Genomic DNA, 61,147 nt, shown 5'->3' on the forward strand with positions numbered 1-61,147 from the left:
CAAGAAGTGTGCTGGAAGCTGCTCAGTGTTAAGTGGAAAGTGTTTGTGATGTGTCTGCTTTTCCTTTGATTGCATTCAGGCAGCTCAACCAAAGCATCTCACATATGCTACAAGTGGACGCCCAAGATCAGCAAAGCTCAGACTATTCTGCTAATGGGAGCATTTTGAAGGTTGGTTTGGAGAGAAACGCTACGTGGCTCGAACTGAATACTGCTGTGAGTACACCAAGTTGGGAAGGGAAGAAAGAGCAGAAGGAAACAGTGAGACCAGTTGCCAGGGTGGAAGAAGGCAAGGAGAAGGTGACTGTGAAACCATTCCCTGAGGTGGTGGGAATCAAGAATACAACAGCATCAACAGCCTCTGTAGTGGAGAGAACAAAGGAGAAAACAACAGCAAGACCAGTTCAAGGGGTAGAGGAAGCTGATGGGAAGAGAACAGTTCCCAGGATGAAGGGAGACAAAGAGAAGGCGACTGTGAAACCATCCTTTGGGATGAAGGTGGATCATGCAAACAGCACATCCAAAGACAAACCAAAGGCAGAAGAGCCTCCTGCGTCAGTGAAAACCATAAGACCTGTGACTCAGGCTGCCACAGTGACAGAAAAGAAGAAACTGAGGGCTGCTGATTTCAAGACTGAGCCTCAGTGGGATTTTGATGATGAGTACATACTGGATAGCTCATCTCCAGTATCGGTAGGTGTAATGGCCTTGTGTGTATGTCCCTGCTGACCTCTTTGTCTGCTGTCTCCTGGGCATCTTTGCCCTTCAGAGCAGAGGCTGATGTCCAAGCTGGTAGATCAACCCACTCATGTAGGCAGGTGCTGCTGAGGCCCAGAGCAGGAGAGCTGTGTGAGTATGGCTCAGTTGGCCTGGCCTGTCCTCCACCATGCTCCAGGATGGGAAGTTGCTGGAACTGCACCCATTTTCATGGGTTCCTTTCATTAAAAGTCAGCCAGAACAATCTTTCTATAACTCAGGAGCATCAGGAGCTGGGGAGAATATCTCTGCTGCTAGATGTCCTACAAGGTGATTCCAGTCTTGAGTGCTTTGCTCTGTTGCATAGGAGACTTAGGTACATAACGCAGCTTCTGTGTAGCTCAGTGCCCTAAAGTAAGTGCCATTACACTTAGTCTTGTAATGTCTGTGACAGACATTCAGAGCCTAGCCCTAAATCATGGTCCTAATACGGGTGTCTCATTTCCTGGGAAACTGAACATCTCCATTGTATGAGGACTCAGCTTTTACAGTTCCCAGATTTGCCTCGATCTTTGTGTTATGCAGCCAGGCTAAAGTAATCAGGGTTGTGGGGAAGGAACAGGAGTACATCTGTGTGATCTGTTTTCCCAAGCAGATGTGTAGTAATGCGAGTCCAAAGCTTTGGCAGCAGTGGGAAACTTGTGCTTGTGCTGTGCTGTAAGGAGTGACACTGGCAGTGGGAGTGAGGAGGATCCCGATGCACTGAAGTGGAGGCTTTCTCACGTGTTTGAGTTAAAGTCGGAGTGAAGTGACAGAAAAGTTAGGTGATGGTTGGTGAATGCTTATCTTACTGCTCCAGAGACAGCAGAGCAGAGGCTGTTGGTGGCATTAAGGTGAATGTTGGTGCTGCTGGAGAGGTCTGCCAGGGCTGCAGGCACTGCGTCATTCTGCTCAGGCCTCCCCCTGCTCTCTTGAAAATGTTAATGCCAACCCCACTGTGCCTTGGGAGACACAGAGAGCAGAGGTAGATTAGCTGCAGGGATGAAATATCCGGGGCTGAACTTTACTGTTTTGATGTTTTCTTTCTGAGTTCATTCTTCTTTGTGGTCTTTGCCCCTTTTGGCAGTGCAAGCCATTCTTTTGCTGACAGGTTGTGCTCTTCAGGGTGGCGTTGAGCCACATGAGAGGAGAAGATTCGTGATTCTATTAAATAGAACATTTGGCTGTTAAACCTTTGAGCTCATTTACTGGCCCAGCCTTACTGTGACACAGCAGAAGGGCCTGGCTCACGATCATGTGTGTGGAGCAGGATGTGCATCCTTGTTCCTGGACTAGAGGCACCCGAAATACAAAAGGGAGTGGGCAAAATATGAGGCTGAGTGTGCGTGTGCCATATGTGACAGTCCCTCACCCTTCCTGCCCTGTGCTACTGCACTACACGGAGTGGGGTTAGGTCAGCTGGATCCTGCTTGGTGACTCCCAGATGCTTCTGTCTTCTGTAGCTCCCTGGAAAAGACATGCAGCTATCTCAGAGTGCAGAGCAGGAGCTGGCAGAGAGATGAGGGACAACAGCTTTCAGCAGGAAGCCAAGTGTTCTTCATTCTAACTGGGGCTGCAGAGCATCTGGGCTTGCAGAACAGCTGAGACAGCGGGGAAAACCCTTCCACAATAGTGGAACATGGAGGAAGTACGTGCAGAAGGGTTGTTGGTGAGGATATGGATTTAGACATCATGCACTGAATCTTGCTTCCAAATGTCATCTCTAATTCTGCAAATAGAAGGAGTAACTACAAGTGCTTCCAACTTCCTTCATTTCCTGCACAGTCAGACTTTCCCCTAATTCCTCTTGTATTGATCCAGACGAGCTGTGAGAAGTACCAGGCCTCAAACAGTACAAAGTACAGCTTGCACATCCCTGTCTCTGGACATGTAACATGCTAAAAATGAAATGACACCAACATCAAACCCTGCACAGTATTTTTGTCATTGCAGTGCTGTCATGACAAGCAGAACGTCAGCAGGGAGCCCAGCTCAGCTGTGAGCATGCTGCAAGGCTTTGGTAAAGCCTGGCCACTTCTGGGTCTTTGAGGTGGGCACATAGGTCCACTTGGTCTTCTTTTTTGTACTCTGGTAGATACTGTAGTAACAACTGTTTGGGGAAGATGTCTAAGAGAATAAAGGCTAAATTGACTCAGTGGAAAATCCACCACAGTTGGAGCTCTCTGCTCTCCATCTGCACACACAGCCTAATGCTTGCCAGCTGCAATGAGACCATTCTTGTTACCAGCTGACTTGGATTCTCTTATCAGCTGTAAGTTGCTCTGCTGTTCCTTTAGGAAATGGAATAAGCTGTGTGCTTTTTCTTTTCTTTTAAGGGAACAACAATGGTGATCTGACCCCACCTGTGTGTCAGTATGCGTGTGCATGTTGTATCTGAGATCAAAGGCCTGTGAGCTGTGTTGTCAAAAGGGACTGCTGGCCTTATCTGGTTCATTTAAAAAAAACATAGGACCATGACCAGGTTACACCTGTTACAAGTTTCAGTTGGCAACAGGTAGTGAGGCCTGAGGCCATTAAAACCTGTGAGAGCTACAGGCCTATTTTTCTGAAGAGGAAAGTCTCCGAGACTTGGGGTAATCCTGCCTTACCTGTAAGTGATTTTGCATCATCTAATTGTTCATCTGTTATTGTGTCTCATTTCTGTGGTAATGGGGACACTGAGAGGAGTGGAAGATCCATTGGATTTCTCTGATTCTTTACATGACACTTGTGCATAGGCACTCAGACAGGTTTATCAGCTTCTTGCTGATCAGCCCTTATTGTTTCTTCTTGTTTTTCAAGACCTGCTCTGAATCAGTGAGAGCCAAGGCTGCCAAGTCTGACTGGCTGCGAGATCTTTTCCTGCCAAACATCACACTCTTCATAGACAAGAGGTACTTCAATGTCAGCGAGTGGGACCGCCTGGAGCATTTTGCACCTCCCTATGGCTTCATGGAGCTGAATTACTCACGTGAGTCTCCCAGGGTTGTCAGAATGGGACCATGAAAACTTCCCACAAGAACTGTATGCTGGGTTTCTGGTGTTTTGCAGGACCTCCTTGACAAACACATCAAGCTAGGTGGATCTTGTGGAGGAAATTGTGGTGGTTTCCCTGGGTCCATTCTCAAGGTTCTTGATGCTAATGCTCCACCATGTTTGCTTCACAGTGGTAGAAGAAGTCATGTCACGCCTGCCCCCAAATCCCCACCAGCAGCTGCTCCTGGCCAACAGTAGCAGTAACGTGTCAACGTGCATCAGCTGTGCCGTTGTGGGGAATGGAGGGATACTGAATAACTCTGGAATGGGCAAGGAGATCGACTCCCATGACTACGTGTTCCGGTGAGACGACCTGATGGTTCCTGGGAGACACACAGCTAGCCTGCTGTGGCCAGCAGGAAGCTGTGCTGACTGCCAGCTGCCCAAATGATTGGTGGCAGGAGGAGATGAAAAACCATAAAGGTTTTTCTCTTATCTGCTAACTATCTGTTTGATTTCCTTGGACAGGGTGAGTGGAGCTGTCATCAAAGGTTACGAGAAGGATGTGGGAACAAAAACCTCCTTCTATGGATTCACAGCATTCTCCCTTGTGTCCTCTCTCCAGAACTTGGGACGCAAAGGGTTCGATAAGATCCCGCAGGGGAAGGTTAGTCAGGTCAATGCTTGTACAGCTTTGACAGGATTCTGTTAACCTGTGACCTTCATTTCTGATCTTCTCATGCGTGGTGGGCAAAGGGGCTGAGCTAACACTTCAGCATTACTCTTAGTGAGGGATCCGTGGCTTGAGAGTGAATGTTCACAGTGGCCAATTGTGCTAGTCCTACCCTAGCCCTTTAGAATATAATAGAATAGTTCACTTGGAACTGCCTGGCCACACCAGGGCCTGCCAAAGCTAAATCATATTATTACAGGCATTCTCCAAATGCCTCCTGAACAGTGGCAGGCAAGTCATCAGCCACCTTGTTGGGAAGCTAGTGCTAGTGGTGGCAGTGGTGATGAGGAGACGGTTGGACTGGATGATCTTGTAGGTTGTTTCCAACCTTGTGGTTCTATGAAGCCTGATCCAGTGTTCAACCACCCTCACAAACCTTTAGCATGTTGAAGTAGCTATGGATCAGATGTTCTCTCCACTCTGTCACTGTGGGATGGTTAAAAGCTGCAGAGCACCGGTGTGTGCTTGAGCAGCTCAGTCAGCTTAGATGTCTGCTTGCTTTTTGGTGTTAAAGGACATGTCTCTCTTGTGTTGTTCGTTAACGCTCACTTTTTCTTTCTTAGCATATCAGGTACATTCACTTCCTGGAGGCAGTTAGAGACTATGAGTGGCTGAAGGCTCTTCTGCTGAACCAGGATATCAGGAAAGGATTCCTGAACCACTATGGGTAAAGCAAACCAGCTCCACCTCTACGTCCTTCAGTGTGGAGCTCTCTGCTGTACCTTCATCTCCACAGTGCTCAGTCTGCCGAGTTGCAAGACCAGCTTAAATCCTCCCTTCTTTATCTGATTTATCTGAAGAAGTGTCTTCTTTCCCTCCCAGCTGTGAGCACTGCTGTGATGCCTCCTTCCTAGCTATTTCTATAGTAGCTGCTTTTAGTGGTCTGTGGTCTGAGCTGAGAGAAAGCTTTGAGTTTCTGTGGGATGAACACGAACTGCTCTCTGCTTTGATGTCTGTGTGTGGTCCTACTCATGGGTGAAGAGCTGGTTTCACCAAGTCTTATCTATACACATGCATGTTTTAGATATTTCCATCTCCTTTGTTGCCACTCTTGCAGCAGGCTTTGGAGGCTTTGTCATCATCTAAGAAATGTTGCAGGATAACTGAACAATGTGATTCTTCTCTCACCACCAAGTACATCAGGCTGATGCTTTCCAGCCATAATGAAACACGGGAGTTTATCCTGAGTGTCTCCCTATTCCTGTCCCTAGGCAAAGGCCCCGGGAGAGATTTGATGAAGATTTCACGATGGATAAGTACCTGGTAACTCACCCTGATTTCCTCAGATACTTGAAAAACAGGTGAGCTGGGAACTGTGTGCTTTCTGGCTGGCAGCATCTCTCTCTGTCTCTGTGCTCTCTCTTTCCAACCCAATGACTTGTAACTGCAGTTGAGCCGTACCAGCAGATTTGGGGTTATCTTCACCAGTGTGCAGTCACTTAAGGTGCTCTGTGGTACTGCAGTGGGATGTTAGCTGCAGGTAGACCTACAGACTTCTCATCTGTGAGCAAAAGAAGCAGCAGCTCTCAGACAGATTGGCTTTCTGCATCCAAAAGGAGTCAAGTAGCAATGTTAGATGTGAGCAGAGCATTGCTGAGGTGCCAGGATAGTTAGTTAGCCTGTTCAGGACCAACCTTTCATGCTACCCATTGCTCAGCACCTTGAGGAAGGCTCCATAACAGCCCTCCTCTCCTTAGATCATGTCTTAACTCAAGGGATTAGTTGTTCCCTCAAGCACAGTAATGAGCTCTTCTTCAGCATCCTATTTGGGCTGACTGCACTTCTTTGCATCTCATTTTCACAAGTGTGCCCTGGATACTATTACTGTTATAAGATCTGCCAATTGTGGGCCACACATGACCAGGAGATATAGGAAGAAGAGCTCCTGTTGTGCCAGTTCTGATTGTGTTTGCCCTTTGGTCTCCTTGAGAGCTGCATTATGTCTTTCTGATAGATAGCAAATGCAGTGCCAGATGGCTTGCACTCCCCTGCTCATTCTTCTCTCTCTTCTCTGACTTGGGCTCTTTCCAAGGCCAGGAGAGCTCAAATTCTATTTTTAATGTGTGGACTCCTACCTTCCTAACAACTGCTGGCACAAAACACAGCAGCTCCTAGCAGATTTTGTGACCCTCCTTCTGCACCTTTCCTGCATCGTGTTTCATTCCCGAATGTGGATGGGGGGAGTATACCAGGGACTCTAAAGCCACCTCTGCACTGCAAGGCAAGGAACAGGGAGTGATTTGAATGTACTAAGTCCTTTAATCGTGTCCCCATTTATCCCTGCTGCTTCTTGACCTGTAAAGTTTGGGCTGAGCTGGGTTCAGTGCAGGTTTCAGTGCAGGTGATGGAAGCATTCTGGACTGGCCTTGTGCTTCACTGAGCACACAGCACTACCCACACATGAGCAGTCGTGGCTTGTTTGAAATGCTCAGTGTGGCCACAAGCTGCTGCAAGGAGGGAAAGTGCCAAATGAGCCCAGGAGGACAAGCCATGCACAGCTTGAGGCAGCGCGCTCAGCAGCCGCTCCGTGCTTTCTTCTCTCATACTGCAGGTTCTTGAAATCTAAGAATCTGCAGAAGCCCTACTGGCGGCTGTACAGACCCACAACAGGAGCCCTCCTGCTGCTGACTGCCCTGCATCTCTGTGACCGGGTAAGGGTAGTACCATTCTTGCTCACACCCCTGTCTGGAAACAAAGGATAACTGAGTGTGGGTGTCCCCAGCCCTGCCTTGTCAGCTAGAGGGGAACAGAGTGAGCACAAAAAAAAAGCAGCCCTAAAATAGTTCACACAAAGGTTGTGCAGCCTGATTTAGGACCTGAGAGCTGTTGTGCCTCCCAGGCTTCTTGCACAAGTCAGTGCAAGAGGATGTTGGCTTTCTGGGGCCTCTTTTCACAGCCTGGTCTATATTGGGTGCCCTTGCAGAGTCATTGGGAGGCGACCTTTTCTGTGCTCCCACCCTGTCTGGGAGCTGTCCTGTATTTCATTTAGCTCCCTCTGTCCTTGATATCTCCCTGCTGAGCCCTCTTGTCTTTCCCAGGTGAGTGCCTATGGCTACATCACAGAAGGTCACCAGAAATACTCGGATCACTACTATGACAAGGAGTGGAAACGCCTGGTCTTCTACATTAACCATGACTTCAACTTGGAGAAGCAGGTGTGGAAAAGGCTCCATGATGAGAACATCATGAAGCTCTACCAGAGACCCTGACTGTGTGGTGAGGGCCGTTGCCTGGGAAATCTCAACAGCACCTCACAGGGAACAGAAGAGGACCTCAGAAGCCAGGGTTAGCACTGCACTTCCAGGCCCAGCTTCAGCTGCACAGAGATATTTCTGTCCTTTGGTATCTTTATTTTCTAACAACACTTCCTAAAACGTGCATATTCTACAGACCAAGAGAACAGAAGGGAAAAGTGCCTCCAAACAAGTCCCACCTGACTTGTGGATGGTTGTATGCTCTGGTGCTGGGAAAGAGAAATCCAGGATGAATCTGAATAGCAGATGTTCCAGTGCCCATTATCTTAATCAGGTTCTCCCTCTGCAAGATGGTTTGGGGCTAGTTTTGCTGTAGGTGGGTTCTCTCTGTGAGCAGTGCTCTTTGTGGAGCTGGGTGTTTTTGATAAGCAGTGGGAAAAGGGGACACGGACCATCCTGTCTCAAGGGGATGATTTGTGTCCTGGAGGTGCTCTTGTTGCTCTGCTCCCTGCAAACATAAAGACTGAACTCTTAACTTCCAAATGCATCTCAGTTCCCAATGTGACTTTGCTGTGACACCTCCTGGGGAGCACTGTGATGTCTGGTGCCCAGCCTGCTGACCTTGGTCTAGTTCACCATCAGCACAAGAGAAGGGGAGAGCTCTCCAGAGTGCAGCAGGATGCTGGACATTGTGCCTCTTGCTGTGGGGCTCCCCTGGCTGCTGACTGCATGTAGTGAGTCTGGTGCAGAAGCTGGTGCTTGGCTATGCCAGGAGCATGGTGCCTCCTCTCCTACCAGGAGAAATGAGAGTTCTCAATGTCCAGGGATGGATGCTCTCTGTCCTTGCTGCTGACTGGAGTGCCTGCCTACATTGTGCTGAGAAAAGCACTGTTGCAGCCAGCAAGCCTTTGGACTACTGGTCTTCTGAGTGGGCTTTTGCAAACAAAATAAACGGCACTGCTTTACCCAAGCTGATTTCCATTGCAGCCCTTTGAGATGCGGTTTGTATCTTGTATCCCAGTCACCCCCCAGAGCCCACGGAGGGTTTTGCTGCTGCACCCACAGGCTCTGTGCCCTGCAGTGCCTGTGCGTGGCTGCCGCCCCGAGTCTAGGGGCTCTGGGTGAGCAGGGAGGCAGCTTTGTTCCTTGCCCGTGCATTGCTGTGGGTTGCTTGGTGACCGGCTCCACTGGGTATTCTTCCCTTCTGAATAGGGCTTTTCTCCTCCCAAGAAGTTGGAAGAAGTTTCTTTCAAAAGAAAGAAACTCCCTTCCCCCTCTTCCTCTTTTGTCTCCCTCTTTTCTGGGAAACAGGGCAGGGCTGAGCCCTGCTGAGCAAACGAGGAGCCCAGCCTTTGAGATGGGCTGGCAGCCCCCAGCACCCATCTCCTCTGCAGCTGAGGGTCCCCGGAGTCAAGGAGAGGGAACTCCCCGGGACGATGTCCCCACCAGCAGATCCCCCTTGGCTCCTCTCTTAGGGTAGAGCCACGCAACAGAATGTCTGCAGCCCTGTGGTTTGGTGTGCCTGGCAGGGCAAAATTGGTGATGCTGGGCTGTGCTGAAGCAGCCTCAGTCTCTCCAGCGCTGCCCTGGTGACCAAGGATGTGATTCTGGGCCACTCCAAATGTCCACATCCAAGCCAGCAGCGTTGTCCCTGTGCCACCAGGTGGCAGCTGCTGTCCAGGGCTGTGCTGTGGGCATCCAGGTGTGGCAAAAGCCGTGTCCCAGTGGGCCGTTGGCCCCTCGTGTCCCACACTTCGTGATGCCCACCTGCCCTTATGGATTATGGCATGGAAGCTATTTGGAGTGCACAGGGGTGCACACAGGAGCAGTTTGATGCCATCACACTCTGAAAGCGTTGTCACATCAGCCCTGCTTTTTTGGGAGGAAGATGTTGGAGAGAGCCATGAGCTGTAAGTACAGCTGTGTCCTTCTCACTGGGTACCCAGGAGTTAACAGCCCCCAGCTGTTCCCTGCTGGGATGCAGGGACAACTCCCCCTGCTCACAGAGCCACATTCCTGGCAGGGCTTCCAACCCTTTGTTTGGTTTCCCTCTCTTCTCTTTCTGTGATGTGAGACAGCACAACCTTCCCGTGTTGGTGACTTGCCCGATGGAATTGGTGTTTATTTGTGTTACCCAAACAGAGAGTGGGTTTGGGGGCACCTCTCAGTGAGGTTTGCACCCTTCCTCACCTCTGTGTGTAGACCTGTGCTCTCTTCTCAGGGATGTGGCAGCAGGGAAAGCCAGTTGGACAAGAAAAACTATTGGTAATAAGGGAGGGTGAACGAGATAAAGGAACGACCTGAGGCTTTGTTCTGCACAAAGCAGAGGATGACCTCCCTTCCCTGAGTGCCTTGGGAGGGAACTGGAGCGGGGCCCTGCAGGCAAACAGCTCCTGAGATGTGGCAACCTGAAGGCATGGGCAGACCCAGCCCTGGGGCCCAGATCCTGGAGGGGGTCCTGGGAACATCCTGGGATCCTTGGGTTGTCACGCCATGGGAACCCTGCAGGCAGACGAGGCAAGCACTGAGTTGTGCTCAGTGATGCTGTGTCATTAAGGACACAGAGCGTGGCCAGCCCCCACGTGCCCTGCTTCAGCAGATCTAGGGGATGTTTTGCCTGCAGAGACCCTGGCAGGATTGGTCCAGAGCAGCCAAGAGAGCGCTTGCAGTGCCGTCACCTCACCACAATCAGAGGTGTTTTCCAGCTCTGTGCCCATCCAGGGCAGATCCCAAAGCCTCACCCAATGCCTCGTGCCCTTCGGACTGTGTGCTCAGCTTATCTCAGCCCCAGCCAGCGGTCCAGGGCTGACCGACAGCTCTGCCATGCACGGGCATCTCTGTGATAAGTGGGGCTGAGCCCAGTGGGGCAGGGAGGAACCTCGTCCCTCTGATGTTTCCGCTTCTGCAGGCAGCACAAGGGCACCACAGGGCACAGCTGACCGACAGGATCCAGTTGGTTTGGCACAAAGATGAGCCACGTTAACCCGGTTTCAATGCTGCATCCCGCTCTGTCCATAGTGGAGATCGATGCTTCGTTTCCTTGGGCAGCTTTGGGGTGAAAATCACAAAGGCAGAGCCCAGTGCTCAGAGTGACCAAACGTCCTCTACGCTGCCCTTCCCTGCACCAAGACCTAGAAGCTCCACTGGGACAACGAGGGACTGTGAAGGCATTTCACCTCTGCAGGGACTTGGCGAGGGGAGGTTTGGAAACAGGTGCCCGTTTTCCCATTCCTTGCATTCAATTTGAGGACAAATTTCTCCCAAAGAGAAATCAGGCACAGGCTGCCCAGGGGAGGTGGCGCAGTCATCTGGAGCTGTAGAAGAAACGTGCAGATGTGGCACTGAGGGATGTGGTTTAGTGGTAAACATTGGTGGTAGGCAGACGGTCGGGCTGGGTGACCTTGGAGGTCTTTTCCAACCTTAATGATTCTGTGATTCCCAATTTCCCCCAGCAGTGCGAATGGCTCAGGCCTGACTTCCAAGAATCAACTGCCCGAATGCACAGCTCAGGCTAAGGATGATAGCTCTTATCATGATTATTGTGTGTTCTTTTCCTAACCTTAATGGCCGTTATCATCCTAAAACCTTATCACACTTACCCGGCTTCTAAACAAGCACAACTTATCTTCAGGGTGTGGGCCAGCATGCGTTGTGCCATAACATAAATGGAGCAGATGAACCGTGTATCTCAGCAAAGAAGTGACAGCAAAAAGCCACGTGGAGTGGAAACTGATGGAGATGTCAGAGCAGCTCCTCCACCCTGATGGAGGAAGGCAGCAGAGCTGTGTTGTAGGGCTGTAGGCATTTCCATATGGCAAACCCATGGCTTTCCCCAGCCTGCTGCTGCTTTGCTCCCCCAGGGCTGAGCCACACTGACTCCTTTGTGATTTACCCACACAGTGGGTAACAATTAGCCCTGATTAACGAAGGGTCAAAAGGAATCACATGAGCTGAGGCAACCCTTAGATATCAATGCTGGATGCGGTCTCACAGCGTAAGAAAACCATTTAGGGATCGCTTGGAGTTGGTTTGCTTTCTTCTGTTAGATGAACCTGGCAAAACGTTATCTGGAAATACCCTCGAAGAAAAAGCTGAACGTTTTCCTTCGGAAAGCAGCCAGGCTCAACTCCAGCCCTCCGCTCGCAGCTCCTCTGCGGGTGCCGGGGGCAGTTCCAGCAGCGCTGGGGTAGGCTCCCTTTTTCCCCGTTCCCCTCTTTTCCCCCCCCCCCCCCCCCTTTTTTTTCCCCCTTTTTTTCCCTCCCCATTTCTTTCCGCCCCAACCTGGCCCTTACAGACCGAGCTCTGATGGCCGCAATGCGCCCACGGGGTCCGGCGTGGGAGCGGCGGACGTGAGAAGCGGATGAAAAAGTTACGGGAAAAGGGAGAAAGCTCCGATTTGTGCTCAGCGAGGGGGTGGCGTGAAAGGGAGGCGAGAAAAAAAAGAAAAAACAAACGCAAAAGCCGCGCTGAGTCAATGTTTAACCCCCAGCGCGCAGCAAAAGCGGCTCAAAAGTGGTGTTTTTTTTTTTCTTCTCAGCGAGTCTGAACCAGTCCGCCCAGTGCCTCCTCCCTTCGGCTCACACCCTCCTTCCTCCCACCGCTACTCGGGAACATCCATCAGTCCGTCCATCCATCCGTCCGTCCGACCGTCCCGGCTGCGGAGAGCAGCGCAGCACCGCCGCTTTCGGATCCACGCGGACCCAATCCGGAAAGCAGCGATGGGGTTCCCCCGCTGGAAGCGTTTCTGCTTCTTGCTCCTCGTAGCCTTCACCTCGTCCCTTTTGCTCTACAGGCACTATTACGCTACGATGGAGCTGCGCAGCGGTCCGAGGGTCGCGGCCAGGTACGGGGGATGCGTGTGGGGTGGATCTGGGGGGCCTGGGAGCTGCTCGGCCCCTCCGTGCCCGCTTTGTTCGATGTTTGAAGGGCTGTTTCTCCCCCGCCCCACTGCAAGGTGTCCTGGGTCCTATATGGAACTCCTGGGCTGCTGTGCCAGGGTCCCTACGTGGACTCAGGGTGAGGGATCAGAGCGCCGCCGGCAGCAGGATTGGAAGCTTGGATTGCTTTGCAGGGTGAAGGGCTGACCCTACACCGCAGCTGCAAGAGCAGGGCACTGCTGCCGGCATCCCGCAAACTCCCGGACTCCGGCAATGGGCATCTCCTCCTTTGCTGCCCCTTCGGATTTCCCCTGAGCACCCCCAGTTCTGGGCTGGGTGCTGGGCAGCCCCGGGTGCACGGCTGTGAGAGCAGGGATGGTGCTGTGGGACAGAGGGGAGACTCTGTAGGACCACAGCCGGTCCTACACAGGGGCAGCTGGGTGCAGGCCGGTTTGCACAGGGAGGCACTGGGATGCAGCTGGATGGGCTGCCTTGGGGCTGCATCTCCCCCAGCGGGAGCTCTGTGCACCCATCCCACCTCACAGCCCGGGCAGGAGCTGCTGCACAGTGCTGGGCTCGTGCCTGGGTGCCCTTGAGAGGAGAAGCTGAACCCCACGATGGCTCCAAAGCTCTCCTGGGATTGTTCCCATTGGCTTTAATCCCAATATCAAAGTGCAGCTCGTGTCCCGTTGGCTCCGATTCCCAGCATTTGCAAACATGCTGCCCCGTAATCTCTGCTTGTGCCTCCAAAAATACCAACCTGGAGCCACCAGCGCTGCTCTGGCAGCTGATACAGGGCTGAGCTGGGACTGAAATCCACAGGTGCAGCACTCCTTACTGCTAAACACGAGCACGGGGTGACCTGGGCTTTTCCTCCCATTGGGGCACAAAGGGTGGCTGAGCAGTGCTGCATTTTGGGGAGCACAGTGTGTACAAGGTCTCCTCCTGCTGCAGCCTGGTGGGGGCACGCAGGGCTTGGGAAGGTGCTGAGCCCTGAGTGTGGAGCTCTGCCCATCCCAGCGTCCCACATGAGCTCTGTGCTGGGGAGGAGGCCCCACACTCAGCCCTTTGCAATGGGATGGAGCAGATGCTGCTGTTGCAGCTACCTCCAACTGCTCTGGCACCGTTTGCTTCAGACAGAGCGTATGTTCTCCCATTTATTTGCTGGAAGCAGAGAGTGACCACAGAGCAAAGATGCCACACTGATGAGTGCCACCACAGGGACTGAATGCACCCTGGCTCAACTCATGGTGCCCAGCACTGCACCCCTCCCAGAGCCCCATTGTGCATCGATGGGTCCAGGGAGGGGGAGGCTGTCATCTTCTGGGGCAGCCAAGCATTGCTGGGCATGGGGACACTGCATCCCAGGAGATGCTGGGCAGCAGCCCTGCCACAGACAGCTGGCACCGTGTGGGAGATGGCTGCAGTACAGCAGATGGGGTGTGAGCATCAGCTCTAGGGATGGAGCTGATGGGGAGGAGGTGTCCCTCCCCTGCAGTGGGGAACAGTGGAGGAAACCTAATGCTTGCTGTATGGGAGGAGGCAGAGCTATGCTCCCCACCTGCTCTACCTGTCCCTGAGATCCCAGGTAACAAGGAGCCCTTGTCTGCTCCACAATGCCCCGCTTTGCTGGAAGCACCTGCTGCTCAGAAGGGCCCTTCTGTACAGGGAAGAATGAATGGGAGCCTGTTCCCCACAGGTGGGCTCCCACCTCCTGCCTGGCCCTAAGCTGCCTCAGGGGCACCCATGGGGCTCTGAGCCCCCCAAGGTGCAGAGTGCATCCCCCAGATGTTGGCAGTGGAGGTATGGGCACAAGAGGGATTTTGTTCCCCTGTTTCATGTGGGGGCACGCTGCTGTGTCTCCAAGCATGGAGTGGCACTGATGTGGGGCATCAGAGCATTCCCCAGCCACCCTTGCACCCCCCTGTGGAGCCCTAATAGCCCCACTGTTTTCCCAGTGCAGTGATGGGCAGGGGCTGTCAGGATAAGGAACGTGTTGAGGACTTGGTGTCACCCTCCTGCTGTCCCCTTGCAGCCTGCTGCAGCCAGAGCTGCTGTTCCTGGTCCGCCCAGACACCTCACATCCAGACAACAGCCACCAGCAGGACCTCGGAGGGACTGTGAAGAGGTAACTGGGGGGAGAGAGGGAGTTCATGATGGCCCCAGTGTGTGTGGGAGCCTCCTGAACCCTTCTCACTGCTATACTTCTCCCATTCCAGCAGGGAGTTCTCCCAAGCATCCTCAGAGCCGGAGAAGCCCAAACCCAGTGGAAAGCAGGTGACAATCAGCAGGACGTGGGGTGTCCCTGGTGCTGTCCCCTGGGCCACCAGCCTGTCCCCACATCGAGGGGCTGCTCCTGTGAGCCGGGGCTGTCCCTGTGCTCCATCCAGGTGCCCGGGGTAGGAGATGTTCACGTGCATCTCCATGAAGCCCAATCCTTCAGCACCCTGAGGAGATGGGTTCAGCATTTGGGACACGGAGGCGCAAGGCAGTGCTGTGCCTCCAGCAGCCGGAAAGGAGCAGCTCTGTCCCTGGGTCTGACCTCCCCTCGGTGCCTCTTGAGGCTTCTCCAGGCTCAGTGTTGACCCTTCTCCCCCTGCAGCCCACCCTGTGCCCCCGCTCAGTGGTGGCCATGGCGAAGGCAGACCCCACATTTAAGGAGCTCTTCCAATTTGACATCCCGGTGCTGATGTGGGACCAACACTTCAACCCCGAGACGTGGGACAGGCTGAAGGCACGACGTGTCCCATACGGCTGGCAGGGCTTATCCCAAGCAGGTATGGGGCCTGGGGGGCTCAAGGGGACCTTGACAGAAAGGGTCAGAAATGGAGAAACCCCACAGAGGAGCTGGGGATCTCAGTCTGTTCCCACTCCCAGGGAGCGGGGTGGTGGGGACAGCTTTGCAAATGCCACTTTGCAGCATCTTGTGACATTTTCCCCAAATAAAAGCTCCAGTGTGTGCATGATGATGAACTGAGGCACGGAAGACCTCGGACAACCCGCTCCATTGTTGTCAGTGGAGATTGTTTCCCTTCCAAGTCCAAACCTACTCACTGCTCTCCCCGGCAGGGAAGTGATGGGGATGGGGGGAGCAAGGAGGGAGGGGGTGGTTGCAAGAAGGCTTTGTCAGGAGGGTAAGCGGCCGGTGCTGGCGTCTCACAGGTCTGGGGCTGTCCAGATGTGTCCTTGTGCCTTGTACAGCATTGGGCAGCTGCTGTGGGGAGCGGGGTCAGTAATATGGGGCTGGGAGAGGAGATTTCTTCTCCAAAAGAGCGGTGCTGCAGTGGCACAGCTGCCCAGGGAGTGGTGGAGTCGCCGTCCCTGGAGGTGTTGAAGAACCACAGAGATGTGGCACTGAGGGATGTGGTCACTGGGGGTGGGTTGGGGTTGGACTCAGAGATCCTAGAGGGCTTTTCCAAGCGTAGCAATGCTGTGATTCTTCCCACCTGAGGTGTAGCCATCCACACACGCGTGCTTGAAGTGCTCCCAGCACTGCTGACACGTACTTCTCCCTTTTTTCCCAATGCAGCTGTGGGCAGCACCCTGCACCTCCTTAACAGCTCCTCCAACACTCAGCTCTTTGGCCGTGACCGCTTCCCCGGGGGCTGCGTGCGCTGCGCTGTGGTGGGCAATGGGGGAATCCTGAATGGCTCACGGCAGGGCCGGGCCATCGATGCACATGATCTGGTCTTCAGGTAAGGCCGGGAGGGCACAGCGGGGCTGTGGGTGCTGGGGTGAGCCCAGCCCTGGACGTTGTCCCATGGTGAATCCCGCAGGCTCAATGGGGCCATCATCAAAGGCTTTGAGGAGGATGTTGGGACCAAGGTTTCGTTCTACGGCTTCACGGTGAATACCATGAAGAACTCCCTCATTGCCTATGAGGCGTATGGCTTCAGCCAGATACCGCAGGGCAAGGTGAGACCCTGAGGGCACGTCAGGGTGCCCACAGGGGGGGTGGTGGGTCACCATTCCTGGAGGCTCTCAAGAAAAGAGCGAATGTTGCACTGAATGACGAGGTTAATGGCATAGCGGTGATGGGTTGCTGGTTACACCAAATGATCTTAATGGTCCTTCCTTAATGATTCTGTGATAAGTTGACCCCTGAGGCTCCTCCAAGCTTCAGGAGCCTCAGTCCCCACCATGCCTGTGTTCCTGCTGCAGGATCTGAAGTATATCTTCATCCCCTCGGATGCACGCGACTACATCATGCTGAGGTCGGCCATTCAGGGCAGCCCGGTCCCCGAGGGCTTGGACAAGGGTGACGAGTGAGTGAACTCACCAGTGGGCCATGACATGCCCAGCTCTACCCCAGGTGACACTAGTTCTCCTCTCCCTGCTGCAGGCCACAGAAGTATTTTGGACTGGAGGCATCTGCGGAGAAGTTCAAGCTGCTGCATCCCGATTTCTTGCATTACCTGACAACCAGGTGAGGATGAGGAGGCAGATGTTCCCCCCTGCAGATCCCATTCACTGCAATGCTCACATCTCCTCCTTGTGGGGAGGCTCGTGCAGCCTTGCATTCACCTGGCCCTCCATTTCATAGCCGGTTTTGAACTGTTCTAATGGGAGCAGAGGGAAGGTCCAAAGATTTGGGTTTGTTTTTCGGTGTTTCTGGTTTGGGACAATTTTAAATAAAGGGGAGGTGCATTTTAGCAGCTGGCAGAGAATGTATTGAACCTTAGCAGCAGACATCAGAGCATCCACATATTCCCCCTTCTAAACGCCGTGAGAGGCCACGTTTTGGTGGGTGCCCTGCTTCACAGTGCTGTTTGGTGGGGAGGGTCTTAACGCCATGCCCCACTCCCAGCGCTGCCTCTGCTCTGCAGGTTCCTGAGGTCAGAGCTCCTGGACATGCAGTACGGCCACCTCTACATGCCCAGCACTGGGGCTCTCATGCTGCTGACAGCACTGCACACCTGCGACCAGGTGAGGGGACAACTTGCCTGGTGCCTGGGGGGACCTCCCACCCTGAGCCCATCGCCAGCCTTCTTCCCCTGTCCCATCACCCCACAGGTCAGTGCCTACGGGTTCATCACGGCCAACTACGAGCAGTTCTCTGACCATTACTATGAGCCAGAGAAGAAGCCGCTGGTGTTCTACGCCAACCACGACATGCTGCTGGAAGCAGAGCTGTGGAGGAGTTTGCACCAGGCGGGGATCATGGAGCTGTACCAGCGTGAGGGCAGCTCAGTCCCACTGCAAGGACACTCAGCACGGCACGGAAGTTCTCCTCTTTCCTGAAGGCCTCCTTCTGTCCCTGGAGGGCTCTCCCATACCCGCAAGCCAGCCTGAGCAGCAGGGCCTGCAGCTGACAGCAGAGCAAAGGTGGTGGTGCAGGGCGAGCCAAGGCTGGCGGGGAAATCCTGCAACTCCTCAGGGCCCTCCAGCATCTCATTTGTGACTCTGAGCGTGGCTTTGGGACACCTCTGCACGTGGCTGTGAGCTCCTGATGCCTTGAGAATGTCTGTGGGGCAGCAGCAGCCCATGGGAAGCACAGCGTTCATCCGCAGGTGGGGCAACGTGGTGCTGGAAGGAGATGCTGGAGAAGCACGCATCTGCCAGACCTCACTTCTTGGAACTTTCTGGAGTTACAGCCTCGAAGTCACACTGGGTGGGCTGCAGAACCTGCAGGGCAGAGCTGTCAGCAGCGTGGTACTTAAAGAGAAAAAAGGAAACCCACAGGGAGGTGGTCTTGAACCCTCCCCCCGTCCTGCGTAATCCAGCACTGCTGCAGTGGAGTGGTGGAGGCTCCTCCAGCTCGTGGTGGTGGCTGCAGGGCTGATGCTGCACAGCAAAGGGAGCGGTGTGATCTGATTACTTGGTGTAATTAGAGGAACATTGAGTCATTATTTTCTTCTACGCCTGGTTTAGTGAATGGGGTGGGTTGGACAAAGCATCCTGCCTCCTGTAACACAGGCGAGGTTCTGATTTGGGAATGGCAGAAGTGTGGGTTAGGGGTGGGAGTGGGGCTGCAGGGACGCTGCGGGTGCCCAAGCAGAGCTCTGGAAGAACACAGCACCCAGGGCAGTGGCTCGCTGGGCACTTTGAAAGCAGCCTCTGGGCACTTTGAAAGCAGCCTCTTCCCACCTCGATGCCATTTGCTGTACGTCAGCTGAAGGGTGGAGGGGACAATTGCAGATATGGCAGGAGATAACAGGGCTGAGAGCCAGGGAACCTCCTGCTCCCCTCCAGCTCCATCCTCCTTTGTGACAAAGCTGCACTCAGCTGCTTCGACCTGCTTCAGATGTAATCTCGAGTGGAGCCCTGTTTGCCTTCTCAGGTACGCCTCCAATTAACCTTTGTTCGTGGCAGACGCTGCACAATGGTACCATGGCAGCCTGCTACGCCTGTTTTTACATACAAACACTCAGCAAAACCTCTTCCATGACACGGCCTCTGGTTCTCACATCACCTAAAAGAGCACCAAATGCTCCTCAGCCCAAGTGAGAGCACGGCCCATGTGGCTCTGAACCCATCGGTGCCACACGTGGCAAACAAGAACAGCTGTGAAAAAGGAATGCAGACACGGTGCAGCATCTCACCATGAGCCCTGCCCAGAACCTGCTGTACTCACACACAGCTCCTCTATTTTAAAACAGGTTTCTTCCCTTCTAGCCTGGGGTTAAGGCACCCCCAATTTCTCACCCGAGCAGCCCAGGAACCTGATGTTACCCTGCTGCCTGTCACTGCTCCCTTATCTTGGAGAACCTGAGCTGACCACAAGCAGCCCATCTTTCACAGCCCCAGACCAGCCATAGTCACAGTTACTGAGAGTTCAATCTCCTCAACTTTTGGCATTCTCCTGTGGAAGACAATGAAATCTGAAGACTATGAGGCAGAGAGTAAGCTCGTGCTTGCTCTTATTTCAGAAGGCATTTCAATATGAAATCCTTTCTACTTGCCCAAAGTCATTTCTGTTCAAAGCAGATACCCAACAAAGACCGACTCTCTGATTTTCAATGATTTGTTTTATTCAAAAACAGCACTGCAGGAACCACTTGCTCCTTCCTCCAGCTGTACACCAGGTCCTGTGGAAAAGAGAGCCAGAGCAGAAGCAACCATCAGCTGAAAAGTTCCCAATGCTGTGCATTACTGACTCAAGAGCACACACCTCTCCCTTGTAAGACCAAAAACATGCTTTGTTTTTTCCCCCCTGCTCCTCAGAAGCCCAAAGCTCCATGTGCTTTTCCCTGTGACTGCTTTTTGGAGCCTATCTGTATTGACAAAGCTGCCACCATGCTGGCTGCAGTAACATCTCCTCCCTTTTTGTATACCAACCTTTATTTCCTACGGAAGCGTGCTGCCGTCAAGTCTGCTGGTTCAGCCCATCAGTGCACAGAACAGATCTTCTACAAACAGACACGAGTTCTGTTAAATAAAGCATGGAACTATTGAGCAGAACGCAGCTGTCAGCCACCTGGAGATAAAGTGCTCTAGCAGAGTGTGTATTCAGTGACTATGCAAGATTAAAATGTGCTTATCTGCCCTCCAAATGTGCCTTACTGTTTGGACAAGCAACTTAAAAGCTCTTCGAAGATGTAGAACTAAACTACTTGTGACAACAGCAGCTATGTTTATTATTATGGTCCCTGCACAGTCTTGCCATATCTGGGTTCCTAAGGCAGATACAGGCATACAGAAAAGTGCTCGTGCTGCAGCTGTGCATCTCAACTACAGGAAGAAGAGGACAGCTGCTGCTCTCTGCCCTCCTCGTGGGCACCTGCATCATTGCAGTTCTCCTACGTCTTGCAGAGACAGAAGAGTGGAACAAACACAGAAGCCTCAGTAGGACAATCTCCTTCACAGCTGAGCTGTCAGACAGGGATAACAGCACATCACCGGCTCCGTTCCTGCCCTGCTCTCACCAACTCCCCGAGTTCTCCGGGGACGCCCAAAAGCAGCCATGTGAGCTGTGTCCTTCCTGGGAACTGCTCACAGATTAGGCATTCTCGTCAGCAGATGAGTCACACTGCCTGCAGTTTTGGCATATAAGAGTGTAAGATTAACAGAAATACTCAAAGATTCTCTTACCAGTTTGAGGTCTGACTTCACAGCTGCCTTCTCGCCAAAGCTGCCTCCAGGGGATGATCCAACCCCAGGGTTCTGCACAACATTTTCCTCCTAAATGGAAATTGCATTGAACGCTGTTAGCAACAACCCTCCAAGCTGAGACTGTCCTGCCTTTGTTTCTCCTCCAGCCCTACTGACAAAAACCAGCCCCAAGTCACAAAGCAAGAACTGGACAAGTTTTCCTTTCTAAGATGGGCAATCTTTGCCTTCAACGTAGCATAGCAGAAACCAGTCCCTCAGAAACAAAGGGGCATGTTTGTCAGCGAGTTGTTTCACTCAAGACAAGAGGCTTTGGGAGGCAGATGCTATTTAAACCTTTCCTTAGGAAACAAATACAAGCTCAGAGGCTTGGGTGGTTTAGACCTTTATACGCCGTTTACGCAGTCTGCGACTTCTCATTGTACAGAAATGCCTTATACAGCTCGCAGAGAATAACCCACTCATGTGAGATGTAAGTTATCTATGGATTTATCTTGGGAAATGCATTCAAGCAGGTCACAAAAAGATGCATCTGTGCTGGGGAAGGATTCTCCAGTGTCCCTTTTTGGTGACCTTTTGGTCTACGTGAGCTGCTCCCAGCAACCCGATGCGAGTTTAAAACCATCCCAGCACACCTCCAGATAAGCACACAGACCAATTATCCTTTCACTAGGTCTACTTCTGTGACAAACACTCAAGAGATGAACCGTGTCTCCACAATGAACTGTCATCCAATCTACTTCTAATCCCTTCTACTCCTGCTCATCTTCAACAATGCTGACAAGCAGGTGCTCTGCAGGGCACCAACCACATTAAAGCTCCCATTCATTGTGTGCTGCCTCTCAGCTTGCACTACATGGCAGCAAAGGGCTGCACACTCAGATGGCAGCTGCAACAAAGCCAGTCTTGATTGGCTTAATTACATTAATCAAGCCATCAGGCTTTCATACCTCCTCCCAGCAGCCCCAGGGGCCCAGAAGGGTATCACCTGACACAGCAGAACAAGCCTGATCTCTACAGCCCAGCAATAGGAGAAAACTGAGGTATGAGGAGTTGAGTGCTGCTGTTTCTCACCTTTGTGCTGCTGATGCAGGCTCACTGCCAGCCCGGTGAAAGACTCACCCTCCCGGGAAGGTGAGTGCAAAGGGTGTTTCTCCCTTTGCTGGACAACATGCTGCCACCTGAAACAACGGAGAGATAAGAGTTAGTCCACATAACAAACCGTTGTTTTACCTCCTCACTTCCGACGCTGAGCCTCAGAGTCACACTTCCACAGCGGAACGCTTCGGACAGGGATAACCAACCACCTCATCACCGGCTCGGCCGAAACCCAGACCGCGCGGTCCGCCCCGCACGCGGAGCCACGAACACAGCGAGGGCACGGCGGGCAGCAGCGCCCCCTAACGGCCGGGTTCGAGCACTGCAGCGCGGCTCTCCGCTCGGCCGCTGCGCTGACGGCTGCGCTGAGCCGAACCCACAGCGGTGTTGAGCACCTCGCGGCGGAGGAATCGCTGCTCGTCAGGCCTAACGGCCCGGCCTGGGCGCCTCAGAGGGCGAGGCGGATGCGAGGCCGCATCCTCTCGGCGCGCCGCGCCGCCGTGGAGGCCTCACTGGGGGAGGCGAAAGGCTGCCTCCCCGCAAGAAGACACGGAGGCCTCGCGTTCTGCAAGCAGCCGTGATGGTGCACGACAGCCCCCCGCTCCCGTCTGTGCCTTCCCCGAGCCCCCAGGAGCCGCCGCACCCGCGGATTGCCGGCGATGGCGCCGCACCCCACTCACCACCACCAGCACCGCCGCCATGTCGTCACGGAGACCGGAAGAACGGGCTGCGCGCGCCCACCTCGCCCGCCAAGTCTCGCGAGAGAGGGAGCGAGAAAATGGACGCGCGGGGGCTGCTGGGAGGCGTACTGTAGCGCCGTGTCCCCGCGGCTTTGTGCAACGTCGGAGCCCTCAGTGCTCCCTGAGGCGCCCGGTTCTTCTCGCGGCCCGGAGGCCTTAAAAAGGAATAAGGAAATAAACGTGCACAACTCCTCACCAGGGCGAGGCCTGGCTCTTCCAGAGGCGCTCCCTTAGGCCCAGCGGGGCAGGCTGCAGTGAGGCCATGCTGCCCTGCCGTGCCCAGTGCTGGGCCGGGCGCCAGGCCTCGGCACTATCAGTGCTCCCAGCTGCCCTCTGTTTGCTGGGGAGGCACACGTGGCCATAGAGTGCCTCAAAGGGCTGAAAGCGTGAGCTCACCGTGCAGGAGGGGCGCTTCAGAAGGGCTTGCGGGCTGGAGGTTGGGGTTAGGCAGTAGTTAATGTGTGAGCCGTGCTTTGGGTGCGTGGTGTTTGGCTGTGTGTGCAGGTAAAAAGCTGCCCTGAAAGCTGTGGGATCGCTTGTGGTGCAGCTGAAGCAAAGGGAGGGAAAATAGGACTTTGTAAGGTTGGCTTTTTGCTGGTCCCAAAGCATTGCCCAACCTTGTGAGGGAAAGCAGCAGGAAATGGAGACTGAGCAAACCTGAGTCTGAAAGAGGAGGAATCTGAGGATGGATACGAGCCCAGCGCATAACGGGTGTCACCCTGAGATGTCTGTGAGTGGGGGATGCACTTCCTTGAGGTGCTCAGAGGAAAGATGCATTCCTCAAACATGAAGGTGCCTGGTTCTCCACAGCAAAGCTTATAGTGGCATCTACAGCATGACAACAGATCTGTCTGACCTGGCAACAGCGCCCAGCCCTGTCCCAGGGAGCTGCGCCACCGAGGAGCCTGGTGTCTGCCCCGGGGTCTCCTCTGGTGGCAGCAGGACGGCCAGGAGCTGCTGCCCACATGGGAGGCCCTCTGTGGGCACAGCACTCGAGTTCCCAGGAAAAGGCAGTGTGGAGTTGTTTGTTTTTAATGCCTGGATACTCCTGGCCTTGCTCCTATTTTAGAATTTGATTCTTTCCAGAGCGTGGATTTAACCTGGCTGGTAAGTTCTTTGCTCTCCAGGATGGCTCGTATTGCTTCCTAAAAGTCTCTTTTAAAATGTCAATAGGCTGCAAGAATCACTTTATTACAGTGAGATAAGAAGGCTGCAAAGAGACAGCAGTGTGCTCTTAGAAATAAGCCGCTTCCCCTATTAAGCGTCTGCCTAGGAAGCCTTTCCCAGCCCTCTGTGCCTTCCAGGAACTGCAGAGAACCTCGTGAGCTGCCCAGGCAAGGAGCACAGAGGAAGCAGCCAATGAGCAGAGAACCCCTGGTTCATTGCACGAGAGCTTCAGTGCCTTCCTGCCCTGTGAGAGCCTTCTGGAAGGAAGAGTGAGACACAGGAAGGCAGTAATTAACACTGCCTTCGTTTCCTCTGTGAAGATGTGGCTGGCAGCCTGCCTGCCTGCTTTTAGCTTTCCTGAGAAGCAAATACGTAAAACCCAGCAACTAGAATTAGCCCTTTAGATCCCTGAGGGACACCAAGTTTTAAAATACAGCAGCCGAAGTCCTGCCTTGTGCAGAGTTCAGATTATAGAAGGAGAGAACGTTCTTGATTGTAGCACGGACGATGCTCACACCACAAAGTAGCTGTCTACTTATGCTTATAGATGGATGAGCTCAGCCAGGGGCAGACTCGACGAGTTAATGGCTCAGGAGAATGGCATGAGCTGAGCGTGCAGTAGTGTGGCTGTCTTTATTCATGATTGCAGAGCGTAAATAATGTTTACAAGCGTATTTGAAAGCAGAACAAAAAGGCTCTGGGTGAGAAGTGGTCGTTGCTTCAGCCGTGCCCACGTTCTTAACTTCGCCTGCGTGATTTGATGAGGTTTTCTCAGCTGTTCCCTTTAGAGGGCGATCCTGCCACACACATCTTCAGCGTGCGAACTTCTGGGAGCTGCAGTGCGAGGTGAAGCCGCCCGGAGGTCAGCGGAACATGGTGGCTCTCCTGGAGCTCTGCAAAGCTACGGACATGAAGGGAGCTGCAGTCTGGTCCGGGCAGTTCTGATTGAATGTGTTCTGCTTCCTCAGGCAGTTGCCAAGCTGCTCCCAGAGGTAATTTGGAACAATTCTGGTAGATTTCCTGTGGCTGATCTCCATCAATTATGGTGCTTTTTTTCCTTCAGTCTTTCAAAGGACTTCTATTTTTGTTGAGCAAATAGAGAAAGCAATTAAAAGGGCATGGTGGGCTTCTGTTTCTTGGGAGCAGCCCCAAAATGATTACTTCTTCCCACCAGCTGATCCAAAGTGGATTACTTCCTCTAGCAAATCATGCACTGGAGTAAGGCCCCACTTTCTGCTTTCTGAAGGTTTTTCTTTCTGTCCTGCAAAGCCACAGCATTAACCTCTACAAAGAAGTGTGAGCACTGTTGTGGAGTATGTGGTCATTCCTTGATCAGAGAACAGGAAAAGGGGCAGAACGTGTGACAGAGAAGGGAAGGGAGGAAAGGAAAACCGAACAGAAATAATGACAGAACCCCTTCAACTTCTGGTGGGCTTTGATCCCACGCTTTATTTGAAGGACAAGGTCTCCTCCCAGTTTCCCACCCCTTTCCCCTGCTGGCTGCCTTGTAACACCCTCTGGGGAGCAGCTCTCCATACTTAGTGATAGCAGCTTGATTCCCCTCTGCCTTCCAGCAGTTCCACTCTGCAGACATGGTTCCCAAAGCCTGGAGAAACAAAGCATCCATTGATTCAGAGCTGCCTGCTGTGGTTATCTTCTTTGACATATGGCTGGGGGAAGCAACTGGGGTATATGAGCACATTCAGAGGCTCATCCCCTATAGCTAATTGTGTCTGGCAAGCACCAGCCCCCTGCATGGCTGAATTGCACAACGCACGAGGAGAAGCTGAGGAGCTGGATGGATGCTTGGCTCTGCTCCGTGTGCTGCATGCATAGCAGTGCACAAAGAGCAGTCCCCTGTGGAACAGCTGGAGATCATTTGCTGCTAATTCAGGTGCCAGACTTGTAAGGGAAAAAGATCTGTAGTGTTAAGAAAAGCCTGCCAAGAGGTCCCAACGCCTGGTGCCTGCTGCCTCAAGTCGGTCCCAAGCAGTACAAGAAAGGCTCTCTGGAGCTCAGAAGCAGACAGAAGCAACATCTTCCCACGCAGGACAAGGCATGCTGCAAACTAAACACCCTTTTCCTGGTAGCAAAGCTTAGGCCTCCATTTAATGTTAAATACATGCTTGAACCCACTCATCCAAGCTACCAAAAGAGAATTTTAGCAGCCTCAGAAATGCTCTGCTTTGTACCAAGAATGGTAAGAGCTTTATTTTTACAGAATATGAAGAGAAAGGATGGCCTTTCTGGGAGAGCGGTGGTATCTTCAGGCAGGGCTGTGGTATGGATTCCTGCAGGTGATGGAGAAAGAGAAAGGTTCCCTTTCCTTGCTGGTGCTGAGCAGCAGAAGAAATGGTATCTTCAGCCACTGAGCCCAGAATGGTCATGATTTCCCTCTCAGCTTCCCTCCACTGTTCTTCCCACTTCTTTCCCCTTTCCTCAACTGAGTTTTGAGCACAGTGCAACAAAATTGGTCTCCGTGTGCTGTCCCAGCTCAATAAGCAGTTGCCAGGAGATGACCTTGCTTTGAGTAGAGAGATGAGTCCCCTCTATTTTCTGCATCAGCCTTGGAGATTAAAGGCATGGTAAGCAGAAAGGGAGTGAACTGGTATAAAAATATCTAGGCACTAATGAGGAAATTCTCAGGTCTTCTTTTATCACAAGCAGTGTTTCTGTTTGCCTGGATTACTCAGCCAACAGCCGTTGATTCAGTCAACCCAAACTGTGCTGTCACAAAAGCGATATTTCATCTATCACTCTTAGAAGAAACATGCCAGCCATGCAGGGAGCAAACAAACGTATTCTTAGGAGTAATTAGCCTGAACTGCACTGAGGTCAAGTGGTTCAGTTGGAGAACAATATGAATCCCCAGCATCTCCATACTGAAAGTGGAGAACTGCAGATGCCATTTCTCTGGCTCACCTCTTGCTTCTCACTGTTCGCACCAGAGGAAGGAGATGATTGCTCTGAGGTGTTTTTAAGAATACCATCCCTGCTAGTTTCATTGCTGGATGTGAAATAACACTTTTAAATCACGAAAGGTCGCGTTATTTCACGTCCTTTTAAGTCGTCAAGAGCCAGGTGTCACTCTGTGCATCCACTCATGGGTTTTGTCTTGAGTGGAAATGTCAAGAACTCGTCTGGCGTCTCTGTGGGTCTGTGACACCCGCTCCCTTCCTGCAGGGAAGACTTGGTCTGCCTGAGCTTTGAGAGGAACCAGAGTCCTTCTTTTTGCCCTGTACCTGCCTGCTGTAGTTCTGTCTGAATGGCCCCAAGTTCTTGTTTGGGAGCAGGTCCACAACTGGTCCTTCCTACCACTCTGCCTGTGCCAGCAGGACTTAGGGACCTACTTAACCTCCTCTTCTCTTTGTGCTCCCAAGGCTTCAGGATGGATCAAAGCATGAGGGTAGCATTGTTTTAAACCACCAGTTTCCTGTAGAATGTGATCTATCCACTTACAGATGGCTTTTATGGTCTCCAAAGCCTCCTGTGGATTAGCCCATGGCTGACTGTATAAACATTGTCTCTATCCCACATCCTGCTTCCACAGCATGCTTCATGCTTCTCTGTCCTTTCTTTCAATTCAAACATCCTGCAGAATCCTCCAGCATTTCTCAACAGCCTTCCCTGCTCTCTTCCCCCCTGCCAGGTTGCGAGTACAACTCCAACAGCCCCCAAATTCTTGGAGAGCTGCCCGCAAAAGACAGAGATTCATGTGCCTTTCTTCCCGAATTAACCACCAGCGTGTGTGCCGCTGCTTTGCTGTTGACCCCATGCCTTTGCTGTTGCATAAAGGTAGGTCTGCCTTCAGCCAGCTCTCCTCCTGCGCATTCCAAGTGCTCTCCTTTCTCCCCTCAGCTGTCATCTCGAGCAGCCTGGCTGCTGAAGGCAGTGGGCGGGTGAGCACACACCACAGGAGATGGCTGATCTCCCGTAGCACTTCTGCTCGGGGATGTGCTCTGCCATGCCAGCGTTCTCTTCCACCTCTCCCCATTGCAGGAGGGGCACAAAGCACAGCTTCGTATGGGGGCTGAAGAGGAGCTGTGGGGAGAGCAGCAGACCAGGGACTGGCACTCCTGCACGTGCCGGTGGCTATGGGGTGGCCCTTCTGGTGGAGGCTTTGAAGCGGGTGCCTGGGATGCTGAGGGGTGGTGACATCTCAAACCACAGCACCTGATTTCCCAGAAGCTGTGTGTGTGGTGCTGCTGACTTGGAGCAGCTGGCAAAAGAAGTAGGAACACTCTCCCCCTCCCAAATCGTTCTTTAAACAGTATAAAGTTCTCTGTAAATGTTTAAAACAACAACAGGATTGGGAGGGGAAGGAGGAAAGACAAACAAGTTTGCTGTTTGAGCTTTGCAGAAACAGATCTTAATTTTTTGGCAGGGTTCTCCTTGCCCAGAAGATCCAGCTGCCAGCACACTTTAGGAGGCTCCAAATTCATTATCGGTGCTCTAACGTCTCCCTCCAAGAGGCTGCAGTTTGGCACAGGCAGTGCCTTTGATGTCTGGGCTTGGCCAGCACCTCGTGCTGTAGGATCCCAAGTTCATCGCTGGGGCATTTCAGCTTGGGATCAATGCTGTGAGTGCTTTTCTTTCCCGGCCCTGAGGTTCGTGGTTGGTGAAACTCAGCAGGAGCTGGGGAGCTCAGTGGAGCGTTGTGCCTGCATGGGAGTGGGGCAAGAAACAGGGGCAGGATGTGGGGGCTTCCAATTCCCAGCCCATTGCCTCTCCTTCCTCTTCTACATCAGTAAGCACTGCCAGCACCTGGTGCATTAACACAGCAGAAACCCTAGATAGTCTCTGAATACACAGCTGGTAAAATGACTCCAATTCAGCTTCTCTCAGTTGAAGGGTGAGAGCTGCGTCCTGGCTGGGCTCCAAGCTGAGGGGGGCTTGGTGGGGATCTGAAGCCCTGGGTACAGAGGGTTTGCTGGAGACCAGTGGCTGCTCTCCAGGTTCCAAGCCCTGGAGCATCTGCCCCCATGGGGATCCTGGGGAAAGGGGCCATTCTTCTTAATGCGGGGTAGACCTTGGGTTGAGAAAAAGAGACTGTGTCCTTGGTGTGGGGACCTATGAGAACAAGGTCCCCGGGGAGCAGCGAGGTCGATGCTCCTCAACAACCTGATGTCTCAGCTGGCCACCAGCCCCCTTCAGGGCTCATTGCTGCCTGCTCTCACGTGCTCTGCTCCTGCCCAATCCTGCTCGGACCCTGCAGGGTATATACCACCCCAGGGTGTCACTGCCCGTCATTGGCTGGCATACACAGCCTATGTGGCTGTAGAAATAGGCTGTGTTTGCTTCCTAATATCTGTGTTCCTGCTTCAACCGCTTGGTGTGGTGCTGAGCTGCAGCAAGAAGATGCTGTTGCAGAGAGGCCCTGCTGCCCACTGGGGGGTTTTAGGAGCTGACTTTGCTGCTGTCACTCCTGTACCTACCTGCAGGTCCTGCAGTGAGGGTGCCCATGGTGTTTCCTTGAGCTGCTGGTCTACCTGCTGTTGGTCCCCCCTCCCTATGTTCCTCCTCCAGGCAGCTCAGCACCACCCCAGGCAGCACTGGGTGAGCTCCCCCAGGGGTCTCCTTTACTCTTGCCAACTTCAGCCAGCTCTGTGCAGAACCTCCAGCGAGATAAAAGAGAGAAGCAGTGTGAAACCTTCCTCCTCCTCAGCAGATGGTGTTTGCGGCAGTGGACGTTTCCTGTGCTGCTGTAACAGAACGGCCTGGTCTGGCCAAGAAGCGGAAGGGGAAGCTGCAGTCTGGTCTTGCTGAGGCTCCCTTACTCTGCAGACTTGACCTGAGATCCTGGATCACTTATGATCTCTTTTTTTCTCGAGTATCGGATGTTTCTTTCCCCTTTTTTTTTCTCCATGTTCAACCCAGGTGCTGAAAAGCTGCCATGCCTTGCTGCAGCCAGCAGCTTCAGTCACTGCAGCACTCACAGCAGCCTCCTGGGGCTCGGTGACCGCAGATGTGCTGTGTGATGCAATGTGAACTTCACATCACCTTCAGGAAAGACTGAAATGCATCTAAGCTGGAGCTCGCTCGGTGTCACTGAGCAGAGCAGCGCTACATCTGTGCAGGCTGTGAACTTCCAGCCTGAAAAGCCTCACGGGTGGAGAAACTGCCCTGTTCTGCTTGGGTTTGTTTGAGCAGCTCTGGCTAAAACGGTACGCCAAGGAGGGGCAGCTGCACATCCATCAGGCTTAGTGCTGTCAGACCAGGCTGAGTTTGCTGAGCACTGCAGTGGGTGCTTTGGAGACAAGTCTCAATCAGGGGAGCGAGGAAATGCATACGGCCTTGCTGCCTCCCTGGAGCCAGCACTGTGACTGCTCCCTGGAGAGCAGCTCCCTGACTGCATCAGCTCCCTGAGCAGCTCTGCTCCTTCTCTTCCCAGCAGCCAGAAACTGCCTACATCAGCTTTTACCTTCCACTGGAAACCAGCTGAGCCACAGCAATGCGGAGCGACCCATAGGCACTGCGTGCTGCTGCAAGCTCTGTCCCACACCCAGGTAATTCTGGGGTATGAACCTCTGTGGGAAGGGGCTGCGTTCCCCTGCCAGCTCTGCAAGGTCAGGCACAGCCCATGCCACGCTCTGTGCACCCCTCCTCACCCCTCTGACTCCGGTAGCACCAGGCTGTGTCAACAGCCCTGCTGAGCCCTGCCAAACCTCAGAAGCCCTTTCACAGAGCGCCATGTGTCAGCCCTCCGTGTTCCCTATCAGCACCATCTACCTGACTTCATCCTGCCGCTCGCAGCAAGCCTGGGCAGGTAGCAGGACACAGGGCAGCTGGAGGTGGATGCTGGGGGTTCAGCCAAAGTGCACTCCTTCATGCAGCATTCAACTAAGGAAGGGATCTTTCTTTAGCTCCTCTTTTCCTCCGCCTTTCAAAGTGGTGCCGTATGGATGCTATCATGGAGTTCATTAGTCCGCGTCGGAGCCCCCTCCCTGCAGGGGATGGGTTTTGCTGCAGTCGAGATCTGGTGGTTTTTCTCTTGGGATTTCAAGAAGTTTCATTCCACCCATGAGAAGTGCCAGGCGTCGGGGGAAGATTTGTTTCTTGGCAGCTGTTCCCGTTTTGCTCTAGAAAACAGATGCTGTGCTAGGAATGCACCGTGACTAAAATTCCTCTGGGCTGCTCAGGTCAAATAGCAGCAACGGGGGAAGCAGGGGAGCAGCACTGCTCAGCACAGTGGGGCTGAGCATTTCTGGGGAGCGGGGGCTCAGTGTTGGCTCGCGCTTGGCTCTGCCTGTTCTAAGGAGCTGCAGAGCCTGGTGGTGTCAGCTCTTGGTTCTGTGACAGCATCTGACCCCTGGGACACGGCGTACGCTGCTTCTGTTCCTTCTGCAGAGGGCTCGGGGAAGCTTTCGGGATCAGGAGTTTAAACAAGGGGTGTGATGGGTGGTGACAGTTTGAGAAAAACACAAACAGCAAAAGGTATTGGTGCTGTCAAGGAACATGACAGGCAAGTTCACAGCCCTCGCAGGCCTTTGGCTTCCTGTTTTCTCCTGCCAGGAAACAATCCTACGTGGTGACAGCCTCAAGTGACCCTGCAGCAGGTGGGGGCAGAGCTGGGGATGCTGAGAGCATCAGCCCCACGGGGTGAGGTGTGCAGGCAGCCCTGCCCTCCCTGGATGAAGGTGGTCAGCACGGTGTGGACGCTGCAGGCCCTCGATGTGACTGCAGAATGGGTCACCCCATCACAACACACCTCTCCTTGTTCCCAAGCTAAAAGAAGGGGCTGTGCGATAGAAAACCTGCAGCTGGTCTCTCTATTCTCCCACTAGCATTAACTGACAGCGCAGTGACTTCCTTGATGCTTGGCAATTTTTTTCCATGCACGCATCCAGCTAATCAATTAAGTTTCTCAGCAGCTTCCTCCAGCATTCAGGTTTGGAGGGTGGAAGGAATTTGTTATTCTAGGCACTGTAGGAGAGGCATGAACTGTACTAAAAGCAAATTGGTTGCGCTTTCCAAGCGCTGATGCTTCTCACTTGGAGCTCAGGGGTCTGGTCCTGCTCCCACCACCTTGGCTGGAGCCGGGGATGGCGATGGGGATGCTCTGTCTATCTCAGCACTGGGGACACTCTGGGTTTCAGAAGCTACACAACCCTCCTGGTCCATGGCATTCAACCCCATCCAAGAAGCTGGGGAGGTTGGTTTGTCCTTTAACTCAGCCTTCTGCTAAATAAATATGCTCCCTGGATGCTCTTTTCTGATCAGTTGTTTATTTTCCCTTCTTCTTTTCCTACTCCTGTGCTTCTGCTTGTTGCCTGCCTTGCCCAGGCGTACTGCTCCACGTGCTCTGTGAGATGTCCTCATCCATCCTGCCAGCCTGGGGCTGTGGGGGCTGCAGGATGCAGGCAGGATGGGCGGAGGCACTGAGAAATTTGGGGTGACCCCGGGAAGACGGATTGATGGATGAGAGGAACCTCATCTCCTGCCAACTCGGCTACACCCTGCTATGGGAACGGAGATGTTTTGTGCATGTTTAGCAATGCGAGAGGCTGAAGCATGACAGCAGCAGGGGTCAGGAGGGCTGTGGGGTTCGTTAGGAGTGTGGCCAGTCAGGTGATGCTCCTTGCTCCCCATGAGACCCATTGCAATCTGCACATGCATCCTCTCAGGACAAGCAAAACTTGCACTGTGCTGCTGTCCTTTGGCTTGTGGCCTTCTCATGGCTGGGATCCAGTTGAGGTGAGAGCAGTCCCTGCTCCTGGGCTTCTCCATGGGCTCATCACCCCAACAGCATCCTGCTGAGAGGACAAGGGGGAATTGGGTGTGGAGAACAACCTATGCTTGAGGAGAATTCTCTTTATCAGCCAGAGGATTTCAGCCACCTCCACGCCTGTTCCCTGCAGCCACCTGGTGCCAAGGGATTGCATCCGCATGATAAATCTCATTGCTCTTCTGTTCAGGAAGTAATTTGGTGAACCAGGAAAGGGAATGTTGCTTGCTACCAGCCTTCTTTCCAAACAATTGCACAACGCTGCTCCGGGGTTAGCAAAGTGCAGACATCTGGGAGTAATCGATGCTGTTTAGGCTCTGAGAAGGCATAGGAGAAAGTCAGTAGGAAACAACTTGAAAGCTCAGCATTGTTAAAAGCAGTCTGGAAACCCTGGAAATTCACATGAGGGTAATGCCTACAAAGAGCCGGGAGGCAGAAGGAATGAGAAAGACAATAGCAGCGTCCACAGGAGCCTTGGAAATGGATAAAGATTTGGGGAGCCACATCTTCGGTGACAATCTGCCCCCCCAGCACCCGCGTAAATGAGAAACCACATAAGCCTCGCACTGTTATTGCTACGCAGCATTAAAGTCTCTCATTTGGGATAAACATTCTCATCTCCAGCAGAGCATGAATAACATTAAATGAGATAGTTAAAATGTTTCAGACCAATTATAGCCCCGGTGTAAGTTGGGCAGAGTTGCACCAGGGATTAATTTGATGCGGAGAGCTCTGCCTCCTGTTCCGAGCCGGGATTCCAGTGCGGGTAATTACATCCTGCCTCTGCTCTTCCTCTGCAGTTTTAATTGGGTTGAATGGACCAAATCCGCAGCAAGTGTAAATCTATGTAATTGAGCTCTCTCTGGAGAGGAACCCTGCTGCTTTACACCCTCCAATCTGGGCCAGAGCTCTTCCCTTCCTCCCTGCCGGGCTCCAGCTGCCCAGGGCTGCCTGCCACCCCATGAAGGGCTCCCATTCTGCCCTTGGCTGAAAGTCAATGATTTCTCGAGCTGCCATGGACAGCCCAGAGCCCAACCCTGCGTTGGTGAAGGTGAGGCCCGCAGGGTCCCGGTCTGCTGATGGGTGCTCTGTGCCTTCTGCTGGGAAACAGCCCCATTAAACGGCCTCCTCCCCATCTCCTGTCCTCATCCCATCCCAGATCCAGGCTCCAGCACACAGAGCAGGCAGCTGGACCGTCTCCCTCTCCCACTTCCCAGCCCGCTGAGTAAATCAGCAGTAATGAGGGACATTTGACCCTCTCTTTCCCTGAACAGCCCCAAGAAGCATTTTTCTTCCATGAGGTACTTAAGAAGCTTGAAGTGCTTTCCTTCTGCTTCTATTGTAGCTTTGCTTTCCTTGTTTTTGTTTGTTTGTTTTTCTCTCCTATGAAAGGACAAGTTATGGGATGCAAGGAACTTTCAGGATGCCTTGGGATCAGAGGGGATGCAGCCAGTTTGGGTCCCATCTCTTTTGGTCCAGCAGAAAACTGCGTGTGCGATCAGAGCTGGGAAAGTGCTCCTGCTGGCTGTAATTAGGGATGTCATTGCGAAGCATTATCTCACAGAGCTGGAGCCTATACAGAGCCATACATCCTCCATAGCCAATTGTGCACGGAGGCGATGGGAGAGGGAAGGGCTCTGGGAACGCTCTCCCTCGCACATTTCCAGGACGTTCTGCTGCTGTGTGGTCCCTTTCCCTTCTCACAGAGCAATGATGAAAGCAGACAGCCAGCAAGACCCCGGGGAGCAGCGCAGTGCAGCCCAAGGCTTCGCCTCCAGTAAGCCTCTGTGGGGCTGCAGGTCCTCAACCCAGCTGTGCTCAGCCCACTCCTCCATTTCCCGTTTGGTTTCTCCCAGAACGTATTTTCGGGAGGTGGAGATGTCCCAACCCTCCCTTCCTCCCCAGCAGTAATGCATCCCCTAGGAGGGGCCACGAGGGCTGACACTGCAGGACCTGCTCTTCTCGTAAAGCACAGTGAGCTTTTGGCCAGCAGCAGCGATGCAGTTTCTGAGATTGAGCAAATTTCCCCTCCCACCCACTGAAGACCTCCTGGGATCAGCACGCATCCCGGCACAGGCGGCAGCCACCTCGGCCAGCCGCCGATTGCTGCAACGGGTTGAGTAAATCGAGGCTATTTCTCATGAAACCATCCGTCCCAAAGGTCCCCAGACTGAGGGCTGGCTCAGGAAACCTTCGGCCCCAAATCCACCACTCCCCCATGCAGCTGATGGAGCACAGCTCGCAGCGCAGTGACCCAAAGCGCCGGCCGTCTGTGCCACGTCCAGCTGGCCCTTCCGCTTTGCTGGCGTGCTCCTTTCTGCTTTTATTTTGTCTCTTTTTTTGGCTACGTATGTGTGTGAGTCCAAATGGGAGGAAAGGTCAGACTTGCTGATGGTAAAGCCTAGGCTGAAATCTGGGTTTTCCCTAAACCTGGGATGGCTGTGGCTGGATGAGCCCTGCTGGTGGGCTCAGCCATCTGCCAGGAGAGCTGTGCTGGGCTCTGCGCTCACGCGTTGGGGCTGTTGGAGCTCTGGCTCATCTCCTTCCCCATTCTGTCCTTGCCCACACGCAGCTCCGCTCATCACTGCCCACCCAAACGTGCTCAGCCTCCTCCCGCTCAGCTCCTGACCTTTATTCTCCCTTAAATCAATACACAGAGTGCTGCAGCAGTACCAGCACCTCCAGGGAGCACAGGTGATGTATAGCATCCAAGGAGCTGATTCTGCTTTTGAGGCTCCCATCCAGATAAGCTTTTGTCTTTCCAGCCCCCAGTCTCTCCTGTGCTGCATGGGCATTCCCTCTGCTCCTGGCACTACTGACTCCACATTTGCTTTCATTCTGCTGTAAAATGAAGGCAGCTCCAGGTACAATAGCAGTTTTATTCTTCCTGAATATCACAATGCCTTTATGAAAGTAAAATCAAAAGTGAGTTGGGATCGGAAAGGTTTAATTAAAAAGCTTCAGCAGGGAAAAAGAAATGTATTAGGAAACCTCTGTGGACATTCAGCAAGTTCTCCCTGCAGAGAAGCAGTCTGAAGGGAGCTGCAGTGTCTGCCTGCGCCCTGCAGGTGGGAAGGGTTGAGAGGTGCAGTGAAGCTGGGAGCAGCCCAGGTTAGGTGCTTGCCTTTCCCACTGCTGCGCCAACATTCGGCCAAAAGCAGCCAAAACCACAAAAGCGCCACCTCCTCCTCCTTCACACCCCTTGCGGAAAGGATGGGAACTGCTTTCTTGGCCAGGCTGAAGCTGACATCTGCCAGTCCCAATGCCTGATCAATACCAACCCATGGACTTTTCCCATCAGAACATCTTTTTTTCCAGCAGGATGCCAAGTTCTCAGACAAACGAAGGCTCCGTTTGGCAGCGGATGGAAAACAGGAATATTTGTCTTTATTCTGAAACCGAATTTTTGTGGCTAAGCTGCACCAAAAATACATCTTCCCCCCCACCTCTCCCAGACACGAGACACCACTGAATGCCGAAAGCAACTCTTCCCTGCCACAAATGGACCAAATAAACCCAGCACGAGAGCGGTGCTTAGCAGAAACCAGATGCGCCTCTAATGCTGTCATCTACAGCAAACTGCGTCTGCAAACTGATCTTTTATTAATGTGTGTGCACGGGTGGGAGAGCTGGGAGAGTCCCAGTGCCGGGAGCACAGCGTGCCATTGCCCCGTGCCCATGGGCTGCCTTGTGGCTCCCCAAGGGCATTGCTGTGGGACTACCCAAAGCCCCCCCGGACACAGCATTCAGGATTTAATTTGGCCTCGGTTCACCCTGAGCTGCACCATGGAGGTGGGTTTTGGAGGGATTCTCGATGTGTTCTGAGGCTGGGAGGCTGCAGGAGGAGAAGGAGCTGTTAGTTGAGGTGATCCAGGAGTCAGGATGCTCCCCGTATCCACGTGGCTGGAGGTACCCTCACCTGGGAGATGGGCACTGTTGGAAGTGCCAGAAAGGGCTCTTCCCCCCCGGTCTGCCCAGTTCAGGCTCTGTGTCTCTATTTCCATGCACCTCAGGAGCAGCCACTTTCCAGAGCGCACACAGCCTCACCGATAGGCAAAGAGACCTGTAAATCCTGGGAGAAACATGGAGAAACCACCATTAAACAGCAGGCAGAGCCTGTGAGAGATGTGGCAGGACAGAAAGGCAAAAGAACAGGCTTTTTCTCCCCAGTTCTCCTTCATTTCCACACTTTCCCCAGAAGTCCTTCCAACCCAAGCCGTTCCATGACTCTCTCCCATGTCATCCATCCCACCTGGTCTGGCTCCACAGCACGGTTAGGTGGCACGAGGCTCAGAGCCTTCCTCCCTCCTGGACTCTTCTTCCTCTCCCTTGGGGTGCCTGGGGATGGAAAACATGAGGTGAGCCCAGACTGGGCTACACTGGGAGCATCTGGACCCATTTGGCTTTCCAAATGGAAGGTGTTAGCTTTCACAGCATTGCACTGAAGGAGCTGAGCCCTCATCATCACCCAAACCTGCCTTTTATCCATGTTTTCCCCATATTTTCCCCATGTTTTTCCCCAGCTCTGCTCAGCTGAAGTCCCACGAGGTTCTGCTGCAGCACAGTTTGGCCTGGAATACGCTGATTTCAGCCAACACATCATTTTTTTTTCTTTTTTTTTTCTTTTTTTTTTTTTTTGCCAGGAAATAAATAAATCATACAATTCCTCATCGCCTCCTCCTTCCAGCATCTCTCCCTTTATCACGGCGCGTCCTTCCCTCGGGCTTTGGAATTGGGTCAGTGAGCAGAACCCAGAGGCAGTGGCTGCTTCCTAGCCGTGTTCATAGAAAGCTGCTGCAGCCCTGAGTGCTTTGGGGTGGAGGATTTGACTTTTGGGTCCCATCCCGCGGTGGGAGCCGGGGCAGAGCAGTGTGCAGTGTGATGCTCTGATTGGCACTGCTGCTTTCATGTTGTCACCCAATGGTGATCAGTGAGATCAAGGGGGATTTGTGCCTTGGGGACCTAATGTTGGTCACCTCCCTTTTGGCCTGCCCAAACCATCAGAGAGCCCGGAGCAGGGCTGAACCCTTCTCCACCCCATGCACCCCGTGGCTGCTCCACCTGTGATGCCCGTTTCCTTTCCATTGCAAGAATTGGGGGTCACTTCCAGTATCACTCAAAAACCAGAGGAGAAAGCTGAGACTCGCTCTGAGTCACTGGCATGTTGTTACCAAGGACACTAAGGTTCCCGATTTTGAAGAAGAGATTAATTACACTCTGCAAATAGACATTTTATCTGCATTAAGGAGCAGCGAGAGCTGATTCTTTTGGCGTAGCACATTATGTAGCAGCAGGTAGTATTGTGACAGATGTCGGAATCCAGTGGCATTGTCACTTGGGTTTAATCATCAGAAAGCTGTCTTCCCAGGTCAGCTCTGAGTGAGGATTTGTAATATTTACATAGCACTTGGGCTGCCTTCTTGTTGCTGGAGTCTGCATTCACTCGTCAGCCTCTCATTATGCATGTGCCAGTATTAATTGCATTTAGAAATGAGATTCTAAAGGAGAAGTGAGAGCTATTTAGACCTCCATTCAGCTTGAAAGACAGCAGCTTTCAGTGTGACAGCTCTCGAGATGCTCTCGCGCTCGGCTCTCTCCCCAGCTGAAAGCAGGTGTTGGAGAGAGTTGTGTCGGAGCCTCTGTACCAGCACTGCCTTTTGTGCATGCCCAGACATTTATATAACAGGCAGTATAATGACTCCGCAGAAGTGGCAGAGAATTGACCCTTGTGGGTCTGGATTAAAGCACGGAGATCTGCTCTTAGAAACAAGGGGGAAAGCGATGCTAACGCTGCCTCCTGCCTCGTCTCCGGTGGAAGGAGGGGGTTATTTTCCTGCTGGTTGGTTTGGGGGTTATTTATCGGCTTGGAGCTGTACTCGTGGCCTCACTAATGTATTTAAAATCGCACAGAGATTCAGCTGACACTTGTCTGTGCTTGCCTGCTGTGTGCTGATTGCTCCAGCCCGGAGATGTGCTTGCAATGAGGAGCTCACGTCCTGCTTGGTGCTGGCAATGAGCAGCTCGTGTCCTGATGGTGCTGGAAATGAGGAGCTCACATCCTGCTTCCCAGAGGGGATGGGGCTGGGAGGTGAAATCCAGATGATGCTGCGCCACCGGCTCTGTTTTTGGCAGCCCAAGGTGCAGATGCTGCTCCCACCTCGCACAAAGCTCTGGCTGATGGCACCTCTACCTTCCCAACCTCACGTCCCCTCGCGCAGCCCTTGTGCTTCACTGGAGACTGGGGGAAAGAAGTTGAGGAAGGAAGCCGAGCAGCCACCCATAACTACACATAGCAAGCAGAACCCTGCTGGGTGACAAAAACCAAGTGCTGAAGCCCAAGGACCTCCCTGTCCTTGGATGGGGAGGTTGGTCCAGGTGAGCACTGTGAGGAGGAAACCCTTGGAGTCCCTCCATGTGGGATGTGGAGCCAGCTCCAGGGTTCTCCTGACCCCCACCCCACAGCTGAGCACCCCAGCCCTGCCAACACAGACCGAGGACACCCCGCTCTGTCCCTGGCAGCCCCAGGGCATATAAATAGAAGACGGGACGTGAAGGAGGTCAATGAGCAGGGGATTTTACATAATCTCATCTTGCTTGTGTTGTACGGTTGTGTCCTTTGCCCAGGATGCACGGGAACGTCAGAGCCGGGGACGTTCCTGCACCGCAGCAGCTTTATCCCATGTGCTCCAGTCTTCAGCACGCACTGGATTTCAGAGCCATCCTTAATCCTGGGCTCATCCCAATGGAAATGTTGGCCTTTATTGCGGCGCGTGGAGTCCAGGGGCTGCCTGGCCCAAAGCAACCCCAACCCCAACGCAACCACCAGCAGCCAACTGCACCCGATGGAGGAGGCTGCCCACCCTCTGCCGTGCCCATCCGAAGCCTGCTCCACTCTGCCCTGCTCGCCTCTCACATTTCTCCACAGTCTCTGACCAGCAACACTTCTTTCTCTCCCTCTTGTCACTTCTATTTTCAAGGCTGAAGACGAATTCTCTCCTGGTATAAACCTGTCAGTGGAGCTGCAGTGATTTATGCCAGCACAGAGCGAGGTGGGTAGATGGATGTCCAAAATAGAGCAAGCAGAAAACCTGTTACCTTCCCCTGCAGAAACAGCTTTGTTCTCTGCTACAAACCTGCTGCAAGGCTGGGCAGGAGGTGACCTGCTGCTCCTTTAGCTTCAGATAGCCTAGAATGGAGCCCTCGTGCTGTGTCCAGCTCCCAGCAGCCCAGGGCAAGGCTCGTGTTGTGGCCACAACTCCACTGGGGACAGAGCCCTGATGACCCTACACAGCCCCTGTTTGCTCAGGCAGCTTTAATTCAGTGGACAATGCAGGTAGAGGAGGGCTGCAGTGTGCGCAGAGGAGGAGATGCCTTCCCTGCCTTGAGTTCCTACTCTCCATGCCCTGGCTTAATTGGCTCATTAAGCACCAATTTGACCTCCCCACTTTCGGATGTCTCCAGCCTCCGTCGGTAAATAGATTTGCATGTCTACAGTGGAAACCTCCGGCTGAGCCTGGCGTTGGGGCAGGCAGTGAGCACCCAACAGGAGCAATGCTCCCTCCCATCGTGAGCACATCGAGGTGAGGATGCACAGAAGCAACCACGCTCTCCAGCACGGCTTTGTAACCACAGGACTGCAGCAACTCCCATCCCAGCTGTCACCTCCCCACCAGCTGAGCCACCCACTGCCATCCACCCCAGGGCCACCCTCACTACCCTGTCCCCAGCTACAGGGACCCGAAGCCCATGGCAGAGGAGGACATACGGTTCCACTTTGTTGGAGAAGCGTCTCCGCAGCATCACGACCAGCGTGCCGAGCAGCAGGGCGGTGGTGCACATGGCTCCATCACCACGCAGCCCCTCGCGTCCCTCCTGCCAGGACCCCGCTGTCCCAGCCCTGGTGTTGCCCTTTGCCCAGCAGCCACCTGGAGGCTCTCGGGGATGGTGTTAGGAGGAATTAGAGCAGGATCAGAAGTAATTAACGGGCAGCAAATGAGGACGCTCTCCTCTGACCTTCGGGTGGGATCGGAGAGGGAGCTCTGTGAAACCTTCAGCACTGAGCTGCATCCAGACAGATGCCAGTGGGGTGGGCACCAATACGCAGAGCCCATTCCCACCCCATGCATCCCATGCATTTCCTGACATGGGGTCAGTGCTGGGGGCCCCCTATTCCCCACGTGCCTCCCTCCCCTCCTCACCCACCTTCTCCCCTCTCCTTCCCCTCCATCTCCTGTCTCTCCCGCTCCCCCCCCCCCGCTTGGGTAATCTGACAAGCTCAGCCCTGCATGTAATTCCCCATGGCCACGTCTCAGCCAGCTGATCCCAATGTCTGCAGGATGGCTTTGCCTCCCCCTCCCCGGTCTCAGCAGCACGCACACCTCTCCCCACACCTCTGTGCTGGAAAACAGATTCCCCACACAAATGGGTTTTGAAACCAGGGTCAGATCCAAGCAGCCTTGATCAGCTCTGGTTCATGAAGTGATGAGGTCAGAAAGAGAAAGCAGAGTGAGCTTTGGGGGATCCTGGCTCTCCATCCCATCAGCAAGAGACTGGGATACTGTGATTCGTCCCCACTCGGTGACAACATCCTCTTGGACATTTCCAAGCCCTAAAAAACACTGAACATATTTGTAAAGACAAATCCTTCCAAGCTCATCCCATAATCGGTCCCTGCAGTTGCGGGTTGGAGGGGATGGACCCTCCCCAGTGGTTCCACCGGGATGGGAGTTCTGTGGGACCATCCCAAGCACCTCCTCCGGCTGGCCTGCTCCTCTCTCTTTATACCTGGTGGCACCAAGATGTCCCCACTTGTGTCCCAGACACCATCTGAGGTCTTGAGAAAAAGCAGCCGTCGGTAAGACCACGGCAAAGCCTCATCCGTGGGTTCTTTTCCAGAGGTGTCTTTGCCCACCCAGCGCCCAGCTGAGGGCTCCTACATTGATTTTCCATGCAGTGAACTCGCTGCCCTGCGCCGGAGCGTATCACTTCCAGACACGCTTGATTGACACTGAGAGATGCTCGGCTCAAAGGCAAAGTAATGTGAGCAGATTAGTTAATGCTTCTTGCCCCAGCCCTTGAGAGCAGGGCTGGAATGGCAAGGCAGGCTTAATGGGTTTTGAAGGCTTTTCTTTTTAAGATATGAATCAATGAATCTGTACGGGGACCACGGATAATGTGATCGGAATAAGAAGCAGGGCTCGTCTTTGAACCTGAGCGAGGTCCCTGACAGTGTTTACTTCATGTCCTGGCACCAAATGCAAGATGACATGAATACATTAGCTTGCTGGCTTTCCTGAGCAACCTCTGCCACAGCCAGGCCGGCTTCAGGAAGGGAAAGAGCAGCAAAGAGAATCTGTTTGGAAGTGTCACCTTGTTTCCAGTAACCCTGTCATCCCCACTCACTGTCTGGCTGTGATGTGGGGACAATGCTCAGCTGGCTCCTGCTGGGATTGGGATGGAGAGGAGCAAATCTCATCCACGCCACATCCCCATTCCCTGCTTCCTCCCAGCTCTATTGCTTCATCCCAACTTGCATCACTGTTTCTGTTCCCCAAAGCCGTGGGGTGGGGTTGGGGTATTTAGGAGAGCTCTCGGCATGGGACCGGGTTGTGGAGCAGTTCCCAGTGCTGCCCTGGAGCTTCAGGCCCTGCCTGCAGCATGGCAGCACCCACCTCCCAGCCCTGTCTGCACCTCCGCTTCCTTCTTTTCCCCTGGATTTCCTAATGCTGGAATTTTATGTTGTGTGGGCTGGTTTTGTTTGGTTTCAGGGAAGAGATGACACAACATTTGAGAAGGCCATGGGGGTTTCCTTGCCTCATCCTCCTCACTCCTCTTTGCTTGTGGCTGCTGCTGGTCACCCACCTCCATCCCATACACCTCCATCCCACTCACCTTCATCCCGCTCACCTTCATCTTGCACATCTTCATCCCATACACCTCCATCCTACCCACCTCCATCCCATATACCTCCATCCCACACACCTTCATCCCACACTTCTTCATCCCATCACTTGGACCCTGACCCACTTGTCCAACCCGTGTCCCCAGGCAGAGAGACCCCGCTCCCATTTTGGGATCTCATGCTCTGTTCTGGTTAACGCGCCCTCGCCAGCAGCCCCGGCAGCATCGCGTGAGGTCTGGTTTCAATCAGAGGAGGAATGTCTGCTGCGGGATTTGCTCTGCACAAACAGTTGGGTTTCGCTTCCTGGCACTGCCCAGAACTGCCGGGGGGGGACATGGGCAGAGGGGAGCAAATCAGCACCTGGGTGTGCTGGGGTTACGGGTGATGGAGTCAGGATGGAACCTGGGGGTCTCACCCCATGGGGTCTGGACACTGACAGCAGTGCAACCTCAGCTGGAGATCCTGCCACCCCCCTTCAGCCCCTGGCACAGCCGCAGCTGGAGCAGGAGCTCCGGCTTTGCATGGTTCCCTGGGGATCCGAGAAGCAGGAGGAAGGAAACCTGCAATAAGCACAGAGCATTTGCACAGGCTTTAGGCTAAATCCTCCCCTCCTGGTGCGCTGGCTGCTGCAGGCACCGCAAAGCCGTTTCCTAAAGTCTCCTTATTTTCCTCCCCGTGCACAAGGGACAGTGGTGCTCAGCCCGGAGCATCCAGAGCCGACGGGGCTTTGGCTGTGGGGTTTGGCTGTGAGGTTTGGCTGTGGTTTGGCTATGGGGTTTGCACCTCACCCTCAGTGAGGAGTCAAGGGTGGAACTCTGCCACCATCCCCGTCCCACGCGCCGCGGAGCTGAAGTCGTGTTTTTTGCCTTCACCTCCCACTCCAGGCTCAGGAGCCAAGTGCATTCCTCATTGCACCCAGCGCAGGGAGAAGGAGGAGGAGGAGGAGGAGGAGAAGGAGCAGAGGCGATGTGGGAGGGCAGGGTGGCAAATGCCACTATGTCCTCGGGGCCTCCACCTCCCTTTGTGCTGCACTTGGCCCCAGTGGGACTGGGGGGACACTCAAGTCCCTGCAGGGACAAAGACCAGCAGGGTGACACCGGGCGATGCTGACCCACTGAGGTTTTGCGCAGCAGTGTCAATGCAGCAGCTTTCTCCTGGAATGTGTCACATCCTACCACGTTAGCTGGGGGAAATGGGACGCTGTCACAGTGTGGGGTTGTGCTCATGGCTCTGATTCACATCTGGGAGGAGATGCAGAAGTTGAGGGCTGTGTTCGGGGTTGGTAGGCAGTGGGTTGGCACGGCACATTTCCACCACGACACAGTCCTCCCCACGTGTCTCAATGTGGCTTCCCATGGGGAAGAAGCCAAGCACGTGGCAGAGCTGGGTGTGATATCCCCAGAGAGGGGCAGGGACCCTCATGGAAACATTCAGGGGCTCCTCGTTCATTTCTAACACAGAATCGATACTCTGCACCCAAGCCCTGCTGCCAGGAAGAGGGCACAGCTCTGGCTGTGGCAGGGGGGTCCTGCTCTGCTGGGTTGGGCCTACAGCAGGACAGCATCCCCCCCTGCTCCCCTCACAGCTGTAAGCACAAATGTGCTGATGCCAATGATTTTCCTGCTGGGAGCAGAGTTGCAGCTGAGGATGGTTTGGAGGAGAAATACAGCAAAAAGCCTTGGCAGCTCTGCAGGAACAGAGCACAGGCCACAGCAGGGCTCAGCTACACTCCAGCCCCTGCCCAGGTGTGCTTTGGAGCTGCGCCTTCCATCCGCCTGTCTGTTTGTTCACCTGTCCCATCTGTCACCGTCCATCTGTCTGCCTGCCTGCCTGTCTGTCCGTTGGTCTGTCCACCTGTCTGCCTGCCCGCCTGCCCATCCGCCTGACCGTCTTCCTATCTGCCTGTCTGTCCCCCTGCTCTGTCCCCTGTCTGTCTGCTTGCTGTCCCTCTGTCAGGATGTGCAGCAGCTGCCAGGGCACTGCAGGATCCCCACTGCTTCTCCCACCCCCTCTGCAGGCCCGGTGGTCATTCCAAGTCCCAGCAGCATTCTCCCTTTTCCTGTGCTGCCGGTTTGACAGCCTGGGTCTGCAGCAACCTGCAAATGGCTTTGGGTACAAACAACCCGACAGCAGCACGGAGTGTTCCTGCACACCCTTTCCCAAAGGCATGAATTTCCCCACCTTCCCCTCGCAATCTGCAGGACAGAAAGTGATGTGTCCCTCCGGGAGGTGGTGGGCGTCCCAAAGGCAGCGCTGGGCCCAGCCAGCACTGGGAGGACAACTTCAGCAGTGCGTTTCTCCTTCTCTATTTCCTCCACACTGTTTACAAAGGCTGAAAAAAAAAAAACTTCCACCTCCCCCCAACCCCCCCCTCCCTTCTCCACCCCCCCGCCCTCCCTGAGAGCAGGAGGGAGGAGTGGGAGAGAGGAGGAGAGAGGGGAAAGTGAGCTCACGTTCACACGTTGGAAGAGGCTGGTCCTGCGATGCCTTTGAATATTTCACTTTTCGGCAGTTTCCCATCAGTCAGCCGCCCGCATCCAGGCTGAGCGGGAGCTGCTACAGCCATGGGGAGACCCGAGCTGTAGGAGATACCCGAAATTCCAGCTCTGAGGGCTCAGCTGCTGGGCTCACACCTCGCCGCTCGCACGCACATCCCCTCCCGGCTCCAGGCGCAACGCACGCAGCTCCCCATGGAGAAAGTCCAGGGAGAAATGGAGATCGAGAGGTGGGAGCGAAGTGAGGAGATCTCCGACGCGGAGAAGAAGGTTATTCAGGAGACATGGAGCAGAGTGTACGCCAACTGCGAGGACGTCGGAGTCTCCATACTCATCAGGTAACCGGGGGGAGAAAAGCGAATCCGAGCGAAGCCCTTTATAGACAAAAACAGAACGGTCTGTAGAGCGGAACGCGATGAATGACAGCGAGTGGGGAGCGCGGAGCATCCATTGGAGCGGGGACGATTCGCAGCCCTCCTCCGATTTCAGCACGGGGGGAGCGGGGCAGCACCGCGGGGACTTGGTGGGATTCGGTTTCCATTGGAAAGGTCACCTTAACCCGCGTGGAGGTGGGGGAGCGCGGAGGCAGCGCGGCGCAGGGCTCGGCTCGCCGGGGGTGGGTTTGTTGCGGTTGGGTTTGGGGTTTTTTTTTTTCCCCCCCACTGAGTTCCGTGCGGATGGCGTTGGTACGTCCCAGGCTGGCGGGTGAAATAATGCAAGTTGGGAGCCAAGATAAAACCCAAGCAGGTGTCTCCGAGGGCACCATCTGTCCCTCCGGCGGCAGCGTCGGCGGGGAGGGAGCGCTGGAGTTGGTGGCGGGGGGGGGGGTCGGAGGGCACACATGGGGTGGGGGCAAAGGGGGTGACAGCACCGAGCGGTCTCCAAGCCCTGAGCATTGCCTGAGCTATGGGGCATCATCACCCCATGGCACAGAGCATCACCCCATGGCACAGAGCGTCACTCCATGGCACAGAGCGTCACCCCATGGCACAGAGCATTGCCCTACAGCACAGAGTATTGCCCCAAGGCACAGAGCATCCTCCAGCAGCATGGGGCTGGGTGGCTGCAATGGGCAAAATGCAAAGCCCCACATCATGCCAAAATCAGGAAGGGTTATGCTCTGCAGGAGGGGAAATAGGGACAGGAAGGTTTTCCTTTTGCTGTCCGTTGTTGTGTGGGGTGTGAGCCCTTTGCATGCATGTGCTTTGTGTGAATGGCCATCTAAAAGTTTTCCACGGGCTGATAGCTGATGCCCTGAGCCCATGGGAAATGCAGAGCACAGAGTATTCCTGTCCCAACCCTGGGAAGCCAAGATGCTCCTTCTCCCAGTCCTGTGAGCTCCAGCACAGGGTAATGGGGAGTGGAAAGTGCGGCACCAGCGTCCTCACTGCGTTCACGTCCCTGATGCACAGGGGTGGGCATGGAGCTGTTCTGAGCCCCAGCAGTGTGCAGCAGCTGTGTTGCCAATGGCAGTGTTGGGAAGAGGTGTCTGGGCAGGATGCTGCCTGGATGATGCCATGGGGGAATTAGCCCAGGGCAACTCCTTGCTTTTGGCATCTCTAGGGTGCAGTGATGGGCCTCAGAGCAAGGGTGAGGAGAGTGAGGTGCAACCATGGGGACGTGCGGCTGAGCTCTGCTCCCAACCCAAACTCTTCCCATCCAAGTTTCTGCTCCAACTTGCCTGTCCCCAGAGACAGCCATGGCAATGTGGTGGTGGGTGTTCCCAAGTACCAGCAGGGTATCACAGACCTGGGATGGACCTGGCTCCCAGTGAGCCTTAACCGTGGCACATGCCCAGAGCCCAGCTGCATTTCTGTTGCTGGGGAGTTGCGTTGCCCCACGGAGGTTTCCTCTGCTCTTCCCCATTTATCTTTCAGGACCTGCTCTGGGCTGGGGATGACTTTTTCCTATGGGAAATGCATGGGGGCTCACAGCCACCTCTGCACGTTGAGGGCTGAGCCCAAGCTGGGGGCCAATCCTTCGCCGTGATGGCAGAAGGGGGGATGCCCAACCAAAGGGCGAGCTTGGAGTGAGGGTCTGCAGTGCCACCATCCTGCAGGAGTTCTGCTGTGTGTCCCAGTGCATCTCCCTCCTCCTCACACCATTTCCATGCTGGCTCACCCACCCTCTGCTTTGCAGATGGGGACGCTGAGGCGCAAGGCTGTGCACCAGCACTGGCCATCAGGCTCCAGCACTTGTGGCTGCAGCTTTGCTCGGAGCCATAGCACATCTCTATGGTCCTTCCAGCAGCACAGCGGGGTCCTGAGCTTGTGCAGCCTCTGGGATCCGACGGGATATGATCACAGATAATGAGGGTTTCAGGCAGCGCAGCCACCGGATCATGGGAATCTGCGCCGTGCGGTCAGAACTATGCTGCTAATTGACCATTTCCTCGGCAGGGGAGCTTCATCTTCCTCCTGGGGAGCGTGGGGCCTCTGCAGCATCGCTGCCAGGATCCATTTCACAGCAGCTGCCTTAACCCTTGTGGGACTGGGGCTGGGGGTGGGGATGGGGATGGGCAGGGCACCCTTAAGCTCCACATGTGGGACTGCATTTCGGCTGGGTCGTTCCAGCCAGCGTAATGGAGAGACACATTGCAGCACACATGGAGCCTGCCCGTAGCTCTGGGTGCATTGCCGTGCCTCAGTTTCCCCATCTGTAACCTAGGAATTGTTCCTTTTGGGAAAATGCTGCCCACTGAGGTCCTCAGAGGAGGCTGGGTGCGTGTGCACAGAGCTGGCAGTGCAGTGCCATGCAGCCATGTGCCCAACACGAGCGTGGTTGGAAACCTCTATGGGTTGGAAGTCCCCACATCCCGACCCTCACACCCACCTGCTGCAGCCACAGGTGTGGGACTGCAAAACTCTGTGGATCCCTTTGGGCTCCTGAGGAGGAAACCCAGGGGCAGTCCCCATTAACTCCCAGTCTGACCCTCTCTCCGTGTGGCAGCTGTGCTGAGCCCTGTGCTGCAGGGCCTCCCCATCCCTCTCTCTCTGCTCCCATCACCACCTGTCCACATTTCCAATTCTTTTGCCCTCTCCGTCAGTCTCGGTGCTCGGAGCTGGAGAAGCACAACATGCACAGCAGTCATCCTGCACGCCAGGATAAACTACCAGAGAGCCCAAGGAATGAGTCCAGCTCTGCAGAAAACCCTTTCTATTTTTCAGAATCAAATCAGTGGATTGAATCCCCCCAGAATCTCATTTAAAGCAATGGTTTTGCAGGTGCCATGCATTTTGTTCGGGTGTCCCTCGGGGCAAGGAGCCTATTTCTGGTGCCAAATGGTACATCTCAGGGCAAAGCATCCCAACTGAGCCCCCTCCCCAAAGTGCTTTGCAGAAGGACATCCCCATCCCACCGCATGTCGTGCACTCACGAATCACTGTGGTCAGTCTGAATGGATGTTTTCCTGGAGAAAAGGGCTCTGCTCATGAGGATGCTCAAGAGGAACATTTCCCAAAAAATCAACTCCTCATGAGGGGTAGAAAAAGGGTTTGAGGGGGGGGGGAAAGATTTAAAGCACTGTATCTGGAAGTAGAGGCTCATGGCTGTGCTCTCTGTGTGGCTGCAGCTCCCCATCCCAGACCACTGGGATCCCCGTGTCCCCAAACTCGTTTGGGTTTTTCCTGCTGGGTTTTGCTGGAGCATCCCAATCCCCTTGCAGAAGCCCAGCCCCGAAAGAAACCTACATACAGGTGGCTGGAACAGCGCTGGGAAGGTGCAGGCGAAGCGCTGAGCCATCCTGAGCTCAATAAATAGCACCTGCCTACCTCCAGCAGCTGCTTTGTGGGCACTGGAGCAGAACGGGGCTCGGAGCTCTGGGGAAGGATGTGGGGATGGCTGAGAGCTTCTCCCACGTAGAGGGATGAGAGAAAGCGTGAAAGCATCGGTAGGAAAATGATGATGATCCTTACGGGTCCCTTCAACTGGGGATATTCTGGGATTTGAAAATCTATCAGAAAGTGTCCAGGTGTTCATCCCAGGGATCCCAGCAACCTGGTGGGCTGCCTTCCCTATGGGTCGGGTTGGAGCTCCCAGGGTGACGAAGCACTGATGCTTCCAGCTGGTGCCAGCCATGCTAGGCAGGAACAGTTGGACTTGATGATCTTAGGGCTGTTTTCCAACCTTAATTCTTCCATGCAAGGGCCGGAGCTGGGGTTCAGCCCCGCTTGGTTTGCTACAGGGATGGGGAAGGGAGGAAGGTGGGGAAGGTGCGCAGGGAGCAGCGCTGCTCCTTGTGCACAGAGAACAGCATTGTGGCGCTGTGCACCTTAATCATTTCCTTTGGCTCTGCTACTGGTGAAGGTTGTGTCCTTAAAGTTGTTAAAAGGGCAAAAGAGGGAGGAAAACATCTCCGACATCCTGTGTGCTCGGTCCAGATGTAGCTCGCCGGGAACAAATTAGCGGGTGCAGAATGGAACCGCTTAAAAAGAAATTTAATGAGATGGGGATTCAGGCATCTGCTTTCCATCAATCATAATTTCGTGTGATATGCAATGGTAAATGTCATATTTTTAATGACTCCAATGAAGGAAAAAAGCCCGAACCACACACACGAGTAATGAGCCAACAAAATTCCAGAGCCTGAGCTGTTTGAACTCTCAGAAATGTTCTGTGGATAGAAACAAACCCAGTGAACACCTCTTCTATCTCACTATTGTTTGAGTTATTTTATTTCTTCCTCCTTTCCCTTCTCCCCCCCCATCCTCCCCCCGCTCCCTTGGGTTATATTTAACCTTTGTGTTAAATTAATCTTCTCTGTTTATTAGCAACTACGAGAAAGGTTCATTCCCTCTCTTTCTGGCTCTGACAGCTCAGATTTGCTCCAGGCTTGGGGTCCCTGCTCAGAACTGTGATGCTATGAGCAGAGTTGGATCCTCTATCCGTGTGGGTGGAGGACACAGCCTTGGGGTTGCACTTGGTCCCTCTGTGCTGTGGTTCTGGGGGTTACTCCAAGCTCAGTCCTTGAGTCTTCTCATCATGCTGAGAGCATGAGAGATGGGGCTTTTCAGGGAGCTTCCAACAGCAAAGAGGGACTTGAGATTTCCAGGCTGAGGCATGCACTTGTTGGGGAGGGCTCCAGGCAGAACCTCAGTCCCAGTGCCATCTCCACAGCCAACTCTGTGCCCCAGCCCTGAGATGGGTCCCGACCATCCCTCACCCCATGGCATCTCTGAGCCAACGGGATGGGCCTGAGGACATCCATGGGAATGGGAGCTAGAGGCAGCCTCCCTGTTGGGATTCCTGCTGACATTGACCTGACGTGGTTTCCAAACAACATCTTGTCCCCCCCCTCCACTCTCCTTCCTCCCCAACCTTTCTGCTCTTCACACCTCCGAAACCTATTTTGGGCTGATGGATCCCAGCTGCCTTGGGGAGCAGTGTGCTCAAGGAAGCCCTTGAGCTGCTTCCTTGGCAATGCCATGAGTTGTGCACCAGCCAATGGAGTGAGGGAAGGCTGGGAGCAGGGAGAGGGAGGGTAATGAGGTGGGAAGTGAGCGGATCCACAAATTGACACTGCCTGTGGGGTGGTGAGTGGGGTGGTGAGTGGGGTGAATCCCAGCTGGTGCTGGAGGGATGCAATGATGGATGGGAATGGGATGGGAATGGGATGGGAAAGGGATGGGAAAGGGATGGGAATGAGATGGGAAAGGGATGCATGTTGAGATGTTGCTTGGGCACAGCTGCCTGCCATCAGCCGCTTCACTCGTTCCAGCTGAGTTTCGTGGGGTTTGATTCGTCCCATAGCAAAGAGGGTCCCCAGCTGTAGGCTGGTGCCTGGGGGATGTCTTGGCAGTGGCTCCTTGGACTTGGAGACCTGGGCTGGGGTCTTGCTGGGAGCTCTTTGGAGAAGTGGATTTGTGAATGCTGGGCACGTCCTGGGTTAGGAGGGGCTCTTTGGGTGGCAATGCATGAAGAGAGTCCAAGATAGGCAGGGAGAGGCTTGCTTGGATGAAGGATGAGCTTTGCTTGCTTTTCTCCATCTTTCTGAGGCAGGAGGAGATGTTTTGAGATACAGGAGATGGCCATGGCATCTAGCATGCTGGGCTGAAGTTTCTGGGTGAAAAAATAAGGAATTCAGTCCTGCCTCTGCTTTGTGGATGAAAATCCAACTGGGATGCCTCTGTAGTAGATAAGTGAGAAAGGCTGAGGAAACTTACCGTATTTCCCCGGCAATTCAATGAGCTCTCGCCTCGGCTGTGCGGGAGGTAACGGGGCTGTTCCCAGCACCTCTGCTCTCCTGACTGTGTTCTGTCTGTTCTTTCTCCCAAGGTTTTTTGTCAACTTCCCATCTGCCAAACAATACTTCAGCCAGTTCAAGCACATGGACGACACGCTGGAGATGGAGAGGAGCTTGCAGCTGCGGAAGCACGCCCAGCGGGTCATGGGTGCCATCAACTCTGTGGTGGAGAACCTCAACGACCCAGAGAAGGTCTCCTCTGTTCTGGCCCTGGTGGGCAAAGCCCATGCCCTCAAGCACAAAGTGGAGCCCATCTACTTTAAGGTAAAGGGAAGGAAAACTTATTGGGATTCTTTAGAATCATTAAGGTTGGAAGAGACTACTAAGACCACTGAGACCAACAGCTGACCCATCCCCACTGTGACCACTGATGGGGAGTCAGGGAGAAGGACTGGTGGTGCTGCTTGTAGGGCTGCTCCCCTCATTCCTGCAGTTTCCTATCGAGATGCTGCCTCATGTATAGCAGCATCCCCAGAGGCAGCCAACTCTGGAGCTTTTGGGACTTGGAGTTCCTCTCGCCACCAGAGTCCTGCCTGTATCCTGCACCTCTTCTTGCACAGCTGTGGGGTCCTTCTTGAGTTCTTTCAGCAATGAAGTGCAGTGGATGGCACCTATGGCACTAGAGCTGCCAAAATTAAGGAGATGCTCGGCAGCGCCGCGTCAGCCTCCTGCCCAGCCCCTCTGTGAGCGTTGTAATGTCCTGATCACCCCTCCATGCAGCAGAGAGCCTTGTGCCCAGAACTCAACCCTCGCCTTGCATTTCTTTAGGGAAAAAAAAGCTCACTCATTCTGCCTTCCCTGCAGAGCTCATTAACCCTTTGCTGTCCTCTGCAGAAGCTCACTGGCGTCATGCTGGAGGTGATCGCCGAGGCGTACGGCAACGATTTCACCCCGGAGGCGCACGGCGCGTGGACCAAGATGAGGACCCTCATCTACACCCACGTGACAGCGGCGTACAAAGAGGCAGGCTGGGTGTCCTACCCCAGTGCCACGCTGTGAGCGGACCGCGGGGACGGGCGAGGGGCAGGGAGGGCTGCGACGCGCCAGGAATCCGCCCTGCTCTGTTCTCGAGGTCTTCGCTCCGCGCGGGGCCGGCCAGTGCTGGTAGATGCCAATCACAATTGGATCTCTATAGGGTTTTCAAAAAATATATCAGTAAGCAAGCCAAAAACTAAGAACCACGGGGGTGTGGGTGGGTCGGGGTGAAGCACGGGATGTGGGCAAAGGGTGCGTTGGTTGTTGGCTCCGTCTCGCTGTCCTGGTCCATGATCACCTCCCACAGCCCATGCCTTGCCACGCAGCGGTGTGCAGCACTGCTCACCCCTCTGCTTTCCATGCCTCACCCCCAGGACAGCCCAGCTTCTTGCTTTTGGGCTGCGATGCTTATCAGGACCGCCGCACTTTGCTTTGCCTGCGCTGCTCATCCTTGCAGGGCAGCCGGCCCAGAGGCTGCAGCACCCATCTCTCGCTTCATCCGCAGCTCTCGTGGCTTATTTGTTGCAACCCATCCTGGGGCTGGAGGGAGCAAGGGGACAGAAGTGCCGCTCGTCCCCACTGCAGGAAGGCAGGGTGTCCCTGGGTGCCCTGCGCAGCGCTGGGTCCCTGCACCAGGGACATGCATGAGGATGGGCTCAGTGACACACGTTGTGCCTTGGCCGCTGTGTGTCTGTCGGGTGGGGATGTGGAACCAGGGCCCCTTGCCTGGAGAGAAGGAATTCAAGAATTGGGATAGGGAAAGATGAAGGATCTGTCACAGGAAGGATGGGGTGTGAAGGGAGGTCCCAGCTCTGTTGACGCTGACACTGCTTTACATAGGGAGTATTTCTGCCCTCTGAGTCAAACTGGGCTCCTGCAAACAAAGTGCCTGCTAGAAGTCGGTCTGTGTAGTCATGGACCAGCAGTGCTCCCCTGCCCTACCTGGGGGCTGCCCCATGCCCTGTGAGGCTCTGGGGCTGTATGTCTCATCTTGCCCCAGTGCTGGGGCTGTGGGTGAGTCTGCAGCATTTTGCTGCCTCAGTTTCCCTTTTGGCCAGAGAGTGGAGGGGATGGAGGGGCTGCCCTACTGACTCCCACATGCATGTAGGTCAGGCTGGTGGAAGGTTGGGGGTGACACATTCCCTAGGAAGCTTTGGGGTCCTTGTCACCCTCTATTTCCCAAACTATCTCTGTGATTTTTAGAGCTTTGATGGGGATGATGCCTATGACAAATACCATGATGTCCCTGTGGTGACCTCCCATTCCAAGCATCCAGCCAGCGATTCCTGCTTTGCTCACCCACTGCTATTTAGACATCCACAGGGAATCTTTTCAGTTTTTTTTTCACTGTTTTGGGTGTTTTGCTGCCTAGCTGGTAACATACCCAGCCCTCTTCCATTGGCCACCCTACTGCCAAACCAGAAGAGGTGGAGGCAGGAGCTGGCCCTGGGTGTGATGGACTGGATGGAAAAACTGCTCAGGATAGAGCCAACGTGTGCAGGGACAGAGGATTTAGGAAAGGAAGGGGACACAAAGTGACGAGGTGCCCCCAAAGCTGAGCCCACCAGCACTGCTTGCAGCAGCATCTCCCAAAGGGCAGCTGTGCTCACTGGGCTCATGCAGATGGGAGAAGCCCATTCGTTCCGTACTCTCCATGTTCTGCAGACCTGGGCCGGCTCTGTTAGAGATGTTTCATCTTCAGACAAAGTCCGTGCATTAACCTTTGAGGTTAATATCCTCCAACCGGAAATTTTTTATTCGGGGCTGATTTCTTCTCCCCTTTTTTCCTTTGTTTTTTTCCCCCCAGAACAGCAGTCCTATAACTGCATGTGCGCGCGCATGTGTGCGTAGGAACGGCTGTTTTTCCAGGCATATTTTCTAAACCAAATCCAGATGTGTCCAGCTGCTGTCCCACCCCCGTCAGCCCCACTGCAAACCACTCAAACAGACGCAAACAAAAACATGTTTATTTTTATCAGCTCTGTGGGACGTAAAATGGAGCAGGGAGGGCGGCTGGGGCAGAGCTTGTGTAGGGAAATGATGGAGATGGAGAGAACACCCCCTCCTCGCCGCCCTCGGCAGAGCAAGCATTGCTTAAATCAGGAAAATTGTCAGCTGGAGAGAGATGAAAATGAGCAGAAAAAGGGAAAAAAAATATCATTCCGGAATGACAGAGGGATGAAAAATGCTGTGGGAAAGAAAGGAAAGGAAGGGTTGGTCCTGGCTCTGAGTGCAGCTCCCCAGCACGTGTGCACGTGTGTCACAGCTGCTCCGTGTCACAGCCCTTTGGGAAGTGTGACATTGCACCTCCCATGTGCTCGGAGCTGCTGCCCCACCAGCAGGGCAGGGTTTGGTGCTGTGACCCGGTGCCCCCCTCCAGCAGCAGGAGCAGGACTGGGTGTCCCCAAGGCAGGGTCGGCCCCCAGCACCCCTTCCCGGCTCGCCCAGTGCTCCCAGTCTGCATCCTTCCCCCCAGCTTTTGGCTGGATGTGTACCCAAAGGCAAAGGGATGGGACACGGGGCCATGTGTGCCTGCTGGGTATAGGACAGAACAGAGTCCCCATTCATCCCTGTCCCCTCGTAGCTACAGCTGACACACGCCATACGTATATGTCACACACACCTGGACAAGGAGCCCTGATGACCCTGCGCCCCTCCATCGCTGCCCCTCGAGGTTCCCCCGTGGGCTCTGCCCCTGCCCTCAGCCACTCCAGTGACCAGAGCTCAGCCCCCTGCTGCCCATCAGGTGCCAGAGGAGCAGGGAGGAACCCCGCTACCCCAACACGGACCAACTTAGGAAGAGAGGGATCAAACCGCCCGCGCCGTCTGAGAGCCCAACAGACCGCGCCGCTCACTCTTCCCATTGCCAGAGCTGTCTCTAATTGTTCGTTCGTCTCGGCGGCCCCACACGGAGCCGTGGGGTTCAGTGTAGCTCTGTGTGTTACCGTTACGATGCTGCTGCGGATGCTGTTCATGTTTGTGTTCCTCGGCGCTTCCGTGCTGGTTTTATACATGCCGTCTCGTGTACGATGGATGTAACTGGTTTTTCGTTTGGTTGGCTTTTCTTTTTTTTTTTTTTTTTTTTCCTTTTCTTTTCTTTGGTTTTATTATTATTATTATTTTTTGTAGGTTTTTAGTATGTTTGTAACCAGACAGAATGGTGTTATTAAACTGAAACTTGTATCTTCAGTGGATAAATCGATCAAAGCCCCCCTGGCTCCTCCTGGTTTCTTTGCTGTGATGCTGGTGGGCAGTGTGTGTCCTCAGAGGGGCTCTGGGGGCCACTGTATGGCCGGGTAGAGCTGCACAAGAGGACCTTGCTCCTTCCCTGTGACTGCTGGTGGTGCCCGTGGCACACTGCAACCAGCAAGCACCAATCTGGCATGGCCTAAGGCAAACCCAACAGCCATGGCCAAGGTGAGGGGACCAAAGGGCCGGTTCTGACCATCTCCTCTTATCGGGGAAAACCTTTCGGTGCTGTCAGCACAATTAATTGGCCGCCCTTGGAGTCTCTGCCACATCCTGTGTGCACTTCCAGGTGGAAGCGAGCGGTCAGCACGGCATGCTGCTCTGCTCCAGGTGGGAAATGTTGGCCTGGAAACCAGGGGAAAAGGGACTGGGAGCTGCTGTGGGGTCAGATGCTCCCTGCCCTTGGCACGCTGCTCTGAGACAAGAACCAGCGCAGCCTGGAAATCACCAGCACACGGCTGTTATTTCCTAAAGGCTGTTGACAAAGGAGCCGGGAACTTCAGCAATACCTTGCAGAGAGAAAATATTTACACAGCCCTTCACTTTGTACTAATATTTACCCCTGGCTCCCGTCACTGGGGTGACTGTGACGACTGCGCCATGACCTGGACCCCACAGGCAGGGGATGGGATGCAATGCAGGAGAAGGGCAGCAGGGAGCCCCAAAGCTGCCACGTGGCACAACCCAGGGATGCTGCTTTGTAGGAGGAACCCTTGGCCAAGGAGATGTTAGGAACCACCCCAGTGATGTGGTGAAGGATGGTAGATGTGAGCTGAAGGATGGAGGGAGGAGGATTCTGGTTTCTTGGCCACGTCATGGATTTGTGTTGCCACGTGTCCATCTGGCCATAGGGTCCCTGCAGGTGTGGGCTCCGGGCGGCACATTTCCAGCTCCATCTCCATCTCCATCTCCATCTCCATCTCCATCTCCATCTCCATCTCCTTCTCATCTTCATCTCTGTTTCCATCTCATCTCACCTCATCTCCATCTCCAGACACCAAAGAAGAGAAACAGGAATACTCCTACCAGGGAGAAATGAAGTCTGCAAGAGCTGTGCTGTGCAAACGCTCATTAAAACCAGCCCTTGGAGAAGCCCTCCATTTGCAGAGCATGGATGCTAAGATCCAAACCAGATGCTGGAGGGACACTGGTCCCTGTGTCCTACATGCCATGGGGCTGCAGACCAAGCCCACAGGCTCCTACTGACTCGAAGAACATTTCCCTTCTTTTCTCCACTGTACATTGAGGTAAGGTGCAAGAGAAGCCCTCAATCCTGCAGGGCTTGGATGCTGTGCTCTCCCCATCCCAGAAGCTCCGTGCTGCAGCGATGAGGAGCAGCCGGTCTGACACTAAGCAGGAGCATGACCCTTCCTTCCTCGCCCAGCTCCACCTCTGATATGGTTTATCTGAGCAGAGCCCAATGTAAACGCTGTCAGCACGGGATTAATTCCCAGCAGTTTGGCAGCCGAGGGATGCGAGAGCAGCGCCAAGGGAGGGAAGTGAGCATCGCAGATAGAAAAATCCTCCGGGTGTATTTACAGCCAGGTTTCCTCCTCTCCTGGGTGCTGAGCTGAGGGCAGGAGGGGGATCGGGGGGGAGCAGCCAGCTGCATCCTCCTTGTCCTACCCTATGGAAGAGCCCTCATGATGTCCCCAGGCTGAGAGGAGTGGGGAGAACCAGGATGTGAGAGGGGATAACTGGGAAATGGAACAGGGATAACTGGGACATGGAGTGGGGATAACTGGGGTATGGAGAGGGGGATTACTGGGGTATAGAGTGGGAATAAGTGGGATATGGAGTGGGAATGACTGAGACAAGAAAAGGGGGATAAGTGGAACATGGAGCAGCGATAACTGGGATATGGAGTGGGGATATCTAGGATACTGAACAGGGATAACTGGAACATGGAACGGGGATAGCTGGGATGTGGAGCAAGGATAACCAGGACATGGAACATGGATCACTGCAGTGAGATAACTGGGACACGGAGAAAGCCCCTCACACTGCAGCAGCTCTCAGCCTGTCTCTGTGCTCCGTTCGGGGAAGATGGGAGTTTCAGCATTCGCCAGGATTTATTAATGTTTATTATGAATCCTTTTTTTTTTTTTTAATAAAAAATTGGTGGTATATTTGCCTTAAGGCAAAGCTTCGGAGGACCACCTGGCAGATGCTGTTTGTGTGTTCAGGCAGCTTCGAGGCTGATCACCCAAACAGACCCTCAAATAAAATAACCATCGGCTCCGCTGCACGGCGGTGCTTCTGTATTCAAGCAGGACAGCACAGGGATTTGATTCAGGGATGTTTTCTAAGCAATAGTGCAAAAACCGTTCACCCGGTCTGAGGCACAGAGCCAGGCTGCCAGCACCAGCCAAGGTCGGGCTGTGCAGGAGGAGCCTTGGGAAGGCAGGTAAATAGCAGCAAGCGAGGAGCGCTGCTCCTCAAAGATCAGCCCCTGTGCTGCTGTGCGTGCCTGCTGCAATCCTTCCTCCTCCCTGTGCCATCCCATCACTGCAGGCACCAGGCAGAGCCTCCCTGCACCTCCAAGCTATTTCCAGCCTCATCAGAGCCATTTGCAGGGGAAAGAAACCCCCAGGGGCAGCACATGGCCCTGTGACAGGCACCAAGGGAGCAGCCCCTGCGCCTTCCCATAGGTTTGTTCTTTGGGAAAGCAATAACAGAGGAGGAAAACCCAAAGGGGAAACTCCCACCAGCCTTTCTGCTGTTGCATTTGATGTCTGATTTCCGAGTGCTTTCCCACCGCAGGCTGATGGAGGAGGAAGCAGCAGTGAAGGGGGTACAGATGGGAGGAACATGGGGGTGGGCTCTCTGGGGGATGTCAGCTCACTGTGACAACACGTCCTGCACGGGCTGGGGGGTGACAGCTGTGCCACCACGCTTGGTGCGGGACACAAGTCTGTATGGGATGGACGCAAGTGTCAAGCAGCTGCTGGGCGGTGGAAGAGGCCGAGCATCCTCTGCTGCTGCTGCAGGGAACAGCTTCAGTGCCTGCAGCGATTGTGGCCTGGCCTCTGCTGTTCGTGCTGGGAATGGCAGCGCTGCAGGCAGTGAGCTCCAGGCTGTGCGGGTGGCACTGGGCCGTGCTGGTGGTACTGGGCCATGTAGGTGGCAATGGGACAGGTGGATTTCAAACACCTGGGTCGTGCTCAGGAGCTCCACTCCCAGCTGAGAGCTCTCAGATAAGCAGCTGCAAACAGCCTTAGCACATTTCCCAGCCCCAGCATGAGGTGCACAGCAACGGGTCCCCTCCTGCAGCCCTCTGGGGACAATCCAGCCCAGGCACACTGCCTGGCCGCAGGTGACTCACAGTGCATGGCACCCAGGCACACTGGTGTAACGCTGTGACATTGCTCCCTTGGGGTTTTTTCGGTCACTTACTTTGCTTCCTTATTGCCTAACGCTCTGCTGAGTTCACAGAGGTGACCATCATGGCCTCTCCCTTCCTGAGGCTCAGCACAGCCCTCCCACAAGGAAGGATGCATCCCCTGTCCCAACACGGACGTTTTTCCAGCAGTCTTTGAAGACCAAAGTGCAGAAGGGGCTGTGAAGGTGACAACAAGGCAGAGGACAGGTCTTGCTGCTTCCAAAGTCCCCTCTCAGCCACAGGGAGATGTCGGTGCCTGGCACCTTGGCACAGGTCCCTGCTCTCCTCCCTCCTGCCCCAGCTTGCAGCCCATCCCAGGGAGGTTAGTGCCAGGACACCCCCACCTCCCCTCTCCTCACTGTCACCCCATTGTCACAGGCACCTGGATCTGCCTTGCTCCACCCACCTCCAACCACAGCTTCCAAGCAGCTGGGCGGAACCCAAAGGTTTTTCCACCCTCATTTCTACCAGGAACAGATTTGCTGGCTGATCTCACCCACGTGAGGGTGCCAAGGGGAGGGCTGGCTTGGAGCCTTGCTTCTGTAGGATGCGACACATGAGAAGCTCTCAGAAAAGGGCCGGGACTCAGCGCTGGGAGGAGGCTGCTGGGGGTGCAGCTCAGCGCTGAGCTGCAGGGACAGGGCTGCAAGGTGTGAAACTAAGTTTATGTTATGGCAAAACCCATTCCCATATAGAAGCCTCGGCAGTGCAGGCATGCCAAAAGCAGACTGCAAATGTCTCAGCACCACAAAGCTTATCAATATGAGTGGGATGAATCTCAGCTTGGAGCTGGTTTCCCAGTGTAAAGGACCACAGAAGCAGGAGATGTTTCCCCATGGAATTCACAGCCATCCCTTTCTGGCCAAGACACCCTGCGCAGCGCATATGATTGGCTCTGCAGCTCCACACAGCTCCAACCTCGAGAATGTGTCACCCCAAATCCAGCCCAGCCAGCAGGATGTGCCCAGACCTGCAGTCTGTCTGCCCAGCTCCCAGCAGTAGGGCTGGGGATACCCAGGAGAGGACTGGGGGGTCTTGGAGGGACAGGAAACAGGCAGCCCCAGTGTGGCAGCTGTGGTAGGGAAGGTGTTCAGCTTCACAGCTGGTTGTGAGCAGTGGGTGCCCTCTGTCTGCACAGCAGCCATGCCTGGGAATGCCCTATGTTGAATTTGGCTTTGAATTGCACCACACAGTACACGGCTCTGGTGCTCCCTGGAGAGGCTTTTGGTGCTTAAAACCCAAACCTTCCACAGTGGGCTTACAGCGCTTGGTTCCACTGTCGCAGGGACTCAGAACTTGTGAGCACCAGCAGCAACTGGGGAGGGGGGGAGGGGAGGGCTCCGCGAGTCGCCAGCAGGGAGCACTCACGTACAGCACTGGGAGCAGCCACATGCAGCACCAGGAGCATCCATGGATGGCACTGGGAGCACTCATGCGGCATTGGGAGCACCCATAAATGGCACGGGGAAGACCCATGTATGGTACAGGGAGCACCCAAGTATAGCACTGGGCGCACACATACGTGGCAGTGGGAGCACTCGTGTATGGCACCGGGAGCACCAATAAATGTCACTGGAAGCACCCATACATGGCACTGGAAGCACCCATACATGGCACTGGGGGCACCCACGTGATGGTACGAGGAGCACCCTGCTACGACAGCAGCACCCAATGAATGTCACTGGCAGCACCCACACACGGCACCGGGAGCACCCACGTGCAGCACCAGGCGGGGCGCTCTAGGGGGCGGGCCCTAAGCGGGGCCACGCCCCCTCCCAGACCACGCCCACGAAACACCCCCGCCCCCTCGCCGAAGCTCCGCCCCCACGTAGGCCCCGCCCCGTCCCGCCCGGCCCAGGTGGAGGCGGCGGCGCCGGTAGCGGCGGTGGGAGCGGGGCGTGGATGCGGTGAGGTGAGCGCGTCGTGTTCCCGGGCCGGGCGGAGGGCTGCTGCGTTCGCTGCTTTGCTTTACTTTGTCCCTCTTTCCCTGCTTTGTCTCCAGCCGCTTTTTTCCCCCCGCTCCGCGTGGCCGAACGATCCCGAAGCGTTCCCGTCGGAGGGTCCCGCAGTTCCCCGGAGCGCCGCGTGCCGGGTTCGGTGCTGCGGGGCACCCGGCGCTGTTACCGCGATCCGGGTTCAGCCGCACCCGGAGACCTCAGAGGGCGCTTTGTGGCCTCCGGTCCCGGCGGGAGGAGGAAGTCCCGGCCCCGCGGCGTCACCGTCCCGCTCGGGCACCGCCGGGGATTCCCGCTGAGCTCCGGGGGGCGGGGAATTCGGGGTTCTCGGGGTCTTCTGGAACGCTCTGTGGGACCCCCGGCCACGTGTGCTGTGTGATCCTACGGGGACGCTTTGCTCCTCAGAACCGCAAATGCTCTGCGGCCCTTTGGGTTCCTTTGTCGCAAGTGCTTTGGGGTCCTTTGGGTCCCTTTGCCATTGGCACTTTGGGAACCCTTTTGGCACGGATGCTTTGGGATGCTTTACAACCCTTGGCCACAAATATTTTGGGGTCTTTTGGGGACCCCTTGACTGGGGACCCCTTGACTGGGGACCCCTTGACTGGGGACCCCTTGACTGGGGACCCCTTGACTGGGGACCCCTTGACTGGGGACCC

The 61,147-nt window shown here is 54.4% G+C and overlaps 3 protein-coding genes and 2 long non-coding RNA genes across 9 annotated transcripts in view; 4 read left to right on the forward strand and 1 right to left on the reverse strand.

Moving 5' to 3' along the window:
* ST6GALNAC1 (ST6 N-acetylgalactosaminide alpha-2,6-sialyltransferase 1) overlaps positions 1-8,607 on the forward strand; it is a 13,231-nt gene extending 4,624 nt beyond the window's left edge. For all 3 annotated transcript variants that reach the window (XM_042833420.1, XM_042833419.1, XM_042833418.1), the window contains 8 exons: positions 80-692; positions 3,537-3,705; positions 3,902-4,073; positions 4,239-4,377; positions 5,007-5,110; positions 5,655-5,744; positions 6,995-7,094; positions 7,482-8,607. In XM_042833420.1, the coding sequence (XP_042689354.1) occupies positions 105-692; positions 3,537-3,705; positions 3,902-4,073; positions 4,239-4,377; positions 5,007-5,110; positions 5,655-5,744; positions 6,995-7,094; positions 7,482-7,652 (1,533 nt within the window). In that variant the 5' untranslated portion in view covers positions 80-104 and the 3' untranslated portion in view covers positions 7,653-8,607. The remainder of the gene's footprint in view (positions 1-79; positions 693-3,536; positions 3,706-3,901; positions 4,074-4,238; positions 4,378-5,006; positions 5,111-5,654; positions 5,745-6,994; positions 7,095-7,481) is intronic.
* A 2,765-nt stretch (positions 8,608-11,372) lies between these two features.
* ST6GALNAC2 (ST6 N-acetylgalactosaminide alpha-2,6-sialyltransferase 2) lies at positions 11,373-18,368 on the forward strand. Of its 3 annotated transcripts, none has more exons than XM_042833343.1 (11): positions 11,373-11,823; positions 12,175-12,480; positions 14,550-14,642; positions 14,737-14,791; positions 15,117-15,291; positions 16,044-16,209; positions 16,291-16,429; positions 16,676-16,779; positions 16,857-16,940; positions 17,341-17,440; positions 17,528-18,368. In XM_042833343.1, exons 1-11 carry the CDS (start codon positions 11,684-11,686, stop codon positions 17,753-17,755), a joined length of 1,590 nt encoding a protein of 529 aa, XP_042689277.1. In that variant the 5' UTR covers positions 11,373-11,683; the 3' UTR covers positions 17,756-18,368. The 3 variants fall into 3 exon arrangements, with proteins under 3 accessions (XP_042689277.1, XP_042689276.1, XP_042689278.1); XM_042833342.1 differs by having other exon boundaries at positions 11,374-11,823; positions 14,734-14,791; XM_042833344.1 differs by lacking the exon at positions 11,373-11,823 and adding an exon at positions 11,983-12,005 and having other exon boundaries at positions 14,734-14,791.
* Positions 18,369-22,745: 4,377 nt separating this feature from the next.
* On the forward strand, positions 22,746-31,763 carry LOC122168205. Its single transcript, XR_006171208.1, has 3 exons — positions 22,746-24,560; positions 27,218-27,363; positions 27,953-31,763. It is a non-coding gene; the product is annotated as an uncharacterized LOC122168205 (long non-coding RNA).
* Positions 31,764-36,043: 4,280 nt separating this feature from the next.
* Positions 36,044-36,634, reverse strand: LOC122168270. Its single transcript, XR_006171224.1, has 3 exons — positions 36,546-36,634; positions 36,213-36,365; positions 36,044-36,128 (listed from the first exon to the last, which is right to left on the reverse strand). It is a non-coding gene; the product is annotated as an uncharacterized LOC122168270 (long non-coding RNA).
* Positions 36,635-44,636: 8,002 nt separating this feature from the next.
* On the forward strand, positions 44,637-55,116 carry CYGB (cytoglobin). The gene is made up of 3 exons (XM_042833317.1): positions 44,637-45,027; positions 50,963-51,194; positions 51,765-55,116. Exons 1-3 carry the CDS (start codon positions 44,885-44,887, stop codon positions 51,927-51,929), a joined length of 540 nt encoding a protein of 179 aa, XP_042689251.1. The 5' UTR covers positions 44,637-44,884; the 3' UTR covers positions 51,930-55,116.
* Positions 55,117-61,147: the final 6,031 nt, after the last annotated feature.

Source organism: Centrocercus urophasianus, unplaced genomic scaffold (assembly GCF_019232065.1).
Source record: "Centrocercus urophasianus isolate 14NV4802_14NV808 unplaced genomic scaffold, USGS_Curo_1.0 seq_41, whole genome shotgun sequence".
NCBI lineage: Eukaryota > Metazoa > Chordata > Aves > Galliformes > Phasianidae > Centrocercus > Centrocercus urophasianus.

Excerpts from the sequence above, each read along its gene's own strand:
- ST6GALNAC2 (XM_042833342.1), top strand. The coding sequence starts at position 11,684 with ATGAACCTGGCAAAACGTTATCTGGAAATACCCTCGAAGAAAAAGCTG. Across the intron at positions 12,481-14,549 it reads GGTCCGAGGGTCGCGGCCAG|CCTGCTGCAGCCAGAGCTGC; the intron begins GTACGGGGGATG and ends GTCCCCTTGCAG. Across the intron at positions 17,441-17,527 it reads CACTGCACACCTGCGACCAG|GTCAGTGCCTACGGGTTCAT; the intron begins GTGAGGGGACAA and ends ATCACCCCACAG.
- CYGB (XM_042833317.1), top strand. The coding sequence starts at position 44,885 with ATGGAGAAAGTCCAGGGAGAAATGGAGATCGAGAGGTGGGAGCGAAGT. Across the intron at positions 45,028-50,962 it reads GGAGTCTCCATACTCATCAG|GTTTTTTGTCAACTTCCCAT; the intron begins GTAACCGGGGGG and ends CTTTCTCCCAAG. Across the intron at positions 51,195-51,764 it reads TGGAGCCCATCTACTTTAAG|AAGCTCACTGGCGTCATGCT; the intron begins GTAAAGGGAAGG and ends TGTCCTCTGCAG.